Source organism: Ischnura elegans (genome assembly GCF_921293095.1).
Source record: "Ischnura elegans chromosome 13 unlocalized genomic scaffold, ioIscEleg1.1 SUPER_13_unloc_1, whole genome shotgun sequence".
NCBI classification, from domain to species: domain Eukaryota; kingdom Metazoa; phylum Arthropoda; class Insecta; order Odonata; family Coenagrionidae; genus Ischnura; species Ischnura elegans.
The window spans coordinates 6173374-6245462 of NW_025791657.1; the positions used below are offsets into that span (position 1 = coordinate 6173374).

At 37.5% G+C, this 72089-nt stretch overlaps 2 protein-coding genes across 2 annotated transcripts; one reads left to right on the top strand and one right to left on the bottom strand.

Annotated features, from left to right (window-relative positions):
• Nucleotides 1-8727: 8727 nt before the first annotated feature.
• Nucleotides 8728-34660, bottom strand: LOC124172525. The gene is made up of 6 exons (XM_046551971.1): nt 34626-34660; nt 26359-26526; nt 22710-22829; nt 20301-20373; nt 14655-15584; nt 8728-8843 (listed from the first exon to the last, which is right to left on the bottom strand). The coding sequence occupies exons 2-6, from the start codon at nt 26413-26415 to the stop codon at nt 8728-8730; spliced, it is 1296 nt and encodes a 431-aa protein (XP_046407927.1). The 5' UTR covers nt 26416-26526; nt 34626-34660.
• Nucleotides 34661-47027: 12367 nt separating this feature from the next.
• Nucleotides 47028-65406, top strand: LOC124172388 (zinc finger protein 2 homolog). Its single transcript, XM_046551839.1, has 6 exons — nt 47028-47062; nt 49155-49274; nt 50346-50477; nt 57239-57364; nt 58381-58453; nt 64279-65406. Exons 2-6 carry the CDS (start codon nt 49206-49208, stop codon nt 65217-65219), a joined length of 1341 nt encoding a protein of 446 aa, XP_046407795.1. The 5' UTR covers nt 47028-47062; nt 49155-49205; the 3' UTR covers nt 65220-65406.
• The last annotated feature ends 6683 nt before the right edge of the window (nt 65407-72089 follow it).

Here is a 72089-nt window from a genome sequence, read left to right on the forward strand (position 1 = left end):
ATTAAAAGATAGACTTCAAATTGATAGAACCTCGGGTTCTTCGGGTAACTTCGAAGTTAGACTATATCCTAATAAGTTCACGGGCAAGAACGCATGGTAAATGTAGTTCGGGGATGAGTTGTCTAGACAGAGAGAGACATGAGAGCTCTCATAGCACGAGCATAAATAAAAACAGTGAAAGAAAAAAACAGAAGTGACGATGAAAATGCTAAAAGAACGAAAGCGCATAGCATAGGTCGGATGGAACTGAGAGAATGATGCACGTATTTGAAAAGCGAGTTCTCCTGGAAATACCGCGGTAAGCCCGTCACAGGCTCCATTCCGCTGTGTCATAAAACGACCTTTTTCGCTTAGAATCCGGGGTGTTAGGGATCGCAAAGTAAAGAGGGTGCGTAGATATTAGGTGGTATCTTTGCAAGAGGTATTTTTGTATGGGTCTCAGGTAAATAGCTAACTTTTTCGAGGTTTGAACACTTTTAATAAAAGCATGGTCCCTAGGCCGGTCTTTATTTTACAGAATTGAGAAAATTTATGTTTTCCTAGTCTCAAAGTGATCCAAATGAAGTTCATATTCCCGTATAAAAATTTGGTTACTTTTAAATGACGGCAACCGCACCCAGTTTTGATTCTAGGTATGCCCATGCTCCCTCATCAGCTAGGAAGACCTCGTCATGATTTCAGCTCTACCAACACTCCAGTCAAGTACACCCAGGACTCTGTCATCAAATATGGGAGCTACTCACCAAGCAGGAAGTGGTTGGACTGACCAGACATCTGCAAACTATCCCAGACAGCACACAGTGGAATCCATATGGATTACAACTGTAGTCCATGGAAATTCCATGATGGAAATACCGTGGTTCAATGTGGATTCCATATGTATATTCCATAGAACATAGGCGGATCCAGGGGGGGGGGGGCACGTGCCCCCCCTCAGACCCTTAAAAATATGCTAGATTTTTAATACGGTCCCATTATCATTTCGTTCTTTCTGTATAAAAAAGTATCCTTGTGCCCCCCCTGAACAAAATCCTGGATACGGCCTTGCTTGTGCCCCTCCCAGAAAGATATCCTGGATCCGCCCCTGCCATGGAAAGTACTGACCAAAGTCCTCTAAATTCCATGGACTCCATATGGAATCCGCATGGCTAATTGTCATGGAATCCATGTATAATCCATGGAATATTTACACATGGAATTCCCATGGAAAATTGTCATGGAATCCATGGAATATTTACTCATAGAAAATTTACATGGAATCCATATGTAATCAAGTGATGAACTAGATCAAATACAATTTTTGGTTTGTCCATTGGATAGTAAATTTCGAAAGAGACAGGAGGTCACATAGATGACCTCCTGTCTCTTAGAAAGGGAGCTTTGTAGTTGTGGAGCAGCAAAAACTTTTCACAGTGTTCTGGAGAGTTAACACAAAATTATAGTCAACTCTTCGTGAAACTAGGTAGTCATCATCAGCTTGTCACGATGGTTGTCCCCGATTGTTAACATAGCCTCACTGTAACTTTCCGGTGTCTCTTAGTACCAGAATGCAATGTGAAGTTCTTTGTTAGCATCAATGGGTTTCATGCCGCTTTTGTTGACCATATCTACATCTGTATTAGCTCAATTATAGTATTTTTATTGCACCTGAAGGGGAATTTGATGTCCTTAAAACAATGTGATTTTTATTAAATATTTTACATTCACAACTGTTTTCATATAGTATAATTTGTAGTTATAGAATCGTATTACCTTCAATTCGGATTAATTTATTTTGTTCACTTTAGTAAATATTAGTTTATCTTTTGCATCTTAAATAACTTTTGGAAAAGAGTTGTTTTCCGCACTGTCATTGTACTAGATATATTCTATACTTTTCAATTGAATGTGTTCACTTGTTTTACATTTTTCTGTGTTGGCCACGGTCTTAGAAAAAGAGTTGTTTATGTGCATGTGGTTCATTAGCTGCACGTATTTATTGGGTGTCAAGGTGATGAGAAACAAGCGAAAGACAAAGAGAGGGCAGTGAGCTAATACGAAAGATATTTTATCTCATGGTAAAGGAGTTGACACATTTTCATGCCTCACTAGAAGAGTAGCCAGCAGTTTTCAAGATACTACAGTTGAAGGAAGGCGTTTACTTTTCAGACCAAATTCGCCAACTCACCAGTATGAAACCAAAAGTCATAGAAAACTACAAAATAAAATTTTTACAAATGAAATCACAATGAAAATTTATTGGAAAGAAAAAAACGTTCCTTCGAAAAGCACGGTAATCTGTTTAAATTCAAAATGAAAAGTCTTAATGAGAAACATTTTGGCATGAAGATGATCAGTCAGCGTACTGGGTGCACATCACAGCGTTGAGGGGTCAAATATGCCGTATTTGTGACATTTCAATTGAAAAAAATAAATGAACAAACAGGTATGCATTTTCCAGCCACAAGTTGTTATCCTTATAATATACAACACTCCTATTTTCGTCGGAAAGGGTTGAGTGCATAAGACTCAGGATATCCTTGATGTTTCATCAATGGTTTTTTGTTATGTGTAGCACATCAGCGGTTTATTTTTACCGACAAAACGAGAACAATGAAAAAATGCTTTTAAAAATATAAAATACCGCTCATACGACTTGAGGGTCAGAAAATCAAACTACGAATTACTGTGTAAATAACTTAAAATATAAAAAACATTTCTATGGAAACTAATGAATCTTAACCTAACCTTAACCTGCCAAAAGCAACTTCCCGCGAAGAAGCTCGGCGCGAAAAGGTTAAAAAAATATAACATCCGTGGCAAGTTATGTATAGTTGGAAACATGAAGAAAACTATTATTACAAAAAAGAAGTAATCTTTGAATCATAATGTTACGGAAGTGATATCAGAGCTACTCCAAAAGTATTTTAAAGATGTATTTTTTTATTTTAGAATGGGTAAATACCAAAACTCTGTACATATTTAAAATGCAAAATAAAATATACACTGTAAGCGCTAAGCTTAATAGGAAGGGCCAGGTTCGTAGAAGGCAAAATGAGATGACAAGTCAGACGTCTGGTTCCACATGTTTAATTCACAGAGCAAAGGTAAAATCTCCCCTTCTGACATACAGCCATTAGTTGTCACCCTTATAATATGCAACACTCCTACATTCGTAGGGTAGGCTTGAGTGCACAAGATTCAGGATATGCTTGATGTTATATCAAGGGTTTTTGTAATGTGTAGCACATCAGCGGTGTATTTTTACAGACATAACGAGAAAAATGAAAAAATGCTACAAAAAATACAAAATACCGCTCCTATGACTTGGGGGTCAGAGAATCAAACTACGAATTCCTGTGTAAATACCTTTTAAAATACAAAAACATTTCTATGGAAACTAAAGAATCTTAAAAAAATATAACCTCCGTGGCAAGTTATGGATAGTTGCAAATATGAAGAAAACTATTATTACAAAAAAGAAGTAATATTTGAATCATAATGTTACGGAAGTGTTATCAGAGCTACTCCAAAAGTATTTTAAAGATGTATTTTTTTATTTTAGAATGGGTAAATACCGAAACTCTGAACATATTTGAAATGCAAAATAAAATATACACCATAAGCGCTAAGCTTAATAGGAAGGGCCAGGTTCGTAGAAGGCAGAATGAGATGACAAGTCAGACGTCTGGTTCCACATGTTTAATTCACAGAGCAAAGGTACAATCTCCCCTTCCGACATACAGCCACTAGTAGTCATCCTTATAATATGCAACACTCCTACATTCGTAGGATAGGCTTGAGTGCATATGATTCAGGATATGCTTGATGATTTTTCAAGGGTTTTTGTAATGTGTAGCACATCAGTGGTTTATTTTTTACAGGCATAACAAGAAAAATGCTACAAAAATACAAAATACCGCTCTAAATTTATTATGAATGAAAAATACCAAATACTTTTGACTTGGGGGTCAGAAAAACAAAGTACGAATTACTATTTAAATACCTTCAAAAAACACAGGATTTTCTTTAAAGTCAAAATAAAATATCTCAATGAGAAAAATTTTGGCATGAAGAAGATCAGTAAGCGTACTGGGTGCACATCACAGCGTTGAGGGGTCAAATATGCCGTATTTGTGACATTTTAATTGAAAAAAATAAATGAACAAACAGGTCTGCATTCTCCAGCCACTAGTTGTCATCCTTATAATATGCAACACTCCTATATTCGCAGGAAAGGCTTGAGTGCATAGGATTCAGGACATGATGTTTTATTAATACAATCTCCCCTTCCGACATACAGCCACTAGTTGTCATCCTTAATTATATGCAACACTCCTACATTCGTAGGATAGGCTTGAGTGCACAAGATTCAGGATATGCTTGATGTTTTATCAAGGGTTTTTGTAATGCGTAGAACATCGGCGGTTTATTTTTTACAGGCATAACGAGAAAAATGCCACAAAAAATACAAAATGCCACTCGAAATGTATTTTAAATCGAAAATACTCAGTAGTTTTGACTTGGGGGTCAGCAAAACAAAGTATGAATTACTATTTAAATACCTTAAAAAAAACACAGATTTTGTTTAAATTCAAAATCAAAAATATCTCAATGAGAATAATGTTTGCATGAAGAATATCAGTAAGTGTACTGGGTACGCATCACAGCATTGAGGGATCAAATGGGGAGTCGAGCCGTGCATATAACATTTAATTGAAAAAAATATACATCTACAAACGGGCCTGCAATTTCCAGCCACGAGTGGTCATCCCATGGCACTTATATACTGGTTACTAATCTTCAGACGTTTCGCATTGAATTCGACAGGGGGCGCTGTTGCCTCAACCTTCCGACACCAAATAGTTCCTTTTTTGAACCAATGGTAGCGCTAGTGTTGCTCAGAGTTTCCACGGACAGAAAATTTAACATGGCGATGATAGGGAAAACGCTGACTTGTGGTGTTTTTTTTTTCGTTTTTTCAGTGGTAAGGAAGGCCTCTGGAGGTTTTTATTTTTTTACAGTATGAAACTGTGTGTAGTGGCTAGAAAGTGGTGCTATTAGCTCAGAAAAGTCAGCGATGGTTCAGGAGTAGTGACTTGAAACAAATCCCGTGCCCTCGCTCGTAGTGGGATCCCGTTTACTTATCTGTGAACACCATGGCTTACGACAAGAGATCGTGTTTTGTGCGTGGTTTTAAGTCAGGATATAATGCTAAGAAGAATTAAAATTCCAAACTGGGCATTATAAACTCCCATTTGTGGAAGGCGGCGGTAAGTACACTGAATGTTACATGTTGTATTTTTGAATAAGTTGTTTCTCAGTGAGAATGTAACTAATTTGTGATAACGGTGAAGGCCCGAAGTCTCACAAATTTTAGCAATGAAGTTTAATAACAATACACATGTTTCAGCTGGGTGTCCGTATAACAGCATTCGTCAAAGATGAAACACCTATCCCGCTTAATATATTTAGTCGACCTTATTCCAAGATGGCAGAATGTGGTGTATGCGTTATTTTTAATTTGTAAGTAATGTGTGCCGCCTACTGCCTATCGCATGGCACAGTGAGTGTTCGCATTTAAATTTAATATTTTTTAAAGATTGTTCTGCTCTATCTGAAGTACAATCAAACTCTTGACAAGTTATTTTTAAGTTTGTTTTTATCTGGAATGGAATTTTTATCTGTTGTTATGGGTTGGGTTTCTTGTTTATATACATTACTATCTGGGAAGCCCTTTGATTTTGAGCAGCTCGGAGATGAGTAAGAGAATTTTCCTAATTTTTTGTTTATTGAAGTTGGCCGTTGTGAGTGAAAATGCAGTTGTTTATTTCTCTTCGTCACAAGATTCATAAGTTTTGTTCATGGTAGCAGAGAGGAGTGCTACTCGATCGCAGCCTACTACACACCGCAAATAAGAGTATTTTTTCTGTATCTTGGCCTCTATTTTTAACGTATATTAGTGCCTTACAGGGTTAGTCTTGAGGAATTTAAATGAATTGCAATTTAAACGACCGATAAATCTTCTTTTACGTTATCTTAGCTCGATCGGATACAAACCATATTTGTATGATGATTTTGATGTGGCAGACACAGATTTTCAATGTAGCTGTTGAGTAAGTGGAGCCTATAATTAGTAAGGCTACAATATGCTTTAAATTGTGACTTCAAAAAGTATAACTATGTTTGTATAATTGCCATTAAATGAGACAAAAGTCATCCCCGCATTGATATGTTTTGGAATTGTCGCCGCGTTAGTTCCATGTCCAGGGGCAGATTCAGGATTTCTTTCTGGGGGGAGGGGCACAAGCAATGCCGTATCCAGGATTTTGTTCTGGGGGGTGGGGGCACAAGGATATCTCATAATGCAAAGAGAACTCAATGATAATGTGACCGTATTAAAAATCTTGCATATTTTTGAGGGTCTTGGGGGGGGAGGGGGGAAATGTGCCCCTGTGCCCCCCTCCCTGGATCCGCCTATGTCCATGTCTTAAATTAGGAAAATACTGAGAGTTGGTGAAACCCTTTTGGAGATAAAAATTTATTCTTGCTTCAGCTTCAATAGGTCTTATTTACCAGCCGAAATTATAAAACTAATAATTTACAGCACATAGCGCATTTCCATGGTGAAATTGTTCAGTTTATGTGATCGTTCCTACAATAAACTGCATTACACTCTTTCTCGTCCCGATATGCTTTCGAACCGCCGCCTACACTACAGGTAGTTCTACATTTCCCCTAGTGGAGGCGCGACTGTGCCCACAGTTTACTTTGGAGGGGTTGGAGGGGTAAAAGCGTACGCTGAGGCAACAATTTTGAGCCGTACATTAGTAACCAGTATATAAGGGCCATGGGTCATCCTTATAAAATGCAACACTGTTAAATTCGTAGGCCAGAGTGGACTGCATAGCATTCAGGATATGCTAGGTATTTTGTCATGGGTATTTGTAATGCGCAGAAAATCAGTGGTTTATTTTTTACAGTCGTAATGAGAAAAATGTGAGTACAGTCGAAAACATTGATAAATAGGAGGTCAAAGGATCGGCCTTATTTTCTCGCTTCTGGAGGTTTCTTTCTTACCCAGATTTTCACATAAAAAGGTTCTGGTGGGACACCTCTAATTTACAGAGGTACAAATAAGGAAGCAGGGGGTAAGAGCAAGGAATCTGCACTTATTAACTTATTATGTAGGCAATCATATACACACTTTAAATTATTCACAATGTTTACAAAGGAAGCTATATAAATAACATAAAATATAATCTATAAATATCTTTTAGATTGTCCTATGGCATTATTAATTAGTTCTTTCGATCCCATAAATCTCATTACATTTTTTTTCCTTTTTGAAACAACTCTACAACACATCTCGATTCACTGGATTCAAAGATGCAACAATTTTAACCTTTGAAATTTTCTTCTCATCCCAGCAGTGCCAAACCATTTTTCCTTAAGATCAAAACCTCGTAACTCCCTTCAGAATGGATGTAAGTAAATGATTGCTTCACTAAAAATAACTTTGCAGTCTTCTGCTAATTGGAAACATCACCATTTACCCAGGTCTCCGTTGACGGGGAATCGAAGAAATGCATTTCAGTACACCATAATCATTCATGCTGAGTGGTGTTCTTTCAGGTTGTGATGTAATCCTCCTTGGGTGTACTCTCTGTGTGGGGTTATTTTTAGGCTTGGGGATCGCTATGATGACTTCAACAGGTACAAAAAGATAAGAATTTTTAGGTGTCAACAAAATATTGAAGAATTAATTATTTGCAAGTTATTCTGATGAAAGTGCATCTTTGACAAGCAAGGATGTGTCACACAAGGGTGTGAGAGAAATCACAAGCATGATTTTAAGTACTCAACCACCAAAACCATTGCATTAGTCTTCACAACAGATTGGGAATGCAAGAGGAAAACTCACCTCATTCCCTTCCTTTTCAACTACCAGTTCACCATGTAAACGTATCTCAACTTTCTCAGATTCCAACATATCCTCCTTCAAGGAATGCATCACGAATGAATCATTAGAAAAAAAATTGGAACGATCTCAGAAGGAAACAGTGAAATTTGAATAATACTTTATCTCATTATGGTACAAATACTTTTGGGTATATTCACTAAAGGGAGAATTTCCCTGCAGCATCCGAAATTCTCTGCAATAAAATCATCTACCTTCTCATGGAATTTGAAATGTGTTCCTCCATATTCTGTCAAGCAAGTAAAGTTAAGCATTCCAAAGTTGTCTTTACCCTTTGCAGTCCACACAAGAGGAACACACGACACTCACCTTACCACTGCATAATGAAACACTTGCACTCTTTCACAAACTTAATCACTTTTTCCTACATACCTATTAGTCTCTTGCCAAAACCTAATTTTACTGACAGTTCCAACACAGAATAAAGTCTAAAATTGCTTTTGCTTGACATGAAAGGACGATTTGGTTCCAGGATGATGGTAAAATATATCCTACACTTCATAAGATAAATCTTTCTAATTTAGAAGTTCACCATGTAGATATCCCATGCTTGACACATTCCACATTCCCTAAACATGATTATGGCTTCAAATGGACTGAATTTCAAGGTAGCTAACTAACTATGCATTTGTTCCTGCAATCTTCCTTCCTTACATCAACTAAAGAAATAGCCAAAACTCATTTCAACTATTTCTAATTATGTTACTGTTACCTAATTATTATTTACTGTGATGTATCTTGTGTGAAATGTTTTAGAAAAACTTCTGTTAAGCTCTCAAATGTCCTGAAGGCAAACCCCACAAAGTGGCACTGCTGTAGCCTGTGTCGCCTCTTGTCAGAGACTGGATCACAGGATTATTTTGGTCGTCTCGAGAAACCTCTCCTATTGGGAAGTTAGGATTTAAATTCAACTACAGTTGCATCAAAATTCATTACTTCTCTCTCTGCATAGTGTTTGTGCTTACTTATAAGTTAAAGATAGTAACTACTAAGTACCATTCATTTAAAGTCAGTTTACCTAGTATGTGCATTTCATGTGGCTCATCATGAAGTACTTCCTCATATATGTAGTTCTTCTCCTTATTATTTAATTTTCTCTTAATTATTTGATATCTTCCATATTTTTTTCTTCTGTGATTTGATGCCCAAACTTCATGCTCATTTCTACTAAATGGTTTATTGCTCCAAAATTGCCTTCAATTTCCTGTCCCATAGCTGTAGTGAGACATATATCACCTTATATCCTGTAACCCTGTCTCAATGTGTGGCATGTTTACCTAGTGATCGTATTGGTCTCCTATCATGTGGAGGTTGTTCATTTGAGTCACAGCAGTTATTTTTTAAATTTTCTGTGATGATTGCATTCCACCAATTATCTACATCTCATTGCAACGAACTGCTGTCACTGATATTTGATGCACGTGCATGTCACATGTCCATGGAATTGTAAACTTCTAAGGAATTCATTTTCAATATGTCATATTTTAATTGATATTATTTTACTTCTGTTTCCAGTTATTTTATAAATAAATGACCATGCACATAGAAGTAAGAGTTACCAACATTACTCATGTTATTAACTACCAGAATGCCAATTAACTTGGGTAAAGCAAACATGCACAATGATAATTTTCTTAAATACACTGGGTAAGTTTGTCATAAGACTACATTCATGAACATAGTTTCTTATGTTGGAGTAGCATTAGTGGGGCTAAATTACACAATGCAAAAGATCAATACTACTGATACCTTTATTCTAACTTCACAGCAGCACTATACCGCAGAGTAGGGATATACTGAGAAGACAAAACGGCTGAAGGAGGTTATCAGCTCATTGTGCATTTCACCATGTTCTAAATAAGGAAACGTGGCTTGAGTTGCTATTTGGTTGCTATCACTGCTATCATTCACGCTTGGCGTGGAGTGTTGTCGCACAATTTTTTTTTTTATTCCTCCACTCTTCAATGCTTTCACGTAGTGTGCTAGTGTTTTAAAGAAATGTGGAAAATGAAGGAAGTGGAAAATAAGACGAGAAGAAAAGGTTTTACTTGGTGTTCAGCCATTAACTGCAAAAACAATGCGGGCATGACGGAAGCAAAGTTAAGTTTCTTCAGTTTCCCTAAAGACCCTGTGAGATCAGTCATTACATATATTTTCTGAGTTACATTGCTGATCGAAGAAACTAAACTTATATTCGAGTATTGTTTTGAATATGAAATGAAATTGTCTAAAAAGTTAAATAACAACTTGTGGTGTTGGCGCAGGTCCAAGAAATGGGTGACTCAACGTCGTTGATCAGATTTAGAGAACAAGACTTTCAGTTATTTACATAATAACTGCCGGATTCGTGCATGCGATTGGGCGTTCCTTACTCTACCTTTATTAGTAAAGAAATGATTAGCCTACTTTGAATTTTAAATCCTCTTTTATCGGTGGATGGTAAGTCGTTAGCACTATTTGGTTTGAATTTACCGCATAATTTTACTTACTTTCAATATGGCCGCCGTGCGCATTTTTCATTACATAGAAACCTATGGTACAGCCACCTAATGTCCCCTCTGTATATATCTACTCTGTGACTATACCCTAAAGGTGTCAGAAGTGTGAAAAATTATATGTACCATCCTTATGGATAAGTCACCCAGCTCATAAAAATAGTGAAGCACCTGGAGCCTGAATCTGTAGGATAAAGGTTTCATTCCTGTGTGTGCAAGCCAGTGTATGAATCCTTGTAGAGAAAGATCTGAGCAAATTAATCATGAATAAAATTTCTCTCCATTGCGTGTATGCAAATGCGAGACCAAGCTGCACACAAAAGACTTAGCACAATAATATCAGGAATAGGCTTGCTATCCCAATTGTATACCATGTGATTGCTGAGGGAGAGAACCTTGAATGAAATATTTACAGAATATTTAGCATGAGAGTGGTTTCTCCTGTGTCTTTGTATGCAAGTGCATCAGTAGGTTGATCGTCCTAGAGAAAGACTTTGCACAATCATTTCACGAAAAAGGTTTTACTTCTGCATGTGTGCATTTAGTGTTTGGATCAAATTTTGCAGTGTTCAGGTATTTGTGTTCGCATGAGTACAGTTAGGTTTCTCTCATGAGGGAACGACTTTGCACAATAACTAATGAAAAAGATTTCTCTTCTGCATGTGTATGCAAGTGAAGCATTAGTTTGTATTTTCTACTAGTGAAAGATTATGGACAATTATTACACAAAAAAGTAGAGATGGGTCGAATATCAGATTTCTCAATCTCGAATATTGAATTCAAGTGGTAAATCGTTGCTCGAATATTCAAATACCTCAAATACTAGAATTGCATAAGGCATATTGAACGTACTTCTTATTCTATTTCCCTTGATGAATGTATAAATATAAAGGTATACAATGGAACCTTGATCAATCGTTTACCAAGGGGATGGATGAGAAAACGATGAATGCGTGACTGTTTGACTAGGTGGCCTATGCAGCAGGAAACCCACGATTTTGGTGAGTAATTGTGATTTCCGTTACAGGATTCAAACAGGAATTTAGTTGATAAATGGAATATTTTAATTTTATGGAAACAATTTGGGCATATAGTTGATTTTACTAACATCTCTTTCAAATATGCAAAGGGAACACCACCTCGCAAAAAATGATTGCATGCAATCTCGGCATTTCAAATGCTACCATGGATTTCTGTCTGATGTATTCTTATCTACCAAACACCATTTCAGTGGCTCGCCCATCTGATACTGGGCTTCATCCAACTTCTTATTTTCAACAAGTAGATCACTTTGCCCTGACTCCTACTGTCAAGTGCAAGCAGACAAGCAGAGGCTATTTGAAAACACACACGTGCTTCTCCACAAGGCTTTCTTTATCAATTATTTTCAGTCAATTTTTGGAAGTTCTCACAAGATAAGCAGATGGATTCGAATTTGCTAGCAGAGAGAACCAAATATCCTGAGAAAAATATCCCTTCATCTGTAACTGTGACAATAGATTTGTAGCATAACTCATAAATTGTAACTCGATATGTTTGCAAAAAAAATACCCCATCAACTTCCCAGAAGCTCAGCCTCGAGGATATCGAGTTTTGCCTGCATGCAAAGTCTCCATCGTATTTGGCATTTATTTCCTTACGTAAAATGCTTAAATAAAGTCAGAAATATGTCGTGTTTGGTCTTATTCTTTTTTACATTATGCACACATTACTAATATTTCAATCCAATAAAGGTGTAATATCAATTACCGAAAGTTATTGTTAGACATCTTTTGGGCTAGCAGATAACTCATGCAGCAGTTGACCTCCAGAAATGGGGAACTTAAAAGCAGGTAAGCAGAAAAAGGTCAGTGGGGAGAAAGAGGGAAGGGTGAAACATGATTCTATTATTCTCCTGTATCTTGATATTTTCTTTTGAAGCTTTTGATTTATGGTTTTTGTAATACGAACCCTGCGCGAGCTGGGGCCTTTTGTTTGATTTTGGAAAGGAGGAAAGCATCGGATAAGGGGCCGATGGCTGATGGATGGAGGGGGTAGCGGATTTTGGGAATTGTGCTATGTATTTACTATCTCACGGCATTGAAGTTCTCCTGGTGGGGGAAACCGGGGATTTTCCGATTTTTTCACCTGATAATTTTCGGTTCCCACGTCGAACTCTTTTCACCGCTCTGATCCGCGAATTTGATGTAGTTCGTCAACTTGCCTAAAATGGCGCTGCATGCACTAAATGACTAGAATTCTATACATTTTCCGAGTAAACTACCAACGATGTGCGTGCGTCAGTGTATGGCGCGAAATTCAAAGCATTCGAGATTTAACCTGTAGCATAATTATTCGAGATCTCGAATACTTTTTAGTATTTGAGCATTCGCGGATACTATTCGCGCATTTCTACAAAAAATGTTTCTCTCCGGAGTGTTTTTGCACGTGATTGGTGAGGGAAGTACTCGAAGTGAAAGACTTAATTTAAATCTTGCGTGTAAACAATCTCTTGCAAGTGCATGTATGCAAGTGTCCGATGAGACTTTCTTTTCCATTGAAAGATTTAGTGCAGTGACAACATGAAAAAGATTTCTATCCAGGGTGCGTATGCGTGTGTTGGACGAGTTGGTCCTTTCTGGGGAAAGTCTTTGCGCAATAATTGCACGAAAAAGGCTTCTCTCCTGTGTGAACACGCGTGTGTTGGACGAGTTTGTCCTTTCTAGTGAAAGTCTTTGCGCAATAATTGCACGAAAAAGGCTTCTCCCCTGTGTGCGTATGCACGTGTTGGACGAGTTTCTCCTTTCTAGTGTAAGCCTTTGAGCAATAATTGCACGAAAAGCGCTTCTCCCCTGCGTGGGTGCGCAAATGCTTCATGAGGTTGCATTTAAGGGAGAAAGACTTAGCGCAATCACTGCATGAATACGGTTTCTCTTCCGTGTGTGAGCGCATGTGTTGAGTTATGTGAGACTTCGAGGCGAAAGACTTGCTGCAAATTTTGCATGTAAACAGTCTCTTGCCTCTGTGTACACGCAAGTGTCGGATGAGACTGTCCTTTCCAGTGAAAGTCTTTGCGCAATAATTGCATAAAAAAGGCTTTTCTTCCGTGTGCGTATGCACGTGTAGGATGAGTTTCTCCTTTCTTGTGAAAGCCTTTGCGCAATAATTGCACGAAAAAGGCTTCTCCCCTGTGTGGGTGCGCAAATGCGTCATCAGGTTGCGTTTAAGAGAGAAAGACTTCATGCAATCACTGCAAGAAAAAGGCTTCTCTCCTGTGTGTACACGCGAGTGTTGGATGAGACTGTCCTTTCCAGTGAAAGTCTTTGCACAAAAATTACAAGAAAAAGGCTTCTCTCCTGTGTGTACACGCGAGTGTTGGATGAGGCTGTCCTTTCCAGTGAAAGTCTTTGCACAATAATTACATGAAAAAGGCTTCTCTCCTGTGTGTACACGCAAGTGTAGGATGAGTTTCCCCTTTCTAGTGAAAGCCTTTGCGCAATAATTGCACGAAAAAGGCTTCTCCCCTGTGTGGGTGCGCAAATGCGTCATGAGGTTGCTTTTACGAGAGAAAGACTTCATGCAATCGCTACATGAAAAAGGCTTCTCTCCTGTGTGTACACGCGAGTGCAGGATGAGTTTGTCCTTTCTAGTGAAAGCCTTTGCACAATAATTGCACGAAAAAGGCTTCTCCCCTGTGTGGGTGCGCAAATGCGTCATGAGGTTGCTTTTAAGAGAGAAAGACTTCATGCAATCACTACATGAAAAAGGCTTCTCTCCTGTGTGCACACGCGAGTGTTGGATGAGACTGTCCTTTCTAAAGAAAGTCTTTGCACAATAATTACATGAAAAAGGCTTCTCTCCTGTGTGTACACGCGAGTGTAGGATGAGTTTCTCATTTCCAGTGAAAGTCTTTGAGCAATAATTACATGAAAAAGGCTTCTCCCCTGTGTGTACACGCGAGTGCAGGACGAGTTTGTCCTTTCTAGTGAAAGCCTTTGCGCAATAATTGCACGAAAAGCGCTTCTCCCCCGTGTGGGTGCGCAAATGCATCATGAGGTTTCCTTTAAGAGAGAAAGACTTCATGCAATCACTACATGAAAAAGGCTTCTCTTCCCTATGTGTGCGCAAGTGTTTAGTTATGTGAGACTTCGAAGCGAAAGACTTGCTGCAGATCGTACACGGATAACGTTTTCTTTCTTTGTGCGAACGCATGTGATTGCCAAGACCGCTCCTCAGCGTGAATGACTTGTTGCAGATGCTGCAATTGAAAGGCCCTCCTTTTGCGCCTCCTAGCGCGTCATTTCTGAGGCTTCTCGCGCAAAAGGTGGTGGACTTTGAGGACATGTTCTTCGTGTATGGTTTCCCATCCCCATCAGAACTTCCCACTCGTTCCGCAGTTTTCCTCTCTCCCATTCCACCACAGATTTCTAACACAGGCGCATTTACTTTTTGCATCTGCCCTCGTCTTTTCCTTTTCAATCCCGTCAATGTCTCAGAGGTGGACGACTCACGAGAATCATTACTTTCTTTTCTTGATTCGGGGACTGTGAGAGACTCATCTTTTCCCATAGATGATTCATCATTAGGATCCAAATTGCTGGTACCAGAATGAATTTCCATGTGTTTGATCAGATCATCATTGGTGTTGAACCCATATCTGCAGTGGGAGCAATAATATAACTTTTCATTTGAATTTTTACCATTTCTAGGACTTTTTATGAAGCAATTACTTATCGCTTCATTGTCTCCCCTGACCGCCTCAACACCACTTCTTCTGCTTTCACCTACTCTGATTAACCTAAGGCTATCAGTGATATTTGGTGCCTCACCTCTACCCCCAAAAACATTCATTGTGACTCCATTTCCACTGTTTCTAGATGCTGGAATGTGTTTCATATAACTGTGTCCATCATCAGGAATTGAGTTAGGCAGTACCTTATCAGCATGATGAGCAATGCCTTCTTTCAAATCTTTATCCATCACACTCGTTCCATCCCAACATGGGGATGCCACAGTCTTGGATTGAATGTGTGTCACTGAGGCTGATGAACCAATACAGTCATCGTTAAGATCAATCCATACATTTCTTTCTGCCAGCAGGTATGAAGTTGGTGTTGTTTCTACCAGCACTTGGTCAGGAGTTGACAGCCCTAGAAAAGAAAATCATATTACAATCTAGGACTCACAGATCTAATTTCTTTAAACCATTTGATAGATGGAAACCTATTCCTTCCTAAACATATTCCTATACCTATTCCTTAAGGAAAGGCAGGCATCCATAATAATTACTATCTTGAAATTGTCGATGAAAAAAGAAATCATCCCCTACAAAAATTTGTTCACTCAAAAGACAAATGTGAGTTCAGTAATTTTGTGTTATGCATATTGTAATGCTCCAAAAACTGATATTTAAAATGACAATAATTTTTCATTTAGGAATACTTAAGGAGAGAATTATGTTTTCCTTTCACTCCTATGCAAGTAGATCAGATGTCGGTCTTTTTTGGACATTTCAATATTGTCACAATTTTGTCCAAAATGAAAAGTCAGGCATCAAAAATTATGTCATATCAAGCTTGAAAATTGCTGAAGAAAAACGAAATCGTGCCCTTTAAAAAAAATATTCATTTAAACGACAAAAACGTGTGTTCAGTGGTTATGGATTATACTCATCATAATGTTCCTTAAGTATGTATTTAAAATGGCATAAAATTTTCTTTAAAAAATACTTGAAGAGAAAATACCGTTGCCCCTATCCTCCTATGTGAGAGAACAACAATTATCAAAATCTTTAAGGAATATAATTTCTTGAATGTTAAAGTTGCCACAGATTTTTCAATATCAGTTTACTTTTAGCATACTACTACTTTTGACACCAATTAGTAAATATTTTTCATAAATTACTTAGCAACTGATGTCACATATGCCATGGAAGAGGCCACAATTCATGCATTTTTATTTCGAAATTCACAGCACATTTTTGTTGAAAAAGAAGGAATACATCAACCATGAATCAAGTCTAGTTTACAATCAGAGGTAAGTCTGAGTAAAAAAAATAAAATTTGTTAAAAATTAAATAACTTCCTCCTTTTGTCCATTTGAGGATAACTGTAAAAAAAGTTATAAGGGTAGCGATTACATTTTTCCCGGTTGACTATGATATCCATCTAATTCATTTCCCGATCAACTTCCTGGTGAGATCTACATAAGTATATTGAAATATTAGGGATTATAATTTTTTTATCAATAACAGCAAGCTGCTACACTTAAATTATTAAAATTGAGTTGTGCTGCATCTTAGCTGCATTGATTGGTCTTCTGGTGTTTACTTCTGAAATCCATAATATATCTACTTACTTTCTGTTACAAAGTATTTTCTGACATGATTCACTGTTAAACCTCACCAAGCACAGTTGCCAAGCCCACAAAAATAAATGAATAAGAGAGAGTGGGTTCCAAAGTCCATGCTAATTTTATAAATTCGATATGCTAATACCACTTCTGGACTTACAGTCTCAGTAACTTGTGATCACTAATTTGGCTGTAATTAATGCTAGAAATCTATTTAAAATCCAACAATGCTTAAATAATATTAATAATATACCAGGGTATTAATAACATAAATAATATTAATATGTACCCTGGTTTTCTCTTCTCATTTGGGAACGGTTGGGTCCCGAATAAGAAGAAAAAGAAAACCAGGGTAACTCAACCCCAAAAAAGAACTCCGCACAGTGAGGTTTCAAATATTCTTATGCTACACATAGCACAGAAAACGTTTTCCTTCTGTAGATGCAGGCGGGAAAGAATTCAGAATGACATTTGAGTGTCAAAACTAGGCAAAAAATAGGCAGTGGAGTAGTACATAAAAAGGTGAAAAATACTACTGGTGTTGTATATTTCAACATGGACAAATCACATTTCTACCAAAAGAAGTCAGAAACAATTTAATTCAGTCATTTCACCGAATTCCAACCACATGTTTTATACAAATACCACCATTGAACTTTCCATTCTATTCGGGTTTCTTCACCGCGTTTGTTGTATTTTGAAGACAACAGAAATTACACTCGGCGTCTTCAGGTCGAAGGTAAAATTTTTGGAAAAAATTTTCCGCCTTTTATAGGCATAAAATTTTTCGCCTTATATAGGCGGCGGCGGCTGCTGATCCGCTGCTGCTCTCTCATTGGCCGGTTGTCCATCTCTCATTGGTGGTGGTCGGAGAATCCTCTTCCATGCAGTATGCAAGCTGTAGCCTTGATCTCGGTTGAAATTTGCGGGCGTTTTCGCTATCTCAATAGCCTCTCTGATCAAGCGAGGGAAGTATTTATTCTCTTTAGCTATTATCCTGGCGTCTTCAAAGAGGATGTTATGCCCAGGTGCACTCCAAGCATGCTCAGATATGGCTGAGAGTTGGTGCTGCTTGTTTTTCGTAGCCCTCCGATGTTCCTGCAATCGGACTTTCAATGATCTGCAGGTCTCGCCAATATAATATTTGCCACATGAACAAGGCACTCGATATATACCCTCATAAAGGTCCACTGGGAGTTTGTCCTTCGCTCCGGGTAGCATGTCTGATATCTTTGCCACGCAATTGAAACGTGTAATTACGTTGTGTTTTCTGAGCATTCTGGCAATCTTTTCTGATGTGCCCGCCACAAAGGGAATTGTGGCGTATGCTTCCGGCTCCGGCCGGCTCTCTTCCTCAGAGGTCCTTTTTGGGGCTGCGTCTTTGTTCTCCTGCTCCACAAATCTTCTATTCAACATGCTACTGCTGTAGCCATTCCTTACCAGCACTTCAATGAGATGCTTCTTCTCCGCAGATAGCGACTCGGTGTCTGAGATGGCATAGGCACGATGTATTAATGTTGCCACCAAGGAGATTTTTTGCACTGGGTGGTGGTGCGAAGAAGCGTTCAGATAGCGGTCAGTATGAGTTTTCTTTCTGTGAACGGCATGTCCTAGGAGCCCATTTCTTTTCCTTTTTACCAAAACATCCAGGAAGGGAAGTTGACCATCATGTTCCATCTCCATTGTGAATTTGATGGCGTGGTGCTGCGAGTTGAGATGCTGTAGGAATTTCTGCAATTCTTCGGCGCCATGGGGCCAAATGATGAACGTGTCGTCAACGTATCTCAGCCAGAGCGATGGTTTCTTTTCGTGCGACGCGATGGCCTTTTCTTCGAAATCCTCCATGAAAAGGTTCGCTACAACTGGAGATAGTGGAGACCCCATAGCTGCCCCCTCTGTTTGTTCGTAAAATTCCCCATTCCATAAGAAATAAGAATTTCTTAGACAATATTCCACTAATTTGGGAAAGTCATCCGGGATGCCTTCAGAGATGAGTCGTCGGATGATATCCACTGATTCTTGGATAGGGACGTTTGTAAACAGAGACACCACATCAAAGCTGGCTATGATGTCTTCGTTTGTGACGGAGACCGTATTAAGAATATCAATAAAATGGGATGAGTTCTTCACATGCGATGAAGTCCGTCCAACGTATTCCTGGAGTGATTGGGCTAGATATTTGGATAGCCAGTAAGTTGGGGCGTCGATTTGACTCACAATCGGCCTCAGAGGTACGTTTTCTTTGTGGATTTTTGGTAGGCCGTATAGTCTCGGAGGTTTCGCAGCCGAAGGGAGGAGGCCTCGTTGATATTCTCTTGGAATGGATGAACTCTTGATGATGGCCCTGGTATTTCGTTCCAATTTGCTTGTTGGATCGGCCTTCATCTTTCTGTAGGTTTGCTCCTGGAGAAGAGCTAATATTTTCTTTTCGTAGTCCTCCTTTCGCATCAAAACAGTAGCGTTCCCTTTATCTGCGGGTAATATGAGAATATTACCATTGTCCTGGAGCTTCCTCAACGCTCGTCTCTCTGCAGCTGTTATATTTGGTCTCGGTGGTCTTGATTTGCGGAGGATACTCCCCACGTCTTCCCTTATCTCATCTGCAATCCCTTTTGGCAGCTTCCGGATGGCGGATTCAACTCCGGTGATGATATTTTCTTTCGGAATTGTCTTAGGAGCAATGGCGAAGTTGAAACCTTTCGCTAGGATGCTTTCTGTGGCACAATCCAAGGTTTCGTCTGTAAGGTTGAATACTGTAAGGTTGGTCTCTAAGTAATGCTTCGCTGGTGCGTCGGAGAATTCTCTTGGCAGCACGCGTGTTGAGATGGTGTTTGACGTTGACACAAGATGGCAGGGTGTTTGAGTCTCTGCAACGTTGGAGGAAGGCTAAAGAAGACATCAGCTTTACTCTCCTTTTCCGAAGTTTCTCGAAACTCCGTATCTTCCGATGAATCTCCTCCCGCCTCCTCCTCTCTAATCAACGCCGCGAAAATCTTCGAACCTAAATACCACCATTATTTGTACAGGCACTGGTTTCCCATGCAAAGCACTCGTAATGGATCATTATTAATTAGAAATTTTTGTCTATAACACCAGTCATAAAGAACTCATACGTTGAAGATCATTGACTGAACTAGAGTGAAGATCTCACATGAATCTTTCACTGCCATAAATGCAGTATGTCACTAAATATATATGAAATTTTACTAGCCAATGGTCGCACAAGTTAAATATCAATAGACTTCAGCAGAGCAAAATATTTAAAATTAAAAGGACTTCTACTGTACATAAATGTAAAAGGAAATTATAATAATTCTATAGAATACATTACATTTCATATTATTAGAAATCCAGACCACACAAATGCAAAGATAAACATTCTCTCATATTTAAGTGACATGAAAACTAAATTTAAAAAAAGTTACACATGGATGACTAACTTAGGTTCTTCATGCTTCAAAAAAGTTACAACAACCTCTCCACGCATATATAATAGCAAGACAGAGTTTACTCACCTATAGCCTCAGTCATAGAGTCAATGGTCATTTCAGAATTACCGATCAGTTTTTCATCCTCTGTAAACAAAGGCTGAAAGTAGGAATCAACTCATCAATCATTAATGCACTTAAGAGTCAGTGTTATTTAAATAAACGATTTTTTTACACTATAGAACTATCACCCACACATACACAGCAATGAACACTTTGTAATTTCTTTCAACAATGAGACAGACTTTGAATAATGTTCATTCTAAATTGAATAACTGTTCCTTAAATACTGTGCCATTCATGTAATCATTTATACAATTTTTATCGCTGACTTCATTTTCTAATGATTCATACCGAGTGTAGAGTTACTTTTATAGCAGATAGTAATTCCATTACCCAATGGAAAACTAGCCACTGTCCACGGAAGCGATATACATTAATAACATTACCAACCCTGCAAAGGTTATAATTCCTGATTCTTCATTACTTCTGTGGGTACACGTCAGAATCCCTTGAGAAAGCGACCAGAATCGGTCGGTTACGTTGGGCCATCCCAGTAATTGACGCGGTGACATAGCCCAAAAGTTTTTATTCAACAGTAATAATTCCTGTGCTGCAAAGAATAAAGGCTATATTTTGGTACAGGGCAATCCTTTTGTAAAGTAAATATCTGTGTAAACGAAGCAACAATTCTTCTGTTTTGGTCCTTTATATAACTAGGAGACGCCATATTTATTTAAGAAAATCATTCACTTAATTGTTCACCCAACCGCGGTCTTAACCATGGTCAGTACCACCATAGACCTACACCATCATCTGAACAGGAACAGGGTGGTTTCCTATTATTTTTTTATTGCCTAAATCGAAAAATTATTACTTCTGGAGTATGTATTTAACACTTTTGGATTTTTATATGACAATATCTATTTTTCGGGACTAAATGAAGTGAAAATTTTCAAGTGCGCAAAAATGTGACAGCTAAGCATAAATGATGGGAAAAGCCCACGTGACTTCATTCTGGTTCCCGCTGCCATTGTGTGAGGTGGCCTATTGTGGCAATGATATGTGAGCCACTGTGATGCAGGCTGCTAGCAGGTAGCAGAGTACCCTGCTAGCAGATAGTGCTTGGCTTAAATAAGGATTATTAGTACCTTATCAAACAAAGGAAACTTTACAACCATAGGCAGTTTTAATAGGTGATCATTAAGACATGTTTTCCTGAGCTCTGTGCCTCATGCATGCATTGCTAATCTCAGACGATGTAAAACTCCTATCTACTCATATAAAAACTAGGTCCCAGTGATGTCGCATGGATTGGCATCGCATGGGTGCCAATCTGGCTTTTTTCAAATCAGGTTAAATGGACCATTGCTATACGTCTAAACTGGGATTTCTATAACGAAATAATTAGTATATTATGAATTCACTAATGGTGGGTAATGAATTGCACCAATGCCTTTCGTTTTCTATGATGAAGGAAACTACCTGATTGGTTACCTATACATATAACAGTATTTTTAATGCTACCACCAGATTATGGTAAGCAATGTTGGTGTGGCCATTATTAGCTGGAGGTATGAAGAGAAGAATGAAGTTATCATTTTGAAACATTAAGTGTGATAATGCACACCAACGAAGCTTCAGCAGAAAGGAGGAGATTTTGAAGGAGGAAAAGCTAAGTTATTGGTAAAGTTATGAAATTTTCCCTTGGGATTGATTGGCCACTGGAGTGCGGCTACTGCTTCAAAGCTCTATTCTGTTCACATCTGTCTTAGTCAGCTCTTGGTACTGTGAATGCAAAGGATGCATGTTCCTTCAAGCGCCAACCATGCAAAGTTTTCACAGACCCAGCCCCAGGAGTTAAGTGGGATTTACTCAGATTAACTCCTGTTACGCCGCCAGGCAGCGTGCCCCCCCCCCCCCCGGGAGATGCTGCCCCCTGAAGGAGTGACCGTGAACCAACTGAGGTGGCTCGAGGGGATGCATCGAGAAGCCATAAGGACAGTTGAGTTGAGTGAGCCGAGGGACATGGAGAGTGTTTAGGCTGGAGAGTCCTGTTTGTAAAAGTGCGAAGAATGATGTGTCATAGAAGTAAAAGAAAGCGAGGATCATTTCCAGAGTAACCCAAGGTCACTTTAACACTCCCATGCCCCACTCTTTTCTCCCCAGATAAACATTATTCAAATCCATACGCAGAATTTAAAAGTCAGAGCAAACACTAGTTTGATACATTTATGACATTGTCATCGGCAAATAAATGCATTTCACTGCTTTTTCAGGAGCAAAATTCAAGCATGTAGGTAATGAACAAAAGGGACAGTTTACATTACCATGTGAGAAAAAAAATGAGTGCTTCTACTGAATGACGTCTTGAAAGTTCCAGAGAGGAATGAATTTTTGAGACAAAAAAACTTGACATGGTAAAAGTGCACTTACCTCGTCATCAACTTCCAGGGGGTCTACAGCATCACTTGAGGTGCCAACTGCAGTCGGTGAGTTAAATGCAGGATAATTCTCCTCATTGAGGAGCTCTTCCTTCTCCTCTTTCTCATTAAACTAAAAGGGATAGTTGAGTGTCACTCAATAAAAGCTATATAATAACTATAACATCTCTAATCCATAATAATATAACCATGCTCTACTCCAGAGACCACTCAAGCTGGTCGAAACTGTGGATGCCTGAGATTCTTATGACCAAACTTAACCCTTTCACTGCCAGCCAATTGCAAGTGGGATGTACGAAGACTGCCAAGGCTATTTTCTGAAATTAGCATCATTTCAGATTTTAAAAAAATTTACAGCTACTCAATTTTATTTAATACGTATAGATTTTTTCCCAATTCTTAAGATATATTTACCTCTTATAACCACAGAAAGATTATGGGGGTTTACATAAATTACAGCCATTGAAAAGGCCACAATCAGGAAAAAAGGGAAATAATGGGGAACATGCATGAAATTTGTTCATCATGATAGTTAGTCTCATTGAATAGGAAATGTTCTCACGAGTCCAAATATATGAGCCAAAACTCTCCTAGTACTCTGCTTACGTCAATAATTGCTAATTAAAAGTTCTCGAATGTCGCTTGAAGTCACGTTACCTGAAACGCCTCCTGACGTCATCGCACGGTACACCATTCACTTCGCTAAAGAGAGTCTTAGAGTGGTAGAGCATTGAATGCAAGATATCAAAGTAAAAATCTTCGTTGAGCTGTGTAGTAGTTCCTAAAAGGACAAATTGACTCAAGAGGGATATAAGAAACCAAAATACTTCAGTTTACTTTAGCTCGATTCCCTTATGGTGGCTAATTTTTATTTCATTCCAAATTTCCCCAAACAATCCCCTTTATTTATTTCAACAACGCCTTGGCAACCCAAAATATTCACAGTCTGCATTTTGTTGTTACAACAGCAATTATTTTCGCCGAATTTGCATTTGAGCCCTCGTAGATCGATTTTCTATCCACTTCCTCAGTGTGTCATCAGTGGATACCGTGCCGTGACGTCACGCTCCGATGACGTCTTGTTTTCAAGCAGCCGATGAAGATCAATTTTTAAAGACTCATAACTCAGCTGAGAAGCATTATTCATAGGCGAAATTTTCGGCAAGTACATTTGAGGTAGAGGCCTTCTTATTCCAGTACTTTAAAAAAATTGTGCATGCTCCCCATTAGGGCCGATAAATTGGCCCCTGGCATTTTTCGCTCAACCAGCGAGGGCAGATATATCGGCCCGATGGCAGTGAAAGGATTAATACACTTGATGACTCAGCAACAGCAAGCAAACATCGTCGCCTGGCAACCCAGGGGTTGTATATTTTGTTCTTCCAGCTTCACCAACCTAGATGTTTCAACATTCTCAATGTTGGCGAAAGATGCTGGTGGTCTTGACACCAATTCTCTTTTCGCTCTTTCATTTCTTTCCACTATTTCCAATTATAAAATGGAGATTCGTAATAACGAAGTTCGTATGAACGAGTCTGTCAGGAATCGTCGAAAACTCCGTGGATGATAAATGCGATTGAATTACGCGGAAATATATATAAACAGGAAAATTGGTTTCAGTTTCGGCATGCGGCATGACGTAATCGAGGGTTGATATCCTCCCGAATACAGTAAGTACCATTTACGAACTCGATGCGTTCCACGACCTTGTTCCTAAGTTGATAAACCCACGGTCCGGCCGCCGAGAGTTGTCTGATGACTGGCAGAATAGTATAGGTCTGGGCAGCGTTGCCAGGTGAGAAAGTGAAACGCCTATAATGGCTTCCGTGAAGAAAGGAGACGAAAAGTACGACGAGCGTGAAGGACCCAGCGGAAGAATCACTTGCTTTGGGGATTCGAAGAAAAGGCATGTTTTATTGGATAAGGCTAATTTCGCTGCTCTGTTTGCATTTGACGTTATAAGACATTATAAGATAATGTGAGGTGCGTTTGGGGGACAGCGATTGGCTGCAAACCGTGCTGGAGAAGGGTTATACGCACCTCCTATTGTGCCGTCATCGGACCGGTCGTACTTTATGGAAGGCATTGAGAAGTACGGTTATCCTGCACAATGCAACACTTCACAAAAATCATGCGCTAACTCACGATTGTGAAGAAGTGAACTAAAAGGGCGTGCAACGCAGCCGGAGCCGAAAAAATCATTCTCCGCGGCAAGGAACAACGGGCGAAACGCTAGTCAGTTCCTAACTTCACACCGGAATGAATGATACTTTGTTCAGATTATGCCCAGAGTACGATTTCCTCTACGCCACACGGCGTAAAACGGCCAAATCAAAAGGCGCCAAATTCCAAATTTTAATGCTGTCATACCTAAAAATTCGTAAATCGAATGTGCGTAGGAAGAGCACTAACTGTACATCAAATTGACGAGCTGTAATGGGTCTGTCACCATGACCCCCCAGGAATGAAGCTTATGGTATATCGTTGCGCGAATGTTGAAGAAATACCATAAATGACGCTCTCGGTCACAGTACACGAGGACAACTTAAACGTGGCGTGATTATTAAAACTTAGTGTAGTGAATATCGATCTAAATGCCATAGCTTATGCGTGGAACTTCGTAATAAAGTTAATTTTGTAACCACCAGAACCGGGACTGAGGCTCGTAATATCGTAAAAACGAAAATTTCGTAATAACGTTTCTTTTCCTATAGCTAGGATAGGCCTTTTCGTTGAGGCCAACGATTTTCTTTGTAAGAACGAGTACTTCGTAATAACGTTGTTCGTATTAACGAGAGTCTTTGAACATCTAAATCTTTCATCATCATCATCTTTCCATCGGAATGGAAAATTTTTACACCAATTTTAAAACCACGAGCACCGCTAAGGTGCAGCGAATGCATATAAGGGTTAAAGACCTCTGGCGACTACTATCACATGCCTCATGAGTGTGGAGACATACACATTGGTGAAATTGGAATAACTATTTAAACCAAGATATCAGAGCACAAACGTTGCATAAGACTTAGATACCCTGAGGGATCTACAGTAGCCAAACACTGTATTGCATATAATTACGCCATTCTGATTAATGAAGCCATATCTTTCATCTATGCAGATATATATTGGGATCGGCTCAACAAAGAGGTGATTGGAATTGGACTCTCAAAGAATGGAATTAATAGAGATGCAAGGTTTCAACCAGAGGAAAACATAATTAAAGGAATGGGATGGAATCACCTTTCTATGAGAAAATTAGCAGGATTTTACAACAAGGATCTAATCAGGTGAAAAAGATTCGTGTTTAGGCTCTCTGACATAGCAAATACTTTTACCTTGAAAGTAGACAAAATAAAGTTCACCACTGGAGTACTCAATGGAATAGAATTTGAATTATTTTCTGTCAGAAGAATAGTGATGTTGCACAAAAAAGATTGACATAAATGAAAATAGATAAAGATCTCAATGGTTTTGCAATATATTGTACAACTGGAAAAGTTGCACAACAGAAACTCGCGCATTTGAGGGTGACATCCCATACAAACGCATACATACACTCAACGCAATCCTAATTTTGTCATACAACTACGAATTTTACTCAAATAAAGGCCATGCTGCTCCTAGATGAGAATAAAACTTACCACAATATTGGCTCTGGGTAATTGGCAGTCTTGCACGGGAATGTATATTTCAGTCATTTGAACGGAGCATGCAAACTGTGAAGTTTCTTCAATCGCATCTCGAATACATTCTTTTGTGCCAGCAGAAGATCCCGCACTGTCATTAGCTGCCTCCTCCTCTTTGATGATCTGCGCAGAAATCAAAATTGGTAAAAAAGTCACCTACATCAAAATTAACAAATGAGTCATTCTCATCAGGCAAGGCCATTGCAAGGGCGGGGATCAAGGGGGATTGATCCCCCCAAAATGAAAAAAAATTAAATAGATACTTTATGCTCGCTTGGTGCTCACACGACGATATGATATAGCTGTGCAGGGACATCTAGTAGTCCAATGCGACTTAAGTCAATAATTATCTAAGCAAATTTGTAGGTGCAGTGTGCGCAGTTGTAGTGCAGTGTGTGAAATAATAGAGTAGTGAATTAGAAGAGAGGTAGGTGACTTAAGGGCCTCGTGAGGGACCGCAGAATTGACATCGACACCGAGGAATTGATTCATCGTTTTACATTCATTACACGTTTTTATCTGAAAAACATCTCTATTTCGCGTCATTTATCGCATGCATAGCGTAAAATGAGACGGTTTGCAGCGGGTTGCCTACCTTGAAAACTGCTTATGGGGCCACGAGAAAAGGTCATTTTCTCGATAATTAGAAGGAAAAGAGCTGTCGCGTTTGGTCTAAATATCAACGAAAGACCAATGTTACACACAATTGGAAAAAATGAGTGCTTGCCAAAACTAAATTTAAATTATTTACATTTATAACGTTTTTTGTCAAAAATTTCGAAATTTCAAGACAAAATGGCGAAAAGAAGATATTAACCGATTTTGAAAAAAAATCATATCTGTAATACCCACCCGGGTACGCAACTTTTGCCGGGTATTACGATTCGCTCCTAAAAAAAGTGGCAAAACGAGGCACCCTAATGGTCAATCCATTTGAAGTGATCCAAGGTAGGTTGCTTAACCATTTTTCATATTTTTAATTTTTTAATATGTTTTACTACACAAATGGGAAGTTCAAAACTGATTTAAAAAAATTTCATTCTACACCGTTAACATGGGGTGGACATTTTTGTTTTGAATCATAGAGCGTTTTTTTTCCTTTGAAGACGTTTGTGTTAAATTGATTATCCCTGGACTGCATCATGCTACAAGATTGAAACTGGCATCATTTTTTCCAGTACTTTCTTCCATTCAATAGAGTTTAATAGCCATAATTCCCCATGCAAATCTTACCTGTCTAAATGGTCTCCAATGTAGGGGGTCGAAAATTGAAGAATTCCACTCTTTAGAAATTTAAAAAAAACCATGAAGGAGAAATTTATCAGAGTTAACATTTTTTTATAGTAAGATATCATTGGGTACACACATTTTATAGAGTATAAGAATTGACAACTCACTCGTTAATTGTTAATGAATTTTTAAAATTTTGTTTTTTTAAATTTTTGTTAAGTTTGAGGCTGCATATCTCAGATGGGACAGGATAAAAATACACGATTTTTACACATTATGTAGTCCTTTGTGATAGCAAAGTGAAATAAAAATTTCAGTTGTGAAAGGGACATCCATCCTGCTCTTAAGAAACCCTATGATGAAAACATGTCCATCATTAATAGAACAAAAAAAAGGAAACCAGTCGTGAGGGCTTGCCTCCCATTCATCTACACTACATCCAGTAAATTATCAAGAATTCTAGGAATAAATTGAATTGACACAATCAATAAGCCACCTTGGAAACTAATGATGTCTAAGAAAAAAGACAATGACAAGCTTGGAATAGGGAATACTTAAACAGGTACTTCAAGTACTGTACTTTAGCATAGAAGAAGGGCTCACCTTAGTTATGAAAACATGGAAATATTAGATAAGGTTGTTAATGGGTTGAGCAGTGCTGAGAAGGATAAAGATATTTGTGCTGTTTGTTGGAAGGAAAACAAACAAAGCTGCTACAAAATACATCAAGGATACTGTATATCGTCCATTACAAAATATTTTACTTTTGCCATTTAAATTATGATAAGACATCATATCTAATGGAGGAAAAAATGTTTTAGAAAATCTCTAACATTTGCATAGTACTTAATCCTATGCATATCTTAGCCTCCAGATATTAATAACCTCCTCGATCATATAGGATTTAAATGTTTCATTCATCTTTGAGCGTGTCAAGAGGTGTGCCTACGTGTCTGGATTACCAGAAATTGTGCGATGTGATGTAACAAAAGGCAATGAGATAACGACGCAAAAGATGTGTCAAGACGCAACAAAAAGTTGCACTAGGGGGCTCGGGCACATGCTATGCACCTTTCTGTCTGCTTTGGTTGCGATCCATGCAGCCATAAGGAAACGCAAAAGGGGACATACAAATGATGAGAAGAGACGGCACAAATAATCGGAGAACACGGATAACCCAAACTTTCACTTCATTGTATTGTTATTTTTATAATTTACATAAAACACAAAATATATTATTATTAATGACATAATTCCGCTATTTTAAAGTGTTTCCCTGACACAATTGCAGCTTTCTTCGCCAGTTCGCAATCTTTTTAGCAGTGATAACATGGTTGTACTCGTGTTTTTAATGCTCTATATAAGGCCTGGTTGTGAAAACCATACATCCGTGGCTATGTAATCAAGGAAACAGAAAATTGGTTTGAAATAATGCTTTAAAACCACTGCTAGATGTCTGAAGTTACACTGTCAGGCACCACGCCCCGTAGTCGCATCTGGCACAAGTTTAACTGTTTGCAATTGCAGCGGGACTTGTATCCATGATCACGGAGCGCGGTGGTGCGCTGCAAGGCTAGGAAAACAGGAACACGGTACTCCCGTGAATGCAGCTAGCTCACTATTGCTTCCATTTCGAAGGGGATTCTAACAGAAGTAATATGCTTGGTGTATCCTAGTATTAATGAAATTATTCCGATGATTTTGCATCCAATTTTATTTTTTTATAAAGGTCGCTAAAAATATTGAGCAAGAGTAAAAATCATGCACGGATAATCCACAACACAGATACTGCAGCCGGATAATCGGGCGTCTGTTATATTTACAACCTCCTTGTACGCATTCCTTTTTCTGTCACTCGACATGCCCCTTTTCCGTCCCCGCAATCATCTACAGAGCTGTCTTTCTGCCAAAGAAAAAGTATGGACACTAATAGCAACTATAACACCATGCTTTTAATCAGGGATGGACGGATCCAGGATTTTTTTCTGATGCGGATTCGGATCGGATCCTTGATTCTCGGAGCCAGATCTTTCGGATCGGATATTATCGGATCCAAATGCATTTTATTTCATTAAATACTGAGGGAGAGTGAAAATCATGCGTGGATAATCCGCAGCCGGATTATCGGGAGTCTGCTGTACTTAGTATACTAAAAAAACTGTCGATCAGGGAGTATCTCAAACTCACCACGTTGGTTCCAGCATCACTGCATTCATCCCCTTCATCCGAATCGCTCTCCAGCATTGGACAGAAGCTCTCCTCCTCATCGTCTTCCTGAGATTGCTGCTTCTCAGGAAGATCGCCTTCAGGTCCATCCGCCTCCGCACAACCTTTGAGGGCCTGTCAATGCACAAGGTATTCAGCATTTATTAAAGTTCAACGAGTTCAAAGACCACACCAAAGGTTTTTGGGATTGCCTCACGGGTGAAACGGAGTTGGAACCCCTTATTCGACCATTGGTGGATTGGCTGCGGTTTCTAGAACCATTTTCTGGATAGGTTTCTTCTCTGTGTTTGACTAATTTTAAAGCTTCATATCCCCCAGTTACCTCATGGTTACCTCATTATTTTCAACAAATCTCGGATTTATTATCAAAGTGACCCATTTATAAAACGTTCGAGCATGATTTTGAGAAAATCTGTGGATTATAAATAGAATTTGGATCAATATTTTTTGAAAGAGGTGAAATATTCTAGCGGATATTTCGCATTGTTGCGTGTATAAGGTCAAAAGTATATGTTAGATTTGTGTATGAAAGAAGGGAAAGAAGGTTTCAATGCCCAAAATCAAAGTCAAATTCATTGTTTTTTTCTGTAAAATTATAAATTTCTTATTATTTCTTTTTGGTGTAGGTAAAAATAAAATTATGTATTAAAATTGTATTTTTGCAGTAATTTTACATATTTTTCAAAAAATTCATTGTGCGCTGACCATGGGGTCCAACTATCCTTGCGCCGGCCTCACAAAGGAAGCTATAGAAATAAAGCTGGTGGGAAATAACTTCAAATTTCATTCTGAATACTCCATCAGCAATACCTTATCATGTCACCTGCCTCACATTAAAAATACTTTCTTCTGCTAACCTGCCATAACAGTACAAAAGATTATTAAGGAAAATAAATATTCATTCAACCTTCAACCATTTCCAGATGGTGGAGTTTTCGCCATAGCATTACTGCTACACTGAGCCCAAAGAGGCTCTTCAGTGCCCTTCGTACAGAGCTTTTTTGCAGCTAATTCGTTAAGAAGGGTCGTTTGAGTGGAGTCGCAGAGCAGTGAAACCGGGTAATTGAAACTTAAATCATCATTGGGTCAGTTCATCCAGGCATGACACCCACCGACTCGTATTTTGATGACACTTGAAAATTTTCATCCTTCCATGTAGGAATAAAACAGTGTAAAATATTTCTTGTCTTTCTCTTATAGTTCTTTTGCGACTATCTGAAGTTTGGGTGAAACTGCAGTTTTTCAATGAATGCGGTCTCCAGAGGCACTTGTACCTCCAGAGGGAAATAATTTGTCTCAGCCATAGTTTTCATCAGATTCACTATGAAAATTTACAGGTTTACTATAGAAGTCATGAGGATTACAAAAACTAATTGAAAAATATCCTAAGAATGAAGAAACCTAAATGTAAAGTGATATTCTGCATGGAAAGGATAAAAACTGCATACTGTGAGAGACACAATATACTCTAGAGCCAATGAACCAACAATGTATGTAGTCATAACAATGGCACAAGAGAACTTGGTAGAGGAGAAAGACAACACTATGATATTTGGATGATTAAATAGAAGATCTAGACAATGATGACCTCACAGCAGATGCCCTAACAACTGTAGACTAAAAGTAGCATTGATAAGTAAGTCCAAAGCCATAGTTTTGTTCTGCCATAGTGTGATAAATGTTTGTTTGTCAACATTAAGGAAGCTAATGTGATTAATATTCTACTTTCCAATTTGCTCGATTTGTTACACAACTTTTGCAAATGATAGTACCTACACAGGGAAATAATTTGTCTCAGCCATATTTTTCATCTGATTCACTATGAACATTTACAGGTTTACTATAGAAGTCATGAGGATTCCAAAAACCAATTGAAAATATCCTAAGGAATAAAGGAAATTCTCTAAACTCATCCCCTATGAAAAAATTGTATGAAACTGTTTCAAAATTTTATACAATTTATACAATTACCATGGCAATTGTATAAATTGTATAAAATTTTGAAACAGGTTTATACAATTTTTTCATAGGGGATGCTTCATAAGATTTTAGAAAATTTTTCCTAAAAAAATATGATTCTACTTTGACCTGAGGCAATATTTGAATAGAGCTATGTTATTTTTCTAATATTCCTTAATGTATGACCCACCACCTATAAAAATAAAAGTCATGGCTTTTTGCTTGTTTTGTTGTTAAAAAAATTATTTAAAATAAATCCATTTTCACAACTCTGGCAGTCAGTGTTGGGTTCTACTTCAAGTGTGATGAAATGCTTGTGTTAACTGTTTTCTTTATCTAAGTAAATATTTATGACATGAATCTTGTACATAATAAGTTCCAATATTAAACCATTTTTTATGTGCACGTTGTTTTTCTCCTGATAAGAGAAATATACTTTAGAAACAGGATATTTTAAGGAATTCATAGCACTTACCCATCATTGCTGGGGATAACTTGATCGTTGCTTTATAGAACACATCAAAATACTGGATACATGTCAGTACAAGTTAACTTTCTCCATTTTGTATTGACAAAAACTTCACCAATATGTTTTACTTTATGAATGAAGTGCAACTTATAAGAATAATGTGAGAAGATACATTGTCTAACCTTGACAAGCATTTACTCTAATGAGGATTAGACATTAACTTGTTGCTGTATCTCCTTTGAAGAAATGATACTTTTTAACTTCATAGTGGAGCTTAGAAAATGATCAGATTACATTGGAATATGGCAGCAATGTAACCACATATTTTTTACCTGAACAGGGTTCATTGAACAGAAAGCAAAAATGAGCTGAGTAAGGCCTGCCACTTTCACCATTTCTACAATGTAGTTTTTCTCTCGGAAGGTAGCTATTGTTTACCCTTTGTCTTCCCCAGTTGCCCTCCAACTTTGGCATTGTGATCATCAAGTTTTTTTTCCAACAAGTTCTGTAGTTAATATTTGTGTCCATCTCTAGAAACCAGGAATGTAAGCCTTATGGAAAATATTTTGACAAAATTTGTTTTTTTCTATCTCAGTTAACAATAATTTTTCACTCTCATATATTGATTTATCATTCAGACTGATGTCTTTATAATGGCCCAGTATCAAGAGCCTGGTAACTGTAGTTGAGGAGAACTTACAATTAGTGGTACAGAGTACCATAAACTAGCTACACTAAGTGAATCTCCTAAAATTTGAAGAATTAAGTACACTGGAAAGAGAAATGAGTGAACACAGGCATGGAATAAGTTCTGGACTTCTTTTGAGTAATTGTGAGCACCAAAAAACCTACTTCTTAGAAAAATGTAAAACGTATCAAATAATTTGCTGTGATCCATTTAAATGTCATAGAAAAAAAGGAGTAAATCACTACAAACAGTAACACCAGCATTTTCATTCATGATAAGTAGCATACTACAAACTGTTAAAAGAAATTCCGGGACAAAAGATACGTGATTCATGTAGAGAAAAAGTGAATAAATACATACACCATACATATTGAAGAAAACTGGCATTTAAGAGCTAATCCCAATTGCTGGCAGTGATGATAGCATTGTAGATATCGACAAAGATTCATCGAAAGAAAAGTATTGGAGGAAATGAATTCATCGTTCAAGGAAATGGATGCATCTCCTTTGAATCTCCATGCAGTTGCATCTCACAGCAAATCAATGTCTCCTAAAGGTAACTGAATGTTGCAACTTCTACTCTGAACAAAAAGGCTTGCAAACTATTGGATAAAGATTTCCTTCCAGAGCATGATTCAAAAGTTGTTGATAAAGCAAGTGATATGGATGTGCTAGTGGGGTTACTAAAAGAAAAACTGGTGACAGCAGGCAGTCGGGGAGAGATAATTCAGATATTAACACTAGCTCCTACTTTGTGGAGCACGAAAAATGTAGCCACCAGATTTAATGTTAGTGAATATGAAATGCTATACCAGATCCAAGGAGGGGCAAAAACTTAGAACAAACTACTGTGGACTCAGTTCAGTCATTTTACCAAAAATAAGGATATTCCTGCCTTATGCCAGGAATGAAAGATAAGATGAGTGTGTACAAAAATGTCTAATAAATATCCAACAATAAGCAAAATATTAAATTCATAGTGGAAGGTTCTCAAGACTATGAACAACAGCAGCAGAAAATTGAGTGAAGGTATACAAAAATTAGTTCGTGTCACTAACTTTTGACGTGTTTTGGTAATCCATTTGAATTGCAAAACGTACAACACCCCATGCAAAAGTGGTAAAGAAGGACAAATCCCTAGTCCTTGTTTTAAACTCCTGTTCACTTTCATCAAAATATCCAAACTTGATCTGATTCCTGTGAATATCAATCTCTCATAAGGAACAAGCTGTGTTGTTAGACCGTGCTAGCAGCTGCATCATGACGTCATGGTCATGCTATGAAACTGTTCCAAACTCAACAGTACTCCACTTAACGCTCAATTCCTAATCACCCATCTACTCTGTCATGAACAGAAGTGAAAACTGTGTTTTATAATCAAGAGAACAATAACTGCTCACCAATGTGAAGACAGTGTGCTCACTCGCTTAGTAAACAAATTTGAAGTGTCACTTTAGAAAAAAAAACGTTCATTATTACGAATAATTAATTTTAAATGACTCACTCATGAAATTATTCTGTAGTTGGTCATTATTGATCAGCTGAGGGAGAATGGTTTCCGTTTCTGCTGAGAGGTGTTGCTAATATTCCACAAAGGAATGATATTATGCAGTAGAAAAATAGAACTGTACAAGGCACAAGTAAACTCACCAATTCATCAGTGGCTAATGGATCTGACACATCAGTTGAAATTCCTGTTGGATCTGATGTGTACAGCACAGGATAATTCCCCTCGTCCTCGTCTTTCACATGAAACTAGGAGAGAATAATGGGCTTCACTCAATAAAAGGAAAACATTAAGAACCTAATTCAATAATAAAAAATCCTCTTTTGCTTGAAACCACTTCAGCTGGCCAATGTAGTCATGAGATTCTTGCCACTCACAGATCAAACTCCAGAATATCAATGTTCATCTAAGGAGGGGGAGTTATATCACAAAGGGAATGCGGTTTGAATGAGAGTTATGGTCACTTAGAGCAGAGGTAAAACAGCTGGAACGATAGATCGAGGTTCCACTGTACATTTAATTGCCTTCATCTTTTGTTACTCAGTCTTATAAAGAGGTGCCACAAGAGTTAGAGCTGGATCCTTCATTGAAATGAAGGAGGAAGGTGGCTTAAAACAAAGACAGGGCAATAATGAGACAAAGCCCACTTATAGCTAAGACAAATGGCTTAAGCAGACATTTCACATAGTTATCAACAAGTCTACTCCATCAGATACTCTATCCGAGGATTTCCGGTGTTGTACAAGTGATATTGACAGAAAAATTTAGTGCGGTCCAGCTTTCTGCCTCATACATTACAACTGGAAAAGACCTCAACTGACAGTGGCATTACTGTGAGTAACTTCCCATAAATATACTCATTTTTATAACAGGCATACTCTCTTTCTTATTGCAACTGAGAAATTTGTATAACTGAAGGTGGTTCAAATCAGGTTTCACTGTGTACTACAACATAACTTACCAACTCATTGTCCCTGGGCAGTACCAAGTCTGGCACAGGAAGGTATATTTCAGTGGTTTGGGATGAGCAAGTGAGCTGTGAATTGTTTTCAATCACATCTTGAATGCAGCCCTTAGTATCCACATAAGGCCCCGAATTGTAATAGTAAATCGCTACCCCTTCATTGTACCCACCATCTATTCATGTAAGATGAATTGAAAATAAACAACCAATTTCTCAAATGTTGCTAAGATGTTTTTAGTTGTACATAACCTTAGCCTCATAAGATCATAGTTAAACCTAAAGGAGAGGTCAGCAAAAAGAAATATAATATGTTTGCATGCACTCGGGACTATATTTAACAACCGACCAACAAACTATTTTCAAGTTCTCTCACATTTTATTATTTAGCAGCATAGGTCAGGGAATTCTTTGTTCTTAAAAAAAAGGAGTATGGTAGAGGAGTCATTCCATGTCAAATCAACCAATATTTTGTCCAAATGACACTCAACGACTCACATTTTCCTGAAACTTTCCATACTTCCTGGTATAATTAGAAATTGTGTACAATATTTGCCTCCAATTTTCAATTGTTAATGAAATATGAGCAATTGCAATTTGGGAGTGACCCCTTAAGTGCCGCAACGTGCAACACATGGTGATTTTTATTTTCATCCATAACTCCATTCCTGTGAGATGAAAAGGCAAGATTTTTTCCTAAAGCTAAGTGTCCCATAATGATCCCACGATTATCATTAAATATTCACTGCATGAAGCAATTCATGCAGTGAATATTGAATGCATGACCATGGCAAGTTTCAAGAAAATCCGAATCGGTGGGTGTCATGGCCTGGTTGATTTGAAATGGAATGACCAAGAGCCAAGTGTGTGGATTACCTTTCTAAGTCGATAAATGGTGAATTTAAATCCCATTCTTCCTGAATATTATTGTCTAGTAAACACAAAGTTTTGCCAAAAGACGACATGTCTTCAGTCTTTGACACTGAAAAACCAACTGCACCATACATAGCATCTTGCCAAGGGCTCACATATAGGGAAAAACCGTTTCAGGGAAATTAGACTTTTCCGTTTACCAAGGACGAGGGTCTTTCATGTACCCTTTTATTGTAGATTAACAAAATGTATGCTAAATTATCTTTTGATCGTTAATCGAAGTACCTTTTTAGTTAATATTCGATTTAATGGCCACTGGCAGTTCTACAACATTATATTTCTCCATTTGTGTCACCAAGAAGTTAATCGATTACAATATAGAGTTTATCCTCAAAACTTCATACCATAACTATTTCAGTCCGCAAAATTTATCTTTCTAGATTCCTACTGTTGTCGACAAAAGCCGAAGAGTGTCACCTTTAACTGTGCCATACCTATACTACGCCAGTAATCAAATACGAAAAAAGGAAAAGTACTCACCCTGCAACAATTACTCTGCAAACTTTTTCTAAGAACTGCGTCTGATTCTAAACACATCTTTTTGAAGACACTGAATTCCGTAAGTTTCTTCCAACACAGTGCACAAATGGTAGTGGGCAGGCAATCTCCCACAGCAATCTGAGATATTAATATACAAAATATGGGTCAACAGAAGTCGTAATTATCTTGGAAAAAAACAAAATGATATAAGCACAAAAGAAGATCGATAGCATTTGATATGCCACTCACATGTAAGCCGACTAAATCATGTATGGCATCATTTACAGCTATATTGTATACTACATTCGAAGTGAATATGTTATAATAATAATCATGATTCTTCCTACAAAGTCTGCAATTCCTTCCTGAAGATTCCGTGAAAATCCCGCTGGTGCGACTCATGTTTTCACTTCAATATCTCATTCACTTTTTAAATCAGGTCTATCGTCAAAGACATCATCTACTCACTAACAAAGATCACAAAATCTCACAAGGAAACTACATTCACTACAATGGTGTTTGAAAATGATAATGCTTAATAATGCTCAACGAAAGCACCAACGACGCCAACAAAAATCGCCCGAGAGACATATCACTACTCGATAACATGGACTGAGAATATTTTCAACAATATATGACACGATTTTAAATCCCATGAAGACAACATGCACGACAATTATTGATCCGCAACGTTTACTTGTTAATACAAGACCATGCAATCAAGCCTCAGCATAGATTCGATGATATTTAGTTGCCATTTTATCCGCAAACAGCACACCTATAGAACAGGCCAAACATCCGCGTTTCAAGACAAATTTCTTTCCATTTGAAAAAATAAAGGGACATTTAATTCATATTCGTCAATTTTCTTTCAATTTATGGCAGCATTATAATTTATGTTTGATTATTATTCAATGCTTAGGCCAGAAACTGAATTTAAGCCCGACTTCAGCTTCCACACGGTCACAGTTAATTTACGGTCTTTAAATATGAAAAAGGATACAAAATATCTTGAACGTTGAATGATAAAAATTATCATAACATTCATGTTTTAAATAATGCAATAGAGCTCAATAACGTATCACCCATCGTTGCAAATACCTCATTTATCGATTGTAGGCCTATTGCGTACGTTATCCTCTAGTGGTCAAAAACGCAACTAAAGTCTGGTATCTGAACTAAACCTTTCTACCCTGGTCTGTTATATTGTAGAACGTCAATAAACATGGAATTTGTCGAAGTATTTGCTGATTATTCTGCTGCGATGTGATTTCTTTTTGAGGTCATATTTAAATGTGAGCTTAACACGCCCTTTATCTTAATAAGTCTGATGTTTTTGCATTGGTGTACTTCATGGAAATGATCGTAATTTAGTTGGAATTTAGTAATCACTGAGTGCTGTGTGGATGATTTTCTTGAGGAGTGAACTGGTTTAGAGACTGAATTAGTTATTGCTGTGAAACCATGAGTGCTACCACTGGGAATTACTCAGAGTCTTTAGACAGGAATTCCGAGGGCACCCCGTGCAGACTTTGCATGAAGAAAAATGATTATTATTATAACATATTCACTTCGATTGTAGCAAGCCAGATAACTGTAGAGGATGCCTTATATGATTTAGTCGACTTAAAAGTAAGTGGCGGGTTACATGTTATCGATTTCCTTACCTCTTGTTTTATTCCGTTCTATGAGTACATATTTTCCTTGGTACGTCTGAAATCTCTTGCATATGTTTTCATTCCTTTCTTAGGTTGCTATGGGAGATGGCCTGCCTGCCACTTTATGTCCACTGTGCTTGAAAAAGATCATCGAATTCTACGATTTCAGAAATATTTGTCATGAATCGGACGCAGAACTAAGAAAATTTTCGTCCAGAAATTACTTCAGGGTGAGTGCTTCATATTTTTTTCATTGGATGCCTCGTGTAACTTCCACATGATGTTAAATCATTCTCGCAAACAGATATTAACTTGTTCGTGATTATGTACCGTGTAGCCCGGTATTAGTAGTTTTAAGTTTATATCAACGAGAATGAAAAATGTAGCAAGATGTTTGTATTTGTTGGTTGAACTGGTTATAACAGTTACTTTAAAAAGTAACTTAATTGTGTATTTGATGAATCATTTGCTACGACGGGGTGAGTATAATGCTTTATGACTGTAGCAAACTGGTACGTGCAACGTTTGTTAAAAATCGCTTTGATTAGGCATCAAAAGTTAATGGGGTATTAAATTTTTTAATGAACAACATTAGATGGTACTAGAGGCTCTTGTGCAATGATCGACTGAGCAGTGAAAAGAGTCCAATGTCCCACATAGTCCTTCTGAATTAGTTAATCCTGACGAGGCATTAGGTAACGCGCAGTTGGTTACTCAATGGCGACGAGTGAAGTCGTTTTTTTTTGCTTTGATATAACTAAGTGTTTACAATTCAATCATAGCCGAAAAAGTGAATCATTTGAATTCATAAATTCAAATGACCAACTCAAAAAAAAGAAATAAATGATCGTGAAAATTTTTGTAGAATATGTTTTCGATGTATTTCTTTTGGTTTTTGCCTCTTGTTTGGTTTTAAATTCCAGCACTTACAGTTTAGATAATTTATAGAATCGTACTTGCGGACTTCAAGAAGTTTATTTACCATTTTGAATTTGAAATGCACGAAGATATATCCAATGAAATATTTCAACAAATCGATCTAAAATGTTTAGAACAGATTAAGAATATTTATTGTACAAACCTGGCTATTTAGTGTACTTATTCGTTGCAATGTTACAATATTAAATATATGCATTTTCTTATATTTGTAACATATCTGATTGATTTAATAACAATATTATTTGCTAAAATTATCTTTGTCAGCTGTTTATGAAAATATTTTATGTCTTTGCTTATATAAACCGTTCATTCATACAATTCTTCAATAATAATATTTTGCATACATGATTTTGGTGCTATCAAAAATCATGTACACAAAAGTGTGTTTTTTATTTATTGAGAGTTTGGTTTTTCGTTATTACACTGTAAAAATGGGTACATTTCTACAGGTATCCAAATTTTAAGAGACGTTTCTCGCTGTGAAATACTATTTTTTATGTATTGAGATGTTTTTCCCATGTAAGAATGGTAATATTTGTGGCTGGGGATATTAAACACTGTATTGCTTTTTAAATCGGTAGGGGTTGTTGCATTACAGTTCATGGTTAAAGGTCTGTTAACTCCATGAATTTACTTGTGCTAGTTATTGTCTAAATATATGAATCCAGAAATGTACACAAGAATGCATTGTGTAACACACCCAACTTGCGTGAATGCATGAATAGAAAATAGAATCTGTCTGATTTGGTCCTTGCATTCATTGTTCATGCATTCACACATTAACTTGCATATGTTATTGTGTGGTGTAAACAGGCCTTAAAAATATGAGGTGATGTTTTGATTCTCGTGATATATTTTTTCGGTCTACTTTTTTGGAAATGCTTATTATTTGTACAGATAACTTTTTTGCAAATAGCTTCATGGCATAGGGAATGGGATGTATTTCATTTTATAGATCTATTTTGTTTAATTAATTTGAAATGCATGGAAAAGTTGTTGGAGTAAAGATTGGAATGAACTACATGAATGGGAAGGTCTTCTTTCCTTGTATATTTTTGGGATATCTAGTATTTTAATTATAATGGCTGTCTTTCCAAAATCACCACCAGATTATGGCATGCACAAAAAACTTTAGGGAGCAGCTTTCCTGAGGCTATAATATCACACTCTGTGATGTATGAGTGTGTTACTTTGCTTTGTGCATTATTTCTTTAGCAGATGCTCGCTTGCTGACATTTATTTTTGCATTGCACGATTCAGTGTCTCTTCTTGAAAGATGCAACCCATGAAGCACTTGCTTAGAATTCAAATCCTGGAGATATGTGCTGAAATCACCCTGAAATAGCCTATTCTTGTAAAGCCCACATCATCACCTGTTCATTCCTGTTCCTGGCTTCCACAAAGCGATCGTATACCCATCTTTCTATCATTTCAAGCTTGTCAATTTTCGTTCTCCCTGATTTTATATCTTTCTCGCTCATGGTACCTGGGCAACTCTTCAAAGATAGTATGTTTAAAATGTTTGGCTCTTAAAATAAGTTCCCTTCATTTTGATGCCAGCACCACAGTTTTACCACTCCTGCTTGGATGAATCTTGACGATATCAGTGTCAATATAGGCCTATTCTCAAGAAGCAGTCAAGTAAAAAAAATGTAAATCGTGTGAAATCAACTAATCTGAAGAGAATGGAACAGATAACAAAATTGGAGGTGGCAGACTGGAAAAAATTTACTCTCTCCGAGTCTTGGACCGTGATCTTTCAAAATGAAAGTGCGGTGGGCTACCACTAGGCCTAACTGGCATTGAAACAATCAGCCAAATTATTTAACTAAAATCAATGTGATCGTATTTTTAAATTTTAAATGCTTTTTTCCCTCAAACCCGGACTTATATGGACGAAAGCCTTCTACAGTATTCATATCTAAATGCGTACTTTCAAATAAAAAAGGTTTCATCTTCTTTCTTGACATCACTTGCACAAAGTCTCCATGAGACTGTCAGAGATACTTCATGGTGTTACCAGGTTGCCTCAGCAGATCCCATTTTTTATTTGAAATCAATTATCTATGCTTTCATTAAACAGCCATAGCAGACATTAACATAAAATAATTTTTACAAATATACTTTCCTCAAAATTGTAATCTGCATTGTTATCTCCTAGTTATCTTAACAGAATTTAATCATTAACTTCAGTTTTATACAGTTATAAGAAGTGATATAGCTTCAATTGAGCAAAGTGTATTTGAGTAATGTAAAGGAACTCTACTTGATTCATTTCATTAGAGAAACCTAAGAAACGTAATGTTGTATCCATATAAGGATACATTAGTAACGATTTTTTAAATGAATTAAACGCTCTCATGAGTAGATCTGTGTATGAAACTAGGAACTGTTTTATGGTCTTTATCCAAATCATTATGTTCATTGGTAGTTTCATTGTTCCTTGAAGGAGTTATTGTTGTTTATAATCAATTTTCTTTGCTTTGAAAAGTTTTTTTAATAATGGGACTTACCCTTGATCAATGTTATGCTGTCAGGTTCTTAAGTTTAACAATGTCAGTACAATTATTTTTCAAAATTTGAGTTTTTTTAATATTTCTTTACTGTAACCATCATTTAAGACACGTGAATATCGCAAAAGCGATATGGATGCGATGTGCGCAAATGAATGCAAGATAGATGTGGTGACTGGACTTTCATGATATTTTACGAAAATTTGCATTTTAGACGGCAAAATTCATACCTTATATGCCATGCACAGTTTGAATGCTCTGCCGACACTTACCGCTTAAAACATGTGAGCCACTTGCCAGCTGCTAGTTGGCTGGGACTCTACATGGCCGCAAACTACAAGTGGGCAGAGGCAAGCTACATATCTGCCACTATATGTCTCGTTCCATAATTTATTATTGTTTTACTACATAATTATTTAAAATATTCTGTAGTTTGTCATATAACTGTGTTTCACTACATTTTATCATCATCTAACTCGATATGAAAATAAATAATAGACACTACAAAATGCAATAAACTGTTATTGAAAGTGCAATAAAATAGAAATGAAGGTGCCATTTTCACGCGATGTCAGTTTTAAGTATAATAATAGTATAATGGTTATTTGAACAGCCATCCTGTTTTTTTGAAATAGTTTAGGCATAGGAGATAATTTTTTTGCTTTCAAATTGTATTAATTTGGTCATTGGTAAATAAAATAAATAGAGTTTAGGACATAAGATGCTCTGACCTAGAAAAGTAGTACTCTTAAGTAGCAGGTATTATTTCAGATGCTGCATAAAATCTATCAAAATCATTATTTGTAAATGTATTTTACATGTAAACAAAAAATTGTAATAATTGGTTAGACGAAAGTAGTTTTACCAAACTTTATACCAGTCTAGTTCATCAAAAGTGAAGCAAATATAAAACAGTGTATTATAATATTACAACATATAATCAAGTAACTAACAAACTAAAGGACCTTAATTTTTAGTTCCCATATAACTATATGCAAGAGTTAATGAAATGTAAGGAAAACTTATTCCACATCAATGATCCTATTCAAAGACACCGTAGGTGAAAATAGAGAATTTGGTGGTTTTGACACAAGAGATCTTTGCAGTTTGCAGGGTGTGTACTAATTACTAAAACATACATTCCTGTGACAGACTGCGAACTACCCAAAGTCTATATCTTGGTAAGTTAGTTGCTCTTCTATATTAAAAACAGAGGTGAATGACCTTCAGTTGTGATAGTGTAAATATGTGTTCTTATGGGTAGTCTCTCTAAATTGTGTATCCTTCAGTTGGGCCACTTAAGTAATTCTACAATACTAGGCAAAAAGCATAGCCATGCTTTTTGCCTGGGGCGGAATTCTGTACACGGATACCGATGATCGTCGGTGTCGGTAGCTACCGACGATCGTCGGTAGCACCGATAGAAATGTGATTCACAAAACGGCGCTTCCGACAGATTGTCGGTGCAACCGACAAATTCGTGACGTAATGCTTTTGTCGGTACGAAAGTGGCACCCGCACGCGAGGCTAGGCGCCTCGACCAATCATATTTCTCCTTTGTTTGCATTAAACAAATGAGGCTCCGAAAACGCCATCTGTTATTCGTCAGCCCGCGATGAAGTTAAAAAGAGTTGATCACTGCTTTGTGAAATATTTACGATGTTTAATCACTGTGCGAACACAATTTCTTACTCCCGTTGGTGCGATGTGGCTTGTATTCCGAGATTTTGCTGTATTTACCATCGGATTTTTTCTAGTCCAAGTAAAAAAGCCTTTATATTCAAGGATTCAACGGTCGTTGATAGAAGAACACCGGCAACATTTGGTGGAATTTTCAAGTATAATTGTCTTGAAGAGGACTTTGTCTGCTACATAATTGTTCACCTACGCTTATTATAATTGTATTCTTGCGATTAGCAGTGACGAAATTATTTTTATTAGTATTGTAACAATGTACCTTCATCTTGAGCCACGGCTTGTTTACATCGTTTGCCTCATTGTTCGCCGTAAGTCCGATACTTCCGCAAGGGTAATTATTTAATTAGAAAACATTTTTGTCGCTTGAATTCACATTTTGGGCTATTTAAAATACATTCGTTGAGAAAAACACCGAGATTCCGCGGATGTCACGGAAGGTATCATCAGTATCATCGCGTCAAGTGTAGTGATTGTGAACTTGAGTGACATACTTTACGACATCTATTTGGAAGTGTTAACTTTTGCATTTTGATACCATTTGTGTGTTATTTCAAACTTTGCGTTGATATGACTTTGACCAAATATGCCTGATCAGTGTTAATTTGTGATATACCGTTGAAAGTATGAAGGTTTTCTCGTGTTGAAATGAAATTTTTGTAGTTTTATGATGAATAATTCATTAAATGTTTCCTTGTTTCGTGCAATCATTCTTTTTATTTGCCCCTTTCTACCGATGGAATACACGGTACGTACCTACTCAGTGCTCTTATAGTAATAATAAAAATCTATCTTGAAGTCCCGTACGGTGTTTGGTTAGTATGGTGAAGTAAATTCAGCATTAATTTTACGGGAAGTTTTGTGCACCGGTAACGACGTCAAAGTGAGAGGAGTTAAGTGATGCCATTTATATTCTTCTAAAATATAGTAGCAATATGCTTTTTCTATTTCGTCGTTGCTGTCTGATGCTCTCAAGAGTACTTACGAAGGTAGGAGAGTTATTTTCATTATAAACCCCATTCTCAGATGCCCACATAGGGTATTGAAGTTAATATGAAAGTGAACGAAATGTCCACGTATATATTTCATTGAAAGTGCATCAATAGGCTTTCGTTTTTATTGAAAATATAAATTAATTTCGGATCCAAACTTTACGAATCAACAATAGATACCTATCGTGTCTTGTTGTGAGTAATTAAAAAGCAAAGCAATACGTTACATACTTAAAATTACGGAATATTTTTAATGTAAAATACCTTACGATATTGGAACGCATAATGTAATATACGTGTAACATTGGTTAAGTTAAATACTGCTCCCACTATGTAAATTTTACGTTTCAAGTGTTTAATCAATCATTTTTATTATAAAAAACATACAATTAGAGCGCTTCCACGGATCTAGCGTCGTAGATTATGATTTAAAATCGTCAGCTTAGGCCGAAAAGTGTAAACAAAAGTCCGCCATGTTGCTAAAAATTTGTCGGTAGGTCCTACCGAGCGTTTTGAAATCGTCGGTATGTATCGACGGGTTTACTGACAACTGTCGGTGGTAGAACGACAATCGTCGGTAAAACGTGTCACCGGAATCGCTCGTACCGAGACTTATCGGTAGGACCGGCTTACCGACACCGACAATCGTCGGTACGGTGTACAGAATTCCGCCCCTGGTATTGTAGAATTACTATTGCTATTCTCATTTAAGCAAATCCTAGCTTCACAAAACTGCTTATCTTCTGTCAGAAATATCACACGCCACAGGGAGTAAGCCTATGTTGATCGGTGTCTATTCTATTAAGAAGCTAAATGTCTTCATTTTGGACCCCATATTTACTTCAGTATGACATTTTTAGATATAAATCCGGGTCATCAACAAAAAAAATACATTCCTCTTCAGTTTCTAAGACACCACTGTGTAAAATTATTAGTTAGTGATTTTGTCCTTATAAACGCAACTTCTCTGACAATTATTATTGCAGAAGCAAATTCAGCATTAAAAATTAAGTTTTTTTTGTTCATTTAACAATGATAATTGTTACCCTAAATCTCTATTTTAAGTACAAGCTTGTAACTTAAAAAAAAGGAAGTTGGGATACTTCGCATGAACATGATATTCCAGGGGTAACATGAATTTTCTTTGAATAGGACGATTTGAAGGCCATTCTCCTGGCTCCAAGGATTTTGTGATAAAGCCATAATATGAGCGGAGTTTCAACAAACTTTAGCTCCACCTGGCAAGGTCACCAGGTGCCACACTTTGTTACACTTAAAGAACTGCATTTCATGATCCAGTGCCCTTTTCCAGTATGACCTTTCTGGGCCAGCAAAGGCCTCATTGACTGAAATAGGATCCTTGCCACTAAAAAAACTACCCAAAGCTAGAATGAAGGTACAAAGTCAGGGTAAAGTTTAGGGGTCCTATTTCTTAAAGGATATTTTCTCTCCCTCTCAATACTGGATTCCCTGACTTCAATGGATTCACCACAATTTTCAATACCAAGGAAATCGTTATTGGAGTCTACTTCCCCATCCAAAACACAACCTTGACTTTCTGTCATTGGTCCTTCCATTCTAATCTCATTAAACCCATTTGAACCACAACAACCTCCCCACAACTCTTGAGGAGTCTTACCTTGAATAGCTCTATGTGGTACATAGTTTTTAATGTAGACTGCTGTGTTACTGGTCTCCACCCATAACCCTTTGGTAAGCCTGAATCAAACAACATGCATCTAGTCATTACACATATTGTGCGATTAGCACGTTCTGCCACACCATTCTGTTCAGGGGTGTATTGGGTGCTAGTATGATGCTCTATTCCATTTACCCTTAAAAAATAATCTAACTTTTGATTAGGTAAATCAAGACCGTTGTCAGATCTTACAACCTTAATCCTTTTATCAGTCTTGTTCTCAGCCCAAGCTTTAAATTCATTGAATATATCAAATGTTTCACTTTTGGATTTCAAAAAAACAGCAAAATGGCTTCCTGGAATAATCATCAACAAGCACAAACATGTATATTGCCCCACCAACTTAAACATCACTTATTCGACCACAGAGATCCATATTTACCAGACCCAAAACTTGATTAACAGGCATGCTGACACCACTCCATTTTTATATGCAAGCAAAGAAAATATGTTGAACATCCTTTTTCGTATTGCTTTAGAGCATCCCATATATGTATTTTTTTAAGGAGATGAGTGTTTTTTCTCTCTTTCTTTTTCTGCAGAGTATTGAAGGAGGAGGAGCTGCTGATGACAAATCAGGGCCTTCTGTGGAGACTAAGGGCTGCATTCAAGATGTGATTAAAAACAATTCACAGCCCACATGCTCAGCCCAAACCACTGAAGTATACCTTCCTGTGCCAGACTTGGTACTGCCCAGGGACAATGAGTTGGTAAGTTATGTTCTAGTACACAGTAAAACCTGATTTGAACCACCTTCAGTTATACAAATTTCTCGGTAGCAATAAGGAAGATGATGTGTCTGTCATAAATATAAGTATTGTGGCATCATACCCCCGACTTGCCCGGATACCACAATAGAACCGGGGGGAGACGTCGCACAAAAATGAAAAGAAATATACAAATCCGCAAAAATCCCTTCCGAATGGGACCTACGGGACAAAACTATGCCACTCACTTCTCGTAATTCACATAAATGAAATATATTCCCCTTCTTTGAAGATGATTGTGCGTGGGGGGTTCCCGATTCAAACTGATGGGTGACGTTCGGGCGCTGATGCACTCGTCCAACATGCATTTACGGGAAGGAAAACGGACGGGGCGAAAGGAAGGGCGAAGGATATTTTCCTTGGGGTGACCCGTGGAGGAATCAGAACAAAACACTTACTCAAACACTTTCACTTAATCAAAATATAATTCACACAAATAAGGTTGCATATGACAAAAACAAAAGGAACCCTCTTACACGCTAATGAAATATGAATTGGTGAAAGCCACTTATGAAACATCAATGATAAATAAATAAAAGAAAACAACAACAATATAACTTGGTTTCTAGATGAAAATCAATATAGAAAATGATGACAGCAAAGTAAAGTTCCGTGGTGAACATGTAAATATGATACAAATTCAATGATTTCTTGACTGGGGAGGTAAATGATAGTCCATCCCGCCGAATACAAATTTGGTTGCAAACATTAATTGTACTTGGTGATTAATTTCACTTTCACTAATGTAATGGGTGCATTCCGTGACTGTTTGTCTTAACTTGGCTTGGCAGGAGACACGAGGGGGCTTCGGGGGGGGATAGCTGCAATCTTACTTTATCATAGTCCGAATTTGGACCAGGTTGGATCCAACAAACTCTCGTTCCATTTACTGCACTCCTTTCTCCCTTGTTGGAGGAAGCTGCATCCGGAACGGAGGTAATGCGTCCTCTTCAGCTGGTCCTTAGCTCCTTCGGACAGGGGGGATTCTTCTTCCAGATCAATCTTTCTGAAATAATGTTTGGGCCCCTTGTCTCCTCCTGCCGTGCGTCACACTGATTTTGGGCATAGGCTCCGCCCGACAGTCACTTAGGAATTCTCTCGCTTCTCTTACGCGCACCACCTTTTATTATCCCTCAACTTGGGGTGGGGGTAACGCACAATGAACAAAAAAGGGGGAGTAACAAGCCGTTCACTCAGGAAAAACCCGAGCTCCCCTCCTCCCACACACACACACTCACACACAACCATACAAAAATCGGCGAAAACTCATTCATCCCCTCTTACTCATCCAGGCCTTCCTCCACGGGCCATGGTCTGGGGGTGGGGTTTTGGGAAAGGTTGTGGAAAGAGCGGGTAAAATGGTAGGGAAGAAAATGCTCCGAGTAAAAATGCATTGTAATGGGGCTTGAACCATTGCAGTATATTTACGGGAAGTCATTCACGGTAATGCCTCCGTCAGTTGAGGGCTTTTCCAATTGTAAGGTATGAGGCCGAAAGCTGAACCACACTAATCTTTTAATAGTCAATATCACTTGTGCAACACTGGAAATCTTCTGATAGAAATTACTTGTATCTGATGGAGTAGCCTTGTGGATAACAGTGCGAAATGTCTGTTTAAGCCATTTGGCTTAGCTATAACTGGGCTGTGTCTCATTATAGCCCTCTCATTGTTTTTGCCATCTTCCTCCTTAGTTTCAATGAAGGATCCAGCTATAACTGTTGTGGCACCTCATTACAAGCCTGGGTAAAGAAAATATTGAGACAATTCATTGTACAGTGGAACCTCAATCTACCGTTCCAGCTGTTTTGCCTCTGCTCCAAGTGGCCAAAACTCATTCAAACCACACGCCCTTTGTGACATAACTCTCCTTCCCTAGTTGAACGTTGATACTCTGGAGTTTGATCCGGAAGTCACAAAATATCATGAGTACATTGGCCAGCTGGAGTGATCTAAAGGAAATGAGGATTTTTTATTATTTAATGAGCTTATTATTGTTTTTTCTTTAGTTGAGTGAAGCCCATTGCTATCTTCCAGTTTCAAGTGAAAGACGAGAATGAAGGTAACCTCAGTGAAGGGATTTATCCTATGCTGTACACATCAGATCCAGCAGGAATTTCAACTGATGTGTCAGACCCATTGGCCACTGATGAATTGGTGAGTTTACATCTGCCTTGTATAGTTACATTTTTCTACCGCACAATGTCATTCCTTAGTGGAATATTCCCAACACCTCTTAGAGCAAACGTAAAGCATTCTCCTACTCCTTATCAATAATGACCAGCTACAGAATACATTTCATGAATGAATCATTTTAAATGAATTATTTATTGTAATGAACCTTTTTTTTGCTTTTTTTATGCAAAACTGACAGCATAAATTTATTTACTGAGCAAGTTAGAGCACTGTCATCACATCACTGAGCAGTTATTAATGTTTTGATAGTATAACACAGTATTTAAATCTGGTTTTGACAGAGTGGAAGGGTGATTAGGAATTGAGAGTTAAGATGAGTACTGTTGAGTTTGGAACAGTTTAATAATATGACCATGACATCATGATGCAGCTGCTAGCCTGGTCCAACAACATAGCTCGTTCCTTATGAGAGATTGATATTCACAGGAATCAGATCAGATATGGATTTCGTGATGAAAGTGAATGGGAATATATAACAAGGACTAGGGATTTGTCCTTTACCATTTTTGAATGGGGTGTTGCACGTTGGCAATGCAAATCCATTACCAAAAGACATCAAATTTTAGTGAGGTGAACTGATTTTTATTTACTTTGACTCAATTTTCTGCTGTTGTTGTTCATAGTCTTGAAACTCTTCCACTATTGATGTAATATTAATATTTTGCTTATTCTTGGATTTTATTATTTTCTTAGAAATCAGTGCTTATGACTTGCTCATTTTTGAAAATTAATTATAATGCAAGGGGAAATCCACAATTTTAAGAGCTATTTACTCTCAAGATTTTCCCAATAAAGGGGTTCCTTCTTCTTCCCAAGAATTTCATTAGATTAAATTGAAACAATAAGAACTATATTGGCCAAATGTTGTTGGTTGATTAGGTAAATCTATTTCTACTTGGAGGCAAGAATCGTTCATTGGGAATAATTTATTTTGTACTGACATCCTGTAATTAAAGCATTCTTCATTATAACTTTTGCTTCTTGTACCAATTGATTATAATATGTATCAATGGAGGTTCCTCTTTCCAATAGAGTAATCCGGTAACATACAAGTGCCCTTCTGTTAAAGAAGATCATATCAGCGATGATGAAGATGGATATAGACTCAATGATTGCACTGATGGTGCATCAAGCAAACTGATACATCAAGACATTTCTGGTCAGGTAATACTCTTTATGAACTATGTATTGTCTGTTGACCTTGAGTTACATATAAACTGTATTTGCATCTTCCTAAAATTGGTTGTTCTTATATTTAAATATTTATTTTCTTTTTCTGTTATAAATCCTTATTAATCTAACTAATGATTTATGTACATCTAGAAGCAATCTTTTCTCTTTTCCCATCCATTTCTCCATTTCTCTTTTTGACTAATGTCTTTATAAGTCTATCATACCTCACGCTGTGGCTGATAAAGTTTTGTTTTTTTGAAGACTTCTCCATCTATTTTCTGTACTTCCTTGGTACTTCCTCATTCGATCCCTTTTACCTTCTACATTATTCACGAGCAACACATTTTCAATTCTTTCACTTATGACTTTCATGCGGCCGTCGATTTAAAATCTTGCTATCATTTCTAAATATGCTCAGAATGTAGTGTCCGATGAATGTTTTCCACATTTTTGTATTAGTACTCTCAGCTGTGTGGAGATTCCTCTTTTCTCTAGAGTGCTCTTTGTGCAGAAGCTATTCTATTCTCTATTTCTTTCTTGCTTCATCCATCACTGATAATTAGGCCTCCTGTAGCTTGTCTGCTTTTAAGGTTAGAGATATGAAAATGACATTGTGTTGAAACCATGGTCAGGAGTGGAGATATATGTTAAAGTTTTGGAAGTTATCATTTGTTGTTTATATTATATCATAGATAATAAATGCATTTACACCTGAAACAATTTCATACGCTTGAAAGCACTGTTATATAGCTTTTGATCAAATAAGTATGTAAAGGTTTCAGATATTTTTGTGCAAGATAATGACATTCTTCTTAAAACCTCAGTGCTCTTTGCTTTGCTCCTTTTTGGAAATTAATCACAATGATCGGGGAAGTCCACAATTTTAAAACCTATTCATTCTCAAGGTGTGTCCAATGAAGTTGTTCCTCCTTCTTTCCAAGGCTTATATTAGATTATATGAAAAGGAAGAATAACTTAATTGGATGAATCTTGTTCGTCAATTAAGTTATTCTGTTTTTTACAAAGTGATCAGAATAGGTCATCAGGGATTATTTGTTTACTACAGACACCCTGTAATTCAAGCTTTGTTCATGATTACTTTTGCTTGTGCACCAATTGATTACAATGTGTATCAAAATGTGTTCCTCTTTCCAATAGAGTGATCCGGTAATGCACGATTGCTCTTTTGTTAAAAATTATCAGATTAGCAGTGATGAAGAAGGATGTGTGGTTAAATATTGCACTAATGGTGCCACCAGCAAACAGATGTATCAAGACTCTTCTAATCCGGCAATACTATTTATGAACTTTTTATTGTCAGTTAAACTTGAATTGCATATGAACTATGTTGCCATCATTAATCCACAGTCCTAAAATTCGTTTCATACTCTTCAATTCTTGTCTAACATATGCTTATATATTCATGTTTATGTTATTATTTTATATATCCTTAATAACCTGACCTATAAAAACATTCAGAGCCATCCTTTTCCCTTCTTTCAGTCCACCTGCCCTTCCCTTTATCTGTCGATTGTTCTCATATGGCCATCATATCTCATGATATGCCCGATTAAGTTAAGGTTTTAAGAAGACCTCTTTGCTCCCACTATTCTTCATGCATATTTGTTAATTTGTGAAATTTTTTATTGTCAACATTCTTTGGGAGCAACACCTTTCCAAAGCTTCCACTTTTGACTTTTCTGCAGCTGTCAATTTTAAACCTTGCTACCTTTTATACATATGTTCCATATGTGGTGTCTGCTGTATTGTTTCCTTACTTCTATATTTTTATTCTCAGCTGTGAGTATATTATTCATTTTTGTAGAATGCTCTCTTTGCCTGTGCTATTCTACAGAGTATTTCTTTCTCGCTTCATCCAACACTGGTTTTTATGCTTCCTGTAGTATAACATGTTATTCAGTTGATAAGGTTATGAGAAGTGAAAATGACATAGTGATGAAACCATGGTCAGTAGTGGAGGTATACTTTAAAGTGGTGAAGTTATCATTTATTGTTTATATTTATCACGGATATATTGCATTAAGACCAGAAAAAAATTTCACATCCTTGAAAGCACTGTCGTATACCTTTTGAGAAAATAAATTGCTATGGATTCAATTATTTCTGGGAAAACTAATGACGTTTTTCTTCAATATGCATTATTAAATTTTTATTTAGTCCCTGGAAGTAAAAACACCTCAAGTACACACCACTCATCAATTGTTTGTGCAGGGTAAAATAAACCTTCATATTTTCCCATTAAAGTTAAGAATCTTTTGTCCTAAAAGGAGTTCATATAGTGATAACTTTTTTCATTTACTGGAATTGCCTCCCATTATTTCTATTCTGAGTTACTTATTTTTATTAGCCAAAATGTTTGATGCCTTTAATCCTCCAGCAGGCTCACCATATTCTCTGACACTAGCCGGCACTCGTGGCACTCAGTGCAACACTTGGTTTTCCTCTGATATTAATAACAAAAACTCGAATTAAGAAGCGTACATTCATCACCTTGTTATTTTAATAGAACTTTACATAGTTTTGGCAAAAAGTACAGATTTTTGAGTTTTTATAATTCAAAATTTTTTATTACATTTTTTTAAAGCATTTTTTTTAAGCAATACCAAAAACTCAGTTTGTACGTCTTAAGGTTTTTCACATCATTTATGTACACGTTTTGCAGGTAGTAACTGTTTCACAGTACTATCGGCAATAAAAGTTATTACACCTCCCACATTTTATTGTCGTTGATATGTTCTTTGCACGGCCACACAATACACTATTTATTTCCTTACTTGCTGACTCGCTCAACTGGTAAGTATTCATTTTGATAACTTGACAAGAATAATTTAATGTCAGCTGGTAGAGATAATATGTTTGACCTGTTTTTCAAGTGTGCGTTCATCAATGTGTATGATAAGGTTTTCAGGAATGTCCTCCTGCAATGTTTATCTGTAGGATTATTTGCCCTATATAATATGTGAGCATTGATTCCTGTGATGCCCAAAAATCTATTAAATAAAACTAATGGCCACCTTTTCGTAATTCTGGTCACAGAATACAAACTACACATTTGGTCAACCATGTCGACACCTATTTCCGTTGCATTGTAATCTAATATAATGCATGGTTTATTTGAACCTTCATCAGTGATCCTTTCAGCATGCATTGTTGAAAACAACAACACCACCTTGTTCTTCTTTGCAACATATGATAGGAGGGTAATGTCTTTCTGAAACCCGTAGAGAGATGACCCTATATCGCACGTATTGTTTGGCCAAAATTCAGGTGGAATCTTTTATTTTTTCAGCGTGTCAATGGTTGTAATGTTTTTGTAACAAGATGCTTGGCAAGCAGATAACTAGTACACCAGTTTTCTATGGTAAGATTACGATTAGTTGCCTCAATTGATCCTACAAGCCTCTTGACAATGTCTACTGGTGGGTTTGACACTAAATATGAACCGTTCATCTGCTTCCCGCGATACACGTCGAGATTACTGGTGAAGAATGTTTTCACATCAAACATAGTATATAACTTTATCCCGTATTTCGTGGGTGTGCTCGGTATATATATTGAATGAAACTGCAACGGCCATCTAAATGGTTGTAGCATTTTATCAATTGTCACAAATTTGCTCATATTATATGTTTTTTGACAATTTTCTATGAACGAGTTTATTATTGTTTGGATTGCAGCTAATTTATCTGTTTGTTTTCGGAAATCCCTACTTGCTCAGTAGTCAAATCCTACTGATTGCAAGAGAAACAAAAATTGCTTGTAACTCATAGCTGCCCTTAGCATTTGCATTCCTGAGCCATCTGCACTCCACAATTCTAAAGCATTTGCATGATGACCTTTTTTATGCCAATTAGGAAAAGTATACCCAGCACAGCCATAAATTCTGTTCTTGTCATTTCCTTACAATCCCTATCCCTTGAATAGTGGACAAGAGCTATTTAAGTTTGAATGTACTTGTTTGTTTGCATCACAATTTCATCAATCATGTCTATATCTATACATTTTAGAGAAGCCTTAGCCTTGTCAGGTGTATTTCTTACACAGAGTTTTGTGCCTGGTAGGGTTTTCATGATGTTTTTGCTCTTGATCTTTGTAGCACCGCAAAAAGAAGTTTTTTTCACTTGCAAGATTAATCAACTTTTCCAAAAAATAATTATTCTCACCATCAACATCACTATCTTCAGCAGTTATAGGTTCTTCCACGTCGCCATCAGAGGTAGCTTCATCAGTCTCTTATTACCTAGGGGTTATCACCTATGGAAATATTTTCCTCCTCATTTGTGTCATCACTCTCCTCAATGCGGACTTCCTGTTCCTCGTCTGACAGCTCTTGTAGTACACTCAGATAGTCTTCTTCGGCAACGAATCTTCATGCCCTAAGCAGTGTGATAACTAACTTTTGAATTTTTCTACATCAAAGTTCCATAAAAGGACAACAAAGTATCCAATGAAAATTAATTCTAAAAATGTACTCACATCATAGGGCTCACGTTGGGGAAAATGCCACAGGTTCATTTCTCTCCACAAACAGCTGCTCCTACACACCAAACACTTAGCTGTTAGCTCAACCTGATTCAGAGAAGGAATGGTGAATACTCTTGTGTTCCCACCAACTCACCTCACGCTACATCGTACAGAGAGAAACAATGTTGATCTATAATTGCCACTTCGGGATAGTATTACATCACCGGGCACCCATTGCACTGACAACGACGACCAGCTCAGCTAATTATTCGTTTTATTTCGAAATTCGAGATGCCACGCGCTTCAATTACAAACATAAATCTCCATAGTGCTACAAAGAAGGAATAATTGGTGCGTTTGGTTCACTGACCTACTACAATTTATAAAGTGAGACCGAAACGGCACAATGTTGCACTTTGTGCCACAGCGCCCCCGCTGGAGGGTAAAATTGACTTATAGACCAAAACATAAGAAATTATTCTCCTTTCTAGACCGTATTAATTTTCCATGTTGGTGTGTTATTATAAAACTATCTGCGATAAGTACTCAACAGGAGATTTACATAGTGAATTCGAGAAGAACATCATAATTCCCATACCCAAAAAGAAGAGAGCTGAAAAGTGCAAAGAACTAAGGACCATAAGCCTGAAGACACCTGTGTCAAAGATTCTGACAAGAATCATTTACAGGAGAATTGAATGAAGAACAGAAGAATTCCTGGATGAGGACCAATTCGGATTTAAGAAAAACAGGGGCACAAGGGAAGCAATTTTGGCTCTTAGGATGATCATAGAGAAGAGAATGGAGAAAAACAAACCAACCTTCATAGCATTACTCGATTTAGAGAAGGCCTTTGATAACGTGGAATGGAATTCAAGGCTTAGAATTTTAAAGAAATCGGCATACTCTACAATGATCGTAGAATTATTCATAGTTTGTATAAAAACCAAGCAGCTGTGATCAAATGTGGACCAAACGGTGCAGAAGCTAGAATAAGAAAAAGGGTGAGACAAGGTTGTGCGCTTTCCCCCTTAATTTTTAATGTTTACATAGAGAAAGCCATCAACGAAATCAAGCAGAAAGCTTCGGGTGTCAATATCCACGGAGAAAAAATTAGTATGCTGCGATTGCTGACGACATAGCAGTCAGAGCCGAGGCAGAGAAGGATTTGAAGAAGACGTTGACAAACATGGACAGGACAATGGCCAGATATCAGCTGAAAATCAAAAAAAAAAAGACTAAGATATTAGTTTGCAGCGAAAGAGAGGAGGCTAAAACAAACATGAACCTAGGAAAGCATAAGCTTGAAGAGGTGAACGAGTTCTCTTACCTGGGAAACCGAATTACCAGCAAGAAAGAAATACACAGTAGAATAGCGCAGGCGAAGAGGGCTTTCTACAAAAAGAAGAATCTTCTTACAGCTGAAAATACCAGCATAGAAGTAAGGAAACAATTCATCAGATGCTACATATGGAGTATGCTTCTCTATGGAAGCGAGGCTTGGACGTTGACAGCAGCAGAGAAGTCAAGAGTGGAAGCATTCGAAATGTGGTGCTACCGAAGAATGATGAAGGTAAAATGGATTCACCGTGTGAGTAACCAGGAAGTGCTAAGGAGAGTAGGAGAAAAGAGAAGCCTCCTAAAAACATTAAGCAGAAGAAGGGACAACTTAGTTGGCCACATTTTGAGGCACGATGCTCTGATGAAGACAATCGTTGAAGGACAAGTGGAAGGGAAAAAGGGCAAGGGACGGCCCCGAATGAGTTATATAGGACAGGTTATAAAGGATGTAAAAGAGAATAAATATGTAGCGATGAAAAGATTAGCAGATAGGAGAGAGAAATGGAGAGCTGCGTCAAACCAATCTTAGGATTGTTGACTAATGGTGATGATGAGTGTGTTATTATATTTGTGCTCTGCATTCTCATGCAAAGTTCTACCATAAAATAAGTTTCTATAATGAATAAGATTATATCTGGAGTTTAACGTATCCAGAAACAATTTCCCTGAGGATCATCACGTGGCTTTTGAAGGGATTTTGCAATGCAAGTAGGTTTTAAGTCTGTAGTAAAGTGGTAAACTTAATTAACATAAGCATAAACATTATGAAATGTTGACGTTAAATACTTTGACGAAGCTTGTAGGGGAGCATGAAGAATGTATCCATCTTGAATGAGCTTTAATTTTATTCGTGAGAAAAATTCTGCAAAGCATTTCTTTTTTTGTATCTCAATAGTGTATGATGATGATTTGGCATTTTGTTGCAGCCCATAACCTTAACTGCTTCCCAAGGTGAAAAGGTGGAAACTCTGGGCTCAGGAGCCGTAGTGGTAGACCTGGAGTGGACGCTGATTGGGGTGAAGAGGGAACCATCTCTGGAAGAGAATGACCAGGTATGTGAGGAATTCTTGTTATAGGATTTAACTTATTGATGAAGGAGATTGTTGGTAAATATCTAAACATTTATCATTCTAAACGATAGGAAGTTTTGCTTTCTGTACAGCTTTAAAGGTAACCCATTCTATTCAAAGTTTCTAATTCCTGAAGTAAGTATTCTTATCTCAAAAGAAGCCATTTTTATTCATCTTAATGGTTTATTTATGTGCTGTAGTTTACTTGCCTTATATTTGGCTAAAGTAAATCCTTGAACTAATAAATCATGTCTCAATAAGAAAATTATAAGTCAAATTCAAATCAAACTTTTTAGTGTTGTAATATGTAGGAAGCTGTCCACGAATCAACCCAATGTGGGGTAACATAACCAATGGTTTAAACTAGAAATGTAGTTAAACATTTACAGGTCTATTTTACTCTCTTATAAATGGTCTGCCTTCATGTAGGAGCGATAGCCCGGTGGTTATGGTGTGTGGCTACTACCTGGAACTTCTAAGCTCAATTTTAGCATTCAGCACTTTTCATAATTAGTTTCTACTTTTCATTTTACAAATGCCAGCTGTTTATTATTATTTTCATGATTTCCACTGAAAAATTTAGTGTTCAGTATCGATATCTGCTTTTGCAATGTAGCTGTGTCAGATTTTAACCCTTTTTTTGACATGGATGCCTAGTTTCAAATATGTGGTTTCGATTACTTCATTACCAAAGAAACCTTAATTCTTTCATGGTATCCCATGAAAATAAAATGGCATTAATTGCAGAGTTAACTAATGAAGATAATATTACAATGCAGGCGTAACCTAAATCAAAGATCACTTTGATGTTGAAAGAAATGTGAAAATATTCAATTCTCTGACAGTGTTGAAAAAGAATTTATTTTGAACAAAAAATATTTGTTAGTAATACCACCTTTTGATGCAATGTGGTGTATGAAGTAGTTTTTGTCAATCCTTAAAAAAATATCCTGAATCATTTTTGCATATATGATTCATCTGTTGATGATTTCTTCCAGCTTACTTTAGGTGAGGATGGGGACCCAATTGAGAGTTCAACTGTTACCCATGAGTCCACTACGGAGGCATTTGGTGAGTACTCTTAATGGTTGAAAATAACTCTATACACGGAGGAATTGATGCTAATGTGGAGGATGTACATGTTAATGCTTTTATTTAGCCAACTTTTTCTGTTATAAGAGACACGGTTGAGAATTCGACAGAGTCCACAATGGAAGCAGTGGGTTAGTGCTCTTAAGGGCTACAAATAGCTGTATATGGATAAGGCTGAGGCTGCTTTCTGACGGGATGTCTTTTCACTGGCCAACATCCCCAGCATGCCGCCGTGCTTTTGAATAACCATATGTCTCTATGGATTCCTTCAGATGAGTCTAATCACTTCATGGTCTGCACAGCACCAATTGCTCTCCGGCCTGTCACCGTGCCATCCACACCATCAACGGGCCATAAAATTCAGGCCGATTTCAGGTGCGATGACTTACTAGATTTCACAATGCCAGGCCGTGAATGGTGGATGATACTGTGAAGACATCTCTTCTTAAAGTGGCCATATTGTGATTGATTAGTCATCAATCCATATTTTCTGTTTTCTTTAGTTTAAGAGCCAAATGGATAGGGAAGGACAGTTACATTTACTTGCTTTTTTTGGTCATCTGTATCATTTTTAATGCCTTATAACAATTTTTTGTTGAATTGAAATTTTTTATTATATAACTAGCCAAGTTTTGAGGCTAATTTATTGAAAAAAATTAGTTACAAATCACCATAATGAAGCACTTGGTTTGAGAATTCACTATCAAAAAGTGGGATATTAGGAAAATATTTTAAATGAGTGCATTCCTTCTTGCCCTTCTTTCCCTAGAATAGGCTATGGTGCATTTTTAGGTTTAACAATGAGACAATAACGTGCTTCCTGGGAGTAGAAAATACTCCTGACATAATATAAATTTGAGAGGCATTCTCCAGTATTGAAATCAGTATGGCTAAGAAAGAGCCAAACTTGATTTCAAACCCATAATTGTAGGAGTTTGGTGTTATAGTTCTGTGTAGTATCGATAGTAGGTGTGATACTAATTTAGCTTAGTAAGGCAATAATTCTAGCTGTAATTTTTATCCACATCACTGCAGGATGTAAATTCAGGGACAGTCACCTTCCCCTTTCAACTCTTTTGTGCCGAACGTGGGCTTGATTTGACGTGGATGTGTCGTGCACCTAATGTCAGGTAAAGCTGTCATGGATTTTTCAATGCAATTGATCGGACATCTGCTGCTGCCAACGTGAGGGAAGGGAAGTAACCCCTGAGTTTGAAACCATCAGATGCATTCAGTGTTCTAATTCTGTATTTCGATTGTATAAGATTAGTTTGCAAAGTTATGGACAGTCACCTAAACTCTTTCCTGCCAGCTCCTGTGGTTGGAAAACGTTTTTGTGCTAAGAGAAGCAATAGGACATTTTAAACATTTCTGTTCGGAGTTCCATTTGGGGTTGAGTTGCATGGGTATTTTAGTCCCTTAGAATTGGGACCCAGCTCATCCTGTCTGTCCCTCACCCCAGTCACTAACCCTGTCATAGGAGTAACCCACAGTCAACTTTTTGCGTTGCTTGTGTTTTTTTTCAGCCAAACATTGCATTCTATTTTCAATAATTTACTCTTTTAAAAGAGTACCTGAGGTGAGGATGATCATAAATGAGTGGGAGGCTTTGTGCTTAATTTCCGAGGGGTGGCCTTAAGTTCTCGCTAAGCTGGATCTCAGGCCGGGCCTGAATGCTTCCAACAAATGCAACCTCAGCTGTAATTCCCCTCCCTCACATCGGCAATAGTCTTTGCATTGAAAAATCTGCGACAGATATACCTGACGTCAGGTGTTCTGCATATAAAAATGTCCGTCGCCTCCACCCAACATCCGCCACATAAGGGTTTAGCCCTATCCACCTACTCATTTATATCCTCAATCCAGTACTCCGTCGCAAAGTGATTTAATTGTCAATGGTTTTTGCGATGATATATTTTGTTGCATACTACATACTGTTGAATTTTGTTTTACTTTGAAATGAATTTTCCATTTTTTCTCTCTGCATAAGCAATTTTTAAGATGAAATTTTAGCGTTAAAATAAAGAATTTCTGAATTTATAGTCTCAGTACCTTGTGTTCACTAACTTTGTTGTCATTAACACGTTCGCTGCCGGGCCCGAATTCTACTGTCATTCCGCATGTGCCAGGCGAATATTTTCGAACCTATTACCAAACGGCAATAATGATATTGAGCCTATCTCCGGGTTTTACTAATATTTCTCGGTATATTTACACTCATTACGTGATGCGCTATCGCTTGTAACTTTATTCACGTGCGACGCCATAGGGCGTCTCCCCACTTTTGACAATGCCTAAAATTTGGTGAGACGCCATTTGGCGGCTCAGGCAATTGGATCTGCGTTCCAACCTTTTAGTGTACACTCAAAAGCTACGACTGAAAATAACGTTAAAACAAATTTTAATTGTTGATAATGCTTTTCATAATATTTGCTATTGTATCCGGAGATGATTAGAGCAATGATTTATATTTGGGAGGCTTAGGTACGGCTGATCCGGAGAGATCATAAATTTTGTAGAAACACGTTTGGCTTTTCTGAGGGCAACTTTTCGGCTCATCGTCTGCAAGAATTCTTTGTAACATTCGCGATAGCCAACACGGGCTTTTCTAAAATGAAGAAACAGTGCGAAAAATACTAATTCTCGATTTTATGTAATGATAATTTTATCCTCTATATTACCAGACTTCGAAGACTTCCTTCAGTGTTATTTGTATTTACCAGGTAGTGCGTCGATTTTTTTAGACCCTATCAACGGAATCCCGAAGAATATGCAACCATTCCTCTATAATTTATCGTCTTAACTGCTGGAGAGAGATCATGTGGGCACCTGGATTCCGTGTTTCATTCCACAGTGTAAAAGCATTAACAATGCAAGTCCAAAAAGAGCATCAACGGCCACCTTGTGGCACCACCTTACTGTTTTTCGATGGGTGCAGTGATACAACGAAAGGGTGTCGAAAATGTCAATTCCTCCCTTTATTTTATTGTACACAATCACCATCTTTGGCTTAATAACCACTTCCCCTCTTCGATTTATTTCCCCGTTGGGATTATCTCCTATCTGATGGCGGTGGAGATCATGAATACGTCGCGCTGATCTTTCCATTTCTTTACCGTTGCTCCACAAGTTTTTCATAGCACTGAAATGCCTTTCTTTAACTTAGCACTCGTTATTTCTCTTGACAGCCCTTTCCTATTTTTCCTAATGGTTCCCACATAATGAGACTTATCTCCCAAATTTCTTTCCATAAGCGTGGGATGAATTACCTCACTAGAAGTATCTAAACATTACAGCAGGAGCAGGGGTGCCGACTTACAAAAAATATAGGGCGGCCCAAACCGGGGACCTTGTCTCTGTAAATTTTATAAGTAGTGAATCTTAAGTTTTTTTAAGCATTTTAGAAGAGTAATATGATCGACATTAGAACCCTGATCACTCGAATCTCGATATCTGGACACTCTGGGGAAAAATTGACCAGCATGACACATTTTTTCCTCACATCTGCAACGAATTTTTGGGGGGGCTCGGGCCCCCTCAGGCCCCGTAGAGTCGGCGCCACTGAGCAGGAGTTATTAGAATGTGAATAAAAAAATTGAATAAGAAATCATACCTATATTAGAAGAAGAATGATTACCTGACTCTGAGGATTCATACGACTCCTCAGACACCCTCACTTAGCGGTGTCTCCTTCAGAAAATCCTTCAAGGTCGTTGGTGGAAGCCGAATTGCCAGAATGAAACATATGCTCGATTTCTTCGTCGTTAAAACATTTCTTTCCCCCAATAATGCGTGACGGAGTACACATGGTATATTCACTAAACTGGTTATCATTTCCGTATCGAAGGCACAGACACAGAGAATAAATTTGGTATACTGATGCGCTCCTCACTCGATTAGGTATGAGCAACAACTGAGGGAAGGAAAATAAACGAAAAAAAGCTCTGCAAATGTAATTTGAAACATTGTGTGGAGATATAATACCTCAAGTTTCCACTTGAAACATAGAATGATATAGCCATTGAAAAATGGCACTCCCGAAAAAAACATGAGAAACCGAAGGCGAAAAAAAATTAAATTCGAGCTGAAATGTGTTACTAATACCCTCCCTTCACAGAAGATAACATTGTCTTGTCAGTCAATAAGGAAATGTAGCTTAAATTTCAAGTTCTATACATCGCTTGATGATTTAACGAAAACGCTACTTTGACGCCCATTGGCGTCTCACTAGTTGCGTCCAGCAGCAATGCGAGACGCCATATGGCGTCTCACCAACTCGGATTTGAAGTTATGTGAGACGCCCTATGGCGGCGCGTGGCAGGGAACGTGTCACAACAACTCCGTTTAAAATTCCACAATGCTTAAAAACGTTAGTAAATTTTTTGAAGGTTAAATTATTGAATACAAGCACTCAATTTGGTTTAAAATGCTGGTAATGCTATAAGTTGTCCATGGACACATGCCAAGATCGAGTAAGAGGCTCAAGTTCAGTAGCAGGTGTAAAGAAGGGCACACTGTTGTCTCCTAACACTGAGGAACGAAGAAACCAGTGTGACTCTACACTTAAAAAGCTACACACAGATACTCTCCAAATATTCTTATTCAACTCAGTGTGGAAAACGTTTTCCATTTTATAGGCGCTGGCAGGAGAGGGTTCAAGTGACTGCCAATAATGTTGCATCCCAACCCTTTACCCTTCAGTAGTGACTGCCAATATTGTTGCATCCCAGCCCTTTACACTACGTGGGGTACATAGGTGGGCGATAGTGTTTCATCTGTTTGCCATTTAACATGTAATGGCTTATTATGCACCTGATTTTCAGTAATTGTACATTATTAAGTCCTCACACAGTCGTATGTTAGTAATGGCACTTGGTTAGCATAAATAGAACGAGAAAGGAAGCTAGCATGATTTGGCCTCACACCAGTGTTAAAATTTTCTGTCAGCATCTCTTACAGGTATGCAACCAATTTCATATGATTTTCTCTACATTGACAAGGACACAGTGTTTTACACATCCAAGTTACTGTTATAGGTACCTTGGCAAGTGGCCTGCTTTATTGCCTCCTCGGCAGGGAAGGGTAGTGGGGGTGCAAGTGACCAAAAGCTGATGCTTTACCAGAGACAAAGCTCAAATGTGTTCCCCACAGGGAGTAACAGAAATCCGCACTCATAAAATACAGAGTGGCATTTCCCAGCAGTACGATTTATTGAAAGTACACGTCTTCTGGGTTCTTTTTCTCCTAGCTTAGCTGATACATGGGTATTATGGGTGTCACTCTCCTGTCGCGTTTAAATATAGCAAATCTTCATCTTAGCATAATTACTAAAAAGTCAACAGAATAGGATGTGTTATATGTTCATTTTTTATTATAGACTGTGAATAAAAATGATATTTTAAATATTGAATTTACAAAATTCCAAGATGAAGAAAAAAGGTTTAAATCACAGTCTGCCATAAAAAGTACCAATTCCTTAAGGGGCCTGATTTCATTCTTCTTCATCAATTGTAAGTCAGATGTGTGGTTTTTATGTGTTTCAACTGATGTATTTATACGATGGATTATAATGGTTCATGTTGCCGAAGTCGTTTTTGTGTTATCTGTTTCTATCCCAATCTCTTCCCCTCTATTGATTTTCTGATTTTTTTCTTGGGTTTCAGGGTTCAAGTACAAGTCAGGCTGCATTTTAACTCTGTGATTTATGGCTTTCTTCATTCATTAAATAGCTTTTGAGTGGTAGGTTTAGGAGACTTAGCTTTCATTTTTTACTGTGACAGTTGTCATTTGAAATTCTTTTCTAGGGTTCCAAAGAGACGATGGAATCCCCATTCAAACAACATCAACTTCATATCTGCCTGCGGAAGGAAATGTAAGGAATTCTTCAATTGATGAATGCACTGGTACCACAGCTTTGGTGACACATATAGATTCCAACACTGAAGCATCCCTAGTAAAGACAGAAAGAAACCTAATGGATGAAGATATGGAAAAATGTGGCGCTGTAGATACTGATAAGAAAACAAATAGCTCAATTCCTGATGATAAACAGTGCAATGCGAGAAACATCGAAACATATAAAATCAGTGGAGGCGGAGGCGCAAAGACCCTTTTCAGGGAAAAAGGTGGTTTTGATGCACCAAATACTACACAAACGGGAGAGAAGCCATATACTTGTAGCATTTGCTCCAAGTATTTTGCTCAGAGAAGAAGCCTCAATGCACACATCCGTTCACACAAGGGAGAGAGACCTTTTTCATGCAACGAGTGTGATAAGTCTTTCTCGAAGAAGTACCAATTAGTTCGTCATAATCGTACACACACGGGAGAGAAACCTTTTTCTTGCAACGACTGTGAAAAGTCTTTCTCGCAAAAGAGCACCTTGGTTAGACATGCACGCACGCACACGGGAGAGAAACCTCATTCTTGTGGCATTTGCTCCAAGTCATTTACTCGGAGAGGCAACCTCAATGCACACATCTGTACACACACGGGAGAGAGACCTTTTACATGCAACGAGTGTCAAAAGTCTTTCTCGAATAAGTACAACTTAGTTACACATATTCGTACACACACGGGAGAGAAACCTCATTCTTGTAGCATTTGCTCCAAGTGTTTTGCTGAGAAAAGAAGCCTCAATTTACACATCCGTTCCCACACGGAAAGGGGACCTTATTCTTGCAACTTGTGTGAAAAATGTTACTCTAAGAAGAGCCACTTAGTTAGACACGTACGTACGCATTAGGGAAAGAAACCATTTTCATGAAACGAGCGTGAAAAGTCTTTCTCGAGAATGGGAGACGTAGCGACATTTTTTCGTACACACTCGGGGGAGAATTCTTATTCGTGCAGAAGGTGCGATCATCCTTTTTCTTTAAGCAACTTTCTGGTCGGACACATTTGAACGCACGCAGGAGAGATACTATTTTATGCAGAATTTGCGAAAACACCCTTCACTTAGTTGTTCTCTCAACTGTCACATGCTAAACCACTAGGATGAGAAACATTATTTGTGCGGTGACAAAGAGCCTATTAAAATGGACATGTGTGCACACCCAATAGGATATTTATTTCTGCAACATCTGCAGCAACTATTTCACTCGTTAATACGACCTAGTTACACATTCGTACAAAAAGAGAAGATTAAAATTATCAATTTCACATTCGCTGTAAATATTTTTATTAGAGTGCTTACCTTCACAGTCACATGTGAGAGCAGCTATTTTTATGCATAACCTGAATCAATCCAGCACTGCAAGGAAAGACCTTGACCACCACATGTGTGCATGATAAGATTTGAGACATTATTCATGAAGAGCTTTTGTTATGTTTTTCACTTTTTGTTTCAACCTCTACTGCCACATTGACACGCAAGTGAGAGACACTATTCATGTTGTGTATGCTGTGATTATTTCACTCGGCTAATTCACCTTTGTGCATGCAACATGTTTGCTCGGGGAAAGGATAATTCATATAAATGTTTCTAATTCAATCTCATGCAAATATGCACCTAAGAGCCAAATAGTTAATTCTTGCCTGCAAATCGAGGAATGAATGATAGTTTAGTGCCAACATGGATTATTGACAATCTATGTGAATGCATGAAGAATGTACCAAGTCATGTATTTTTAGATTTTCAAAGTGAATATTGGAGGAAAGCAGTTGCAGAAAAGGGTACAGCCAGTCTGGCAGATTGGGATAAAACAGCCTGCATTCCACATTTTTGATTGAAGACGACATTTATTTTCACTCCAACGTGTGTTGCTCAAAGCCCAGCCTCTACAGTCATTTCATAATTGGTTCTGAATTTTCATGGAATGTATCATGTGTCCTTTGAATATGTTTGGTTGAAATAATCAGTATTGTATCCACATGTTATAAATAATGTGATAATATTGCACAATAATAGGCTCATGTCCGAGTTTGCTAATTTTATGAATTTAGTATGTTTTAGTTTATTTTCATTCTTAATATATTTTCAATTTTATTCCTACTTTTTTATTTTTGGTCGAGGCTGAGCTGTAAGCCACCGAGTACATCCGCTGTGTTGCGGATGTTGGGTAAAACTTAAGATATAAAGTTTAGTGGCCATATAAGAGAGTTAACTTGTCGAATAATCAGTCACGGACGAATGGCGGCATTACCCCGAGCTGATATGAGTATCCCCAGCCAAGATAGGCCATCTAAATGATACATAAAGCCTGTGAAGATGCCGTGATTTGGCGAAGCGAGGCTTCCCCTTATTGTGCCTTACATCACCTGGGGGTTAGGGCAGCAGCTATTCTTCATATGAGTGAGGGTGGAGACCACTGTGGTCTGCTCGACGACACTCATTTCAATGCAGGCATGAGAACATGTACTTAAACAGCTGTGGTACTACAATGAGGAAGGCAAGGGAAACTGCCACATAACTGTCCCGAGGAATCGCTGCAACTCCAACTTTAATTAATCATGCATGATGGAATTCTCTTAGGTAAAACATGACGGAGTTCAGCTGGACCACCATTCTGATCTCCAGGAGGAGACTGCCCGAGAGGGTTAATTTGTCAACTGTGGTACAGTTATGACGCAAGGTACACGGAACGTGATATCACCAAGTACCTGCGGTGAGCTAGAAAACATTATGGTGGGAATTCCAAATTTAAATCTCATGTTGAATATAAGTCTTTTTATTGAGTTAACTGGGAAAAGAGTGGGCAGTTAAAAATTTCCATGGCAAAAATGATACGTTTAAAAATACAAATATGTATGTGTTGCAAACAGTCTCCCTTTTCTACCCATTCCATTCCATTCAACTTTTCTGTCATGTCCTCTCAACTTCACGCCGAAGACGTCAACTCTTTGTCTAAGAGAAATACCTCTTAAATCCCTCCCAATTGTTTTCTAACTATCCCGTCTACCTCCAAAAATTGTTTAAATTTGCTTGCACCCTGTGAAGTTCTACGTGAAAAGTCACAACCGTTGCCGAAATATTGGTCAGTCAATTTTCAAATTCTTTGAAATACTCTAAGGGTCGGTTTTATCATGTCTATTCAGCATTAACCGGAACATTATACTGTGGTTATCTTAACTAAGAGGTATTTTAGAATTGAAGTAGTGAAAAGTAATTTAGGGTGACGGTTAGTTTAACAGATTACTTCAAGTGGAAGATATCGTTAACTCTGATTTTTATGCTCCGAAAAAACGTAACTAGACATTAAAAAACCGGCCCTAAATGTTATCTTAATGTCTTTTTACCGTAAAAATTAATGTTACAGCCTGTTTCATGCAGCATTTGCTGCAAGTCTTCTTATCAGAGTGCTCACATTACCCAACACGACCGTACAGATATCAGCGAAAAACCTTAATCCTGCAATGTTTGCTGCGAGTTTCTCTCTGAGAAGTCTAACCATAACAGGCACTATCATGCAATACAGGAGATCAACCTTATTCACCTATCTCTCTGAGATTTTGCCTTGACAGTCAAATGTGAACAGAGTTATTGTAATCCCGTGGCAGTCTAATTAATAAGTGCTAATTAGCCTTCAAGATCATTACTCGTTATTGGCTGGAGGACTTTTTGTTTGAAATCGTATGTTTACTTTGATTATGTTGTAGTGCTAGTAAACATCAAATATGACAATGTTTTATAACCTAATCCATACATTCTGGCACTTTTTCAATTGTGAAAACTATTCCCTTTTCTGTAATTGTAGAACATTACATTTCATTGCACAAATTTGAAACGGGAACCAAAAACATCTATTTTAACTATTCCATTCAACATTTTGTCACTGTTCCTCAAAAATTCATTTCTCTGTCACTATCATTTTCATAACTGTATATGATTGACATATGAAGAACAAATGGGTAAATTGATCTGTATGGTGGTTGTTTGCTCCTGGATTCCCTAAGAGAGCTCAATTATTATCACGTTGTAGGTTTAAATGTGCTTTAAAATCACCGTGCAGTGACCTGTTTTAATCATTTGACAAAAACCTGCACGGTCTATAAAATATTGGCAGCCATTAATTATTATCATATGATAATTATGTTTGCACTAGCTTTCTGTGTTATTGATGTCGTTAGTTTAAAGTATAATGATATCAGGGTTATTTGAAAAATATTTTGTTTCAAGAAATATTTAAGCCATGGAAGATGTTTTATGTTTGGTTCCTAATTTTATTAAGTTGGTCATTGGTAAATAAAAAAAATTTTAAAACAAGAAATTGCTCCGACAAAGACCAGAAGTACTTTAATCTTTATAGGTTTTCTAATAGTTGTTAAAAACCCTTTTGATTGTGATAAAACCAAAATTCGAGATAAAGCATAAATTGAATCAAAAACATTATTTAAAGAAAGGACTTATATGTAAAAACAATAGTTTTAATTATGTTCTGACAAGGACAGTTTTGCCAAACTTAATTGTAATCTAGTGAATCAAAATTGAGGAATTATAGAAAATATAATCATATCACAGCATAAAAGCAACTCTCTAAGAAAATTAACAACCATAAAAAGGCAATTTAAGATTTCATTTATTACAGGCTTATTTTTTAAATTTGTTTCTTAATTCGTAATTGCATTTCTTAAAATGTTATGTTGAACATTTTTTGAGCTGCAAATTTAATTTTTAATGCCAGACCACTTCTGTAGGTAAATGTTTTTTTAATAAATTCCCTTAACCTCAAAAGTTCCAATTAAATAGTCAAGGGTTAATGAAACGTTAAGAAAATATATTCCTCATAAATGATCCTATTCGCAATGATACTATCATTGAAAAAAGGAAACTAAGTGATTATCTAATGTCATAATTACAACTATACATACAAATGTAATTCTATGAGTGAAATGAGTCAATGAACAAGAATTTTTTTAATTTACTCAACTGTGAAAATTACAACCCTCAATCTCATTTCAGGTACTTTAAAAAGGATATTGAGAAACGTCTGCATGACCCCCAAATTGTATTACAATGCCGTCATGTATTTTTCAGTGTAATGGCGAACTTGAAACCTTTTCTGGGCTCCAGGGATTTTGTCATGTAGCCTAAATGTGAACCCCAGTACAAGAATTCATACACAATTTTGCATAAATCGGTTTACATAAAGGGTCAGTTTGAAAGCTGTAAAAAAAACAACTTTTTTGATAGCAATGAAAGTGTAAGCTTGGTAATTTAAGTGTTATTAAGTTACAAAGCTTACTTTGGAATAATTTTAGCTTTAGGAAATTAAAATATCAGCTGTGAGATAAGTTCGACGGGATTCCGCACAAAATATACAAGTCAACCGCCAATGAATATAATTTGTGGATGAATCTGGTTAATTTTAACCCTTTCGCTGCCGTTCAATCTCCGAAAGCCTTCTCCTCATATGCGGCGAAAAGGTTAAAATGCGTTTCGTCGGCCAATGGAGCAGGTACTCCCAGGATGGTCGTGGTACACCCTCCAAAGTGTCGCTAATCCGGTACCCTATCCTTGACGAGCTAACCCACGCAGGACCGTCTCATCGAGCCTACCAGCGGGGGTCGAAAAGTGACTGCAATTTGAAAATCAATCAATCAATCCGATCATCGAAAAAATATTGTTTGCATCGCACTCCTGCCAATCAAGCACGTCTTTGAACCGTGTTTCTGCGATGAAAAATAACGATTTTGTGAACTTTGCCAAAAACGTGGCTGCGGACCACCGGAAAATACCCGGTTTAGGAAAGTTAACAAAATCGTTATTTTTAACGCAGAAACACGGTTCATAAACACACTTGAATGCTTGATTGGCAGGAGTGCGATGAAAAAAATCATTTTTTGATGATCGGATTGATTAATTGATTTTCAAATTGCAGTCAGAGCGGTCACTTTTCGGAAGGGAGGCTGGTAGGGTCGATGAGACCCCAGCAAGGAAAAACTGATTTCCATCAGATTTGACACTGATTTCCAACAGGTTTGACGCACTGATTTCCTTCTCCTTTGAATCTGATTTGAAAATTGAAACAGCTGAAAATCAGTTGGAAGACAGTGGGAAATCAGTTGTGAAGGTCCAACATGGCGGCTGTTTTCCTACTCATTTCCATGAATGTGGTTTGACTCTGGTTTCCACTGTTCAACAGATTTGAATCCGGTTTCCCCGTTAAAGCTATTTCGAATCTGTTTTCTACCTTCATACCTATCTGAATCTTGTTTGCGACTCGATTCTCACATCCTATGACCTGCTGATGCATAAGTTAACTTCGGATACATGAGTTAACTGCTGATACCCGAGGCGGAAATAATTATTTCCGCCAATTCCAAGTTTCGCAGAGCTGCACTCAACCAACGTTTGTAACTTCACATACTACATCTCTATCATCAATCCTGATGTAGACTCAGCTGAAAAAAGTTAACAAAATACAGCCTAACAAAATGAACTTCATGTAAGTCTCCCACCACAACAAAATAACACAGGCTCTATTAACGTATTTATTAAGAATGCACAAACCCTGTTAGAAGTACATATTCAATTGAAAATACATAGTCATCTAATTTGGTAAAATTCTGCGGCAGAATACACTTAAAATCTCAATTTCATGCGTTAGAAATAATTTAGGGAAACAGAATTTACAGATGAAATCTCATTTGAAGGAGAGTTAGACAAACTAGTCGTGCTTTTTGTAATTGTTTATCAGTTCTTGAAAAGTCATCGAAAGGCAAAAGTTTTGCCAAGAGTAACAGAACAGTCACTGCACCAGAACAACAACAACTTACATCAGATTCCACAATCTTGAATTATCGAAGAGCACAAATTTTTCCGTGATTAACAGAAAAATCACAACACTAGAAAATATTTCAGATGCCTTTATGAAAGAAAGACTTCTTTACGTGACTAATGAAAATAATTCTGGTTCAGAATTAAGCCAACGATATCTGTATGTTACATTACAGAAACTTGCCATTAATGTTTAAATACATGAACACGGTCGTTTCACTTAGCACAAACAAACCAGCAAGATACACAATATTCTGAAAATCCTGGTAGGTTCTCTTCGGCGACGTAACGCAAGTACATATTATACATATTGCATACAAAAATATTAGTAATCGCTCAAAATCTGTTGACACAAGATAAATTATTCAATGAAAACACAAAAGATCGAAACCACATCAGACTTTCACTGTCGCTTGAAGACTGAAGAGATGCACGAATGGCTTAATTCAACGCTGCGGGAATTTAGCACTGGTTAAATAATACTGATATGATTATTTTTTCACCACGCCCTATTACTTTAGCACAAAACAGAACCACAAGCACGTAAACATTCAGAACGGAATCGGCGTATCGGCGTTGCTGCTTTGGTTCGCTATCTTTTGTAGTTAGGTGGCAGCACTATGCCCGCTATATTTTTTTAAAAGGCGAAGTCGCAAAGTGAGGTTTAAACGTGCTTAAGCCGTATTAGCCACTTAAATTGCATGCCCGGTGACCGCCAGCAGGTAAAATGATGCACAATTCAAAATGTGGATGATATACAGTAAATGTTTTTCATCACCCGTGATTTTTTGCAAGACGGCAAGGTACATATTTCCTCTACGTCATTATTTTATTTCTGACCATGATTTTGAACTAATTATACTCATTGACACCTCAGAAGAAGTAATTTTCCAATCA

What these genes read in the sequence shown, in the direction of transcription:
- LOC124172525 (XM_046551971.1), bottom strand. Translation starts at nt 26,415, where the DNA reads ATGACTGAAATATACATTCCCGTGCAAGACTGCCAATTACCCAGAGCC. An exon ending in TACCCAGAGCCAATATTGTG is followed by an intron (nt 22,830 to 26,358) that starts GTAAGTTTTATT and finishes TATCCCTTTTAG; the next exon opens with TTTAATGAGAAAGAGGAGAA. An exon ending in CACGCTGAGGAGCGGTCTTG is followed by an intron (nt 8,844 to 14,654) that starts GCAATCACATGC and finishes ACTTCCCAATAG; the next exon opens with GAGAGGTTTCTCGAGACGAC.
- LOC124172388 (XM_046551839.1), top strand. Translation starts at nt 49,206, where the DNA reads ATGCTGTACACATCAGATCCAGCAGGAATTTCAACTGATGTGTCAGAC. An exon ending in CTCTGGAAGAGAATGACCAG is followed by an intron (nt 57,365 to 58,380) that starts GTATGTGAGGAA and finishes GATTTCTTCCAG; the next exon opens with CTTACTTTAGGTGAGGATGG. An exon ending in GTCCACTACGGAGGCATTTG is followed by an intron (nt 58,454 to 64,278) that starts GTGAGTACTCTT and finishes ATTCTTTTCTAG; the next exon opens with GGTTCCAAAGAGACGATGGA.